Source organism: Cydia pomonella, chromosome 14, assembly GCF_033807575.1.
Source record: "Cydia pomonella isolate Wapato2018A chromosome 14, ilCydPomo1, whole genome shotgun sequence".
NCBI lineage: Eukaryota > Metazoa > Arthropoda > Insecta > Lepidoptera > Tortricidae > Cydia > Cydia pomonella.
This window is the reverse complement of record NC_084716.1, coordinates 6981978-7054066: the sequence shown is the minus strand read 5'-3', so window position 1 is coordinate 7054066 and position 72089 is coordinate 6981978. Positions and strand designations below refer to the sequence as shown.

The window sequence follows — 72089 nt, the reverse complement described above, 5'->3', positions numbered from 1 at the left end:
TCGGCGATATTAAAGGGATTTTTGCTCCGAGGAGCTGGAGCTGATGCCGTGGGCGTCATGGGCGATTTTTGGCTTAATTGACGATAAGACGCCACCAACTCAGCCAGAGCTGGATATCGTCTTCGGCCTCGACAGCCGCCGGTAATAGTTCTGATTCTGTGCCCTCGGTCTGTGGGCTTTTCGCCATGAATTTCTTTTTGAATGGTTTCAAGTTCATCTTTTGTACAAGTACCGTTGACGTCAACTTATTTTGGTCGACTTTGTTAAGGTCTTTTATGACCTTAACATAGTCGACCAGCTGCGGGTATATCCTTCCCAGGAAATACGCTGGGAATACGTCGACGGTACTCTCTACGTATTTTTTTATGTCCTCCTCTGTAACGTGGGGTACGCTCGCCACCGCGAATTGAACTATGAGCCGCTCTGGCCTTATTATAGCATCCACAACTTCGGACACTGCCACCTGTTTCTTTATGAATGCCGCTTTATGGGGGGTCATTTTGAACTCATGTTTAGGATCGCATGATGGGTACCCAATTATACGATCCTGAACTATCGTGTTACGGGCAGCACCTAGAATCCGGAACAGGATCTCTATATGTATAGGTCCCCCTGAATCTACTGTGGTGCTGCGTCTGCGCGTATACAAATCGTAAGCACTCGGCGTAATTTGGGGGTACACTGAGCTGCTGAAATTTTCTCTAAAGGGAGTTCAAAGTCAAGGGGCAGCTCCGTGACACGGATCAATTTTGTTGGTTCGTCCTCCACGGCCCCTGTCAAGAACGGCCGGATAAATTCGGCGTCGTATCTTTGGGGGTTGTCCTCAACCTAGCAGTATAACATTTGTTTCACTACGTAAACTCTGTTAATATCAGATCTGTGTAACAACCCCCTTGGACACAACGACACCGCCGCTTCCAGTCGATTCATAAAATCGACCCCCGTGCCTTGCACAAACTCTGCCCAGTTTCCTATTTCCACGAGGCAATGGTTTTGGACCATCATCCTAACCAGTGCCCCGATGGAGTTCTCCGCCTCAGAGTCAATTTCGAAAAACTGTGTGGCGGGGATGTGTTCGCCTTCAAATTCTGAGACAATCTCAATACGTAAATGCGCGGCACATTTTTGAGCATCTACGAATTGTCTGAGTTGGTTCATCGACGCTCGAGCACGGTGTCCCAGTTGAGAGTTACCTGGGTAACCCCGAGCCAGCACGTAACCAAAGAGGGACGCTTGGTCATCATGAGATGGGATTAAGTGGCTGCTGGTTGTCTCGTACGCTTGCACATACGAGACACCAGGGAATGCGGCCGACTTTTTTACACCGCTAAAGGTACCGTGCCACGCCATATGGTATTTTTTATATACCACAATACGTCCCTCATTTTTCCCCAGCATTTTTTTTACTTAATTAATGTCTAGTAGAACCGTGGAATTCAGCAAGGCTGGGTCTACTGTTGCACCAGTATGTAGCTGCACAAACTCAAGGCTCGTGCTTGAAAGGTTGCACGTTGTTGCCAACCTTTGTTGTTGTTGTCAAGCACTGCATGCGGTGGATCCTTAATCCCGTGCTCAAATACGTAATAATACGTTGCTTGAATATTCAAGCATGACCTCATATTTTCTACTGTTCTAAAGTAGGACAATAACATTCTAAAGGTTTAAATGAAAAAAAATGCGAATGTCCATTTTTTATTCATTTCGATCCACTGTGCGGTATAGGCTAGTTTGGATTAAAGCCACGTATTCATTGTAAACATTTGTTGAGCAACGGTTGATCAATTTTTTTGATGAAATGGCACAGTCATGGTGTGCGTTTGTGTGTGTATGGGTGTGTGCGTGTGTCTGTGTGTGTGTGTGTGTGTGTGTGTGTGGGCGCGTGACCGCGAGTGTAGTATGGAGCCTATTGTCATTCCTATTGACAACCTGGCAGCAGTCAATGTCACAACCGATATTGAATCTTATGTGGCCATTGGTCGGACCCTAGACCTGGTAAAACCCGGAGTTCGAACCCAAATTTTCGCAAATGACCGCTTCTTCTATGAATGTCGCGACATATTCCCAGCGTATTTCCTGGGAAGGATATACCCGCAGCCGGTCGACTATGTTAAGGTCATAAAAGACCTTAACAAAGTCGACCAAAATAAGTTGACGTCAACGGTACTTGTACAAAAGATGAACTTGAAACCATTCAAAAAGAAATTCATGGCGGAAAGCCCACAGACCGAGGGCACAGAATCAGAACTATTACCGGCGGCTGTCGAGGCCGAAGACGATCCAGCTCTGGCTGAGTTGGTGACGTCTTATCGTGCGTCATGGGCGATTTTTGGCTTAATTGACGATAAGACGCCACCAACTCAGCCAGAGCTGGATATCGTCTTCGGCCTCGACAGCCGCCGGTAATAGTTCTGATTCTGTGCCCTCGGTCTGTGGGCTTTCCGCCATGAATTTCTTTTTGAATGGTTTCAAGTTCATCTTTTGTACAAGTACCGTTGACGTCAACTTATTTTGGTCGACTTTGTTAAGGTCTTTTATGACCTTAACATAGTCGACCGGCTGCGGGTATATCCTTCCCAGGAAATACGCTGGGAATATGTCGCGACATTCATAGAAGAAGCGGTCATTTGCGAAAATTTGGGTTCGAACTCCGGGTTTTACCAGGTCTAGGGTCCGACCAATGGCCACATAAGATTCAATATCGGTTGTGACATTGACTGCTGCCAGGTTGTCAATAGGAATGACAATAGGCTCCATACTACACTCGCGGTCACGCGCCCACACACACACACACACACACACACACAGACACACGCACACACCCATACACACACAAACGCACACCATGACTGTGCCATTTCATCAAAAAAATTGATCAACAGTAGGGAGGATATGCCGATTCCAGCTCACTTTAGGTATTTATCTCCCCCTCCCCCCCTCACCCCCCTCACCCCCCCTCACCCCCCCCTCACCCCCCCCCCCTTCCTCCCTCACCCCCCCCCCAACCCCCCTCTCCCCCTCCCCCCTCCCCCCCCCCTCCCCCCCTCTCTCACTCCCCCCTCACCCCTCACTCCCCCTCCCCCCTCACCCCCCCCTCTCCCCCTCCCCCCTCTCCCCCCTCCCCCGCACCCCTCACCCCCTCCCCCCTCACCCCCCTCCCCCCCCTCCCCCACCTTCCCCGCCGCCGCCTCCCCGCCCTCCCCCCCCGCCCCCCTCCCCGCCGCTGCCCCTGGCCTGCGCCACTTGGTAGTTCGGCAAAGATCCGTTAGATGGCGCCACTAGCCCTACATACTACATATACATATATTTATATTTTAATTATTACAAAATAATGTAGTTTCGTTTCCTGTACGATAACTCAACAAACATATCTTTTCCTCTTTTCATAGAGTTCATGAGAACCGTTTCACACGTTTCTTTACCACATGCGCCCCGCCCGTCTACACCCCACCCCTCCACTGAATTTTTATGCTATAAAAGAGCATGTTGAACCATATTCCCACTACAGTGTCACAACGAATATTGCGTTGAAATCATGGATCCGCAAGCTTCATCACATACCAAATGTAAGTATAGTTGTATTATACTCACATTAACATTTGAGTATTTCACCTCTGTTCTGTCTGTGTAGTTTAAATAATCTATCACTTTCGACCTATCCCTTATGTTCTCAATTAGGAACACTTGCTGACTTTTAATATAAATAATAACAATATTTTTATTATATTTTCCCCAGCCGACAACAATACCATCACCACTTGGTGCTGCCAGTGCTGGTTGTCCACCACCACAAGCGGCGGCGGCGGCGGCTGTGACGGTGGCTGTAGCAGCTCCACTTCGCAATCGTCACCCGGACCACAACCGATGGCAACAGCAAAGGCACTGTTAAAACAAGACGATGGGGACAAGGGAAAAACAAACTGCCTAGAGAGCGCTTCTGAGAGCGATACGAGCGATGAAATGAAATCTTTTTATCAAGGATGTAAAAGCAAGTGGATAAAAGCGTTCCAGAACAATACTCTGATTAATAGATGGCGCCTCCCCATGCCATTTCACACATTTAGAGCGGAAGTAGCGAGATTGTTAAAACGATTGTATATCGAAGGTCACCATGACGATTGTCATATTTACCAGTTAATTGTAATGTGGGACGATTTAAACGATGACGTAGAAGAGATAGTGGGAGATGCTCAAATCAACTATCAAGACTGGATTGCGTTATTAGGTGGCGTTACAGCGGAACTATTTTCACGCGTGGTGTTCAATACTAAATCTTTTAATTATTTAATCAATGTAATATTTTGTGTGCTAGGTCCAAACATAATAGCTTCCGGTGATTATGAATGTGAACCTAAATGTAAGAATGCTCGTACATATTAAGGTGATGATGCATTTATTCCTTGTCATTGTTTAATTTTAAATTGTTAGCTCGCTGCGAATGTAAATGTTTTAATGTACACGTATTAATAATAAATTCATATTACTGAATATAGGAATGTTTTATTGAGTGAAACCTCATTGATTTGGAGTAAATGAATATTTATTGAGTAAAATAGTTACACAATGTTATCTTTTTCTATCCAACTTTTTTCATTTAAGCCAAGCCATTTTACATACACTTTATTTCCACGACGCTTTAAAACTTTTTCCACTAGATAAATGTCATTGTGTTTAGTTTTCTGCAACTCTTGTTCATAAAAACATCCAGAGATGGGTTGGTGATTAGCGTCTTGAAGTAAATATGTCACTGGATTAGTAGTTTGCACTTTAGTTATTGTAAATATTTCCGTAGTCCAATTGCCGGTGTAGCCTTTGGCGAAAGTGGATTTATATTTACTAATTCTCACATGTTGACCGACCTTGAACTTGGCACGTGGTTTGACTTTAATGTGATTGTAGACTTTATGTAACAACTGTTTAGAGTTGTTTTTATTCACACTCGCCGGTGCCATACCGATAGTACGATGCAGTTTGTTATTGTAATATTGTTCCACTTCACTTGTCAGCTGTATCCATTTGTAGGAACCATTCATGCTAAATTGTTTCCAAATCCAATGTTTTAAGGTTCTAATTAGCCTTTCTACTATGGAAGCTTTCATGACACTATAGGTAGAGTAGTGATTGATATGATGATGTTTCATGAGCGATATAAATTTGACATTGAAAAACTCTTTTCCATCATCTGATTGAATATTCTTGGGCTTTCTCCCGTTTTCACTCAAAATTCTGCTCATTGCCTTTGTAACATCTTCAGCGCTCTTAGACTTTAGCGGTTGCATCCAAGCGTATTTGGAAAAGGTATCGATACACACTAGAATGTACTTGTAGTTGTTATTATCCTTGGAGTACTTTTGCATATCAATTAGATCAATCTGCCATGTGTCATCGAGCCCCCTCTGAATGAATCGACGACGTGGAAATGTTTTTCTCGCATACCTGTGTATCTCGTTGACCACTTGAGCTTTACTCATTTTTCTTCAATCGCTTTCCTGGAGCTATTGCCGTTGCTGATGGTGTTTGGGCTGGTTGTGGTGCGTGTGTTTGTGTAGTAATTCTAGCTGATAATTGTTCAACCTTTACCCGTAAATCTTTTATATCTTTAATATTTGCCTTTAGCTTTGTGTTTAAAAATACTACTTGTTCATCCAATTCAGCCCTACAAATAGCATCAGTTTTAAGAAAAGATTTATGAATTCCTGCCACCCGTCTATTTTCAAAATTTACTAAATCTCGTTCCACTTTCAAGTCGTCACGGATTGTAGACTCGCTACCCAAGTATTGTCCAAACTTGTTAAGAGGCATTGTGAAAGTGAACGATGGGGGAGGCCTCATCGGTATTTATAACAAGGTAGCAAGGGGGGAGAGGCTTAGTTACAAAACATGTCTGTTTTATTAGATAACAGCTCAGAACAGGTTTAAAAACAGCTAACAGAAGAGGGTCTGTTTTCTTACTTTAAAATTATACCGCTCTCAGTCAGTTCCTCAACGATTGCATTGATCTCGTTCAAATGAGAGGTGTTGCCAGCATTCTGTGATGCTATCAAAAGCTGTAAACGGCTCACCAGTTCGTTGGGATCATCCCAATAGATATAATCAGTTTTAGGATAAAAAGTTTTAGTTGTTAATACATCTCTTCTACCAGAGTTCAAACATCCACCTTCTTTATGTTTCTTTGATTCTTGTGGTTGTTTAATGTAACATTGATATTTTACACTTCTATCTCCACTCAATTGGCCGTTTGGCGAGAATCCTCTACGATGAGCGTTTGTAATGTCTAAAATATTATTGTAATCCTCTACATCTTTTCTCAAAACTATATTCTTGTTTGGTATTCTTTTAAAGATAAGTTCCAACAGTCCAGGAGTTAGGTTGAATCGTGAATCTTTAATATGTAACACGTCATCAATGATTTTAACCCGACTATTACCAATATGCATTTTATTATCCTTGAGATAAACACCAAATGGTATTTTTGATGTTTTTAAAAGATGTTTCATATATTTATTTTGTAGATCATCAATACTACTATTACCACTACCACCACCACCTTCATCAAATTCAAGAGCCGACTTCATATCTTCAGCATCGCTAAACTCTTCATCTCCCTCTGTTTTTCTTTCATCATCATCATCATCATTATCAGCATCATCATTAGAATCATCTTCATCATCATCATCATCAGCAGCATCATCAAACTGTTGTGTTTTTGTAAAAAGATTATTACTCCACTTAATCAGTTTACTATTAGGTTCTTCGGTTTTAATCAGATATTTCCTTTTACGTGAATGTTTTGACAATGGTGTGGAGGTCTTTATCAAAGGGAGCTGGGGGTTATTCATTACTGCTGGTTTAGCATTGTCATCATTATTATTATTACCTTTAGATTCTAAAGCTTTAGTCATTAAAACATTGAGCGGTTTTGTAATTGGTTCAAAGGTTTGAGCTAGCGAAGTGTCAAGCAAAGTTTTATCTGCTCGCAACGCTTTTACTTTTCTCTTTACACTCTCAATGGAATCTACGAGTTTCCGTTTCAACTTTTTATTACCAAACATATTTTATTTTATAGTGTATGTGCTGATGCTGCTTTTGCTGCTGCTGCTGCTTTTGGTACGGCCGATGCTAATATGTTGATAGGATATAAATTAAACGACGTTGTTCTTCAGTAGCTGACAACATAAAACTGATAATAAACCGGAGATGACACTAAATTTTATACAATAATGAAAACGTCAAATCCTTTACGATATCGACCCTTATTAATGTCTCTCTCCTTGTCGATTGTTAAAAAAGTGTACTTTTTCTGCCAACACTCGCGACAAATTTCCTTAAACTTTTCCCAACCCATATCGGTATTCACGTGATCGTCATAGGCATGTTTTAAATTCAACTCGTCCTGTTTGAATAGCAATATAAGATTGGCATTATCACGTACCAACTGTTTAGGTATCCTACTATATGTCTGGCATAAGTAGAAACAATCTAACCAACGATGACGTCCCATTGCAAAGTACTGACGAATGGCATCTTGATCTTCCAAAGCCACATCGTCAAATACAATGACGCTGTCCTCCGCAGCTTCCTCCGGTGGGACGACTTGACTCTTATCATTGTACGTGTGAAACGGTATGTCACCCGCTTGCTCTAAAACGTCACTCAGAAACTTGTATTTAGGTTGATTCAATGATTTCGAATAAAGATAAACATTATGAAACTTTACACCGTTCGGATGTAAGAGCAGAGACAACAGAACATTTGTCTTGCCACAGTTGGAAGGTCCACAGATGAGACATCTAATGTTATTCGCCAGCAACGAGCCATGTTTAAGGGAGCGATGAGTTATTGCTGGTTTCACATCATCATCTAGCACAACACTCCAATTTTTAATAGCGAGTGACGTGTTTTGTTTTTTAAGCTTCATTTCACTGTGATGTATCAAATCGTTAGGACATGTATTTTATACTCACACATACACACATACATGATCAAATTTCAAAGGTTTAAATATTATATAGATATAAAGGCATACTTTATACTCACGTACACAGTCAAGTATAGATACTTGAGATGATAACACATATTGGCGGGGTTAGTGTTAAGCATAATCCCAAACGACCTAGACGACTGCGATCTCATAGTAGCGGTGGGGGTATTATAAATAATTTAATTAATAATCTACCATTCGAAGCGCACATACCCGGTTACAATTATTGCGGTCCCGGTACTAGATTGAAGGAGAGATTGGCTCGCAACGATCCCGGTGTGAATCCGCTTGACGAAGCTTGTAAATTACACGATATTGCCTACTCACGTGATAAAACATTGGAGGGACGTCATCAAGCAGATTTGCGATTGGCCCAAGCTGCTGAAAATCGTTGGCGTGGTAACAATTCAATTGGTGAACGTATTGCCGCGTTAGCGGTAGATAAGATTATGAAATATAAAGTTAAACACGGTATGGGTATGATTCCCATATCAAAAGTCATTAAAGCAAGTCGTGATGCTGTAAAAAAACACATTGCGAAAAAGAAGGATACAACTACTAATACACTACTAAAAGTGGGTGTAAAAGCTGCTAAACATTTTGTTAAAGGGAAAATTGTTAAGGGACAACAGAAACAGCGAGTCATTCCAATACCTAAGAGAGGCGGTTTCCTACCAGCTTTGATACCGCTACTGGGTGCTTTAGCAGCCACGGGAACTTTGGCCGGCGGTGTTACCACTGCTGCTAAAAATATTTATGAAATGGTCAGGAATAGAAATAATAATAATAATAATGAAAGCAAGATTGTCGGTAGAGGTTTATATTTAGCACCTTATAAACGTGGAATGGGACTCTACATTACACCGGCTAATGAAGCAGCAGCAGCAGCAGCAGCAGCAACAGTAACGGCAACTGCAAAAGTGGCGAAAAAAAAAAAAACAAGAAATTAGATTTACCTCCGATTGGTCAAGCTCTCACCGATGTGGACATTGTGAGATTTGCACGTAGAGAGAAAATCCCCTACTTTAGGGGTGTTTTCATGCGAGATAATCTCCCAAAGAAACCTCACTATTATGAAACTGGTATTATCAATTTAGACTCTCAGCAGGGTGAAGGTACACATTGGTGTGCCTATGCGAAAAAGGGTAATTATTGTCTATATATTTTGATAGCTTTGGTGATTTGAGACCACCTCGAGAGTTTATTGATTATATAAATGATTCCGCTAGTACCAAACAACAGCGCAACATGCGAGTAGAGTATAATTACAATCGATTACAGAAATTTAATACTGTAAATTGTGGACACTTATGTTTGGCCTTCCTGTGTACCAATGCTAAGCGTTTGTTTTAAATAAATATAATGAGCATTACATGCGTAGTTTCATTCTTACATTAATCGTCTACCCGTCAGTATCATGTCTATGACATCATTCACAATAAGTCTGAGCGGTAACGAGCCTGTGTTGAATGTAGACTTTCAACCGGCTCTAGAATTGGACAATGATGGTTTTTACGAGTGTGCTCTCGTGTACTTTAAGACTTTCAACACTATTCCTAATGTTGATAAGAGCAATAATATGTTTCACTATGGGGATGATGTAATCGCAATTCCTGAAGGTTCATACGAGCTCTCCAGTATAATACACCTCTTGAACGAGGAAATGACAAAGAGGGCTAAAGGTGATGGTGAAAAATTGGTGGATATCTTTGTAAATAACAATACCTCCAAGTGTATGATATTCTCGCCAAAGTATGATATTCGCTTTGACAAACCAAACAGCATAGGGTCATTGTTTGGTTATTCAGCGAAAAAGCTTAAAGCAAAAACATCACATTGGTCGGATAAAACAATTAATATAATCATTACAAACACTATAAGAATAGAGTGCAATATTGTGGAGGGCTCATTCGTAAACAACAAGCCGTCACATGTTTTACACGAGTTTTCACCTGACGTCCCGCCCGGCTACCAAATTATTGAACAACCTACCAATATTATATATCTACCCGTCAAGAAGAGTAACAATCGCATACAAAACATTGAATTGCGCATTGTAAACGAGCACGGTAATACGGTAAATTTCCGAGGTGAAAGCATTGCACTTCGTTTGCATATTCGTAAAAAGTAAAAAAAAAATGATTATACATAACAATAAAAGCCTTGGTAACAACACCTTCACAACTAGTCGAGATCTTGCTCTCGTCGAGAGAACTACTACAACTCGTCGTATTAACGAGAGACAGCGGCAGTCACTACAAAAACAACAACAACCAAGGAAATTGACTAGAGAAAACAGTACATTTTTACAGAGTATCGGTTTCAAAGTATGTCCTCGTCATCTATCTTAAACATTGGTGAGAAGGTGTTATTCGATGACAGTATAGAAAGTATAGAATTTCACCCATACACTCCGTATAATGACTCTTTCAAAAACAACGATAACATCCACATATGTATCAACCGTCAAGATCTAATTCTACTACCGAGTCAAAGTCAAATATTAGTGGAAGGCACTGTGGAGAAAGGCTGTCTACTGGTCAACAATGGTGCTGCTTTTTTATTTCAAGACATTCGTTATGAATTGAACGGTGTGGAGATTGATCGAGCGAGAAACTGCGGCATCACATCCACCATTAAGGGACTAATCTCATACACCAAGGAAATGGACCATAGTCTTCAGACAGCGGGGTGGGAAGTTGGTGCTAAAAAGATACATGACAAGTTTACATTAACCATACCACTATCTCATTTCTTGGGTTTCGCCGAGGATTACAAGAAGGTAATAATGAATGGGAAACACGAGTTGATATTAAATCGCGCCAGTATAGATGTAAACTGTTTAGATTTAGCACCCGTTGATCCGAATACGGTACCAAAACCGCCGACTCCAAATGGTGAGATTGAAATCACTCGTGTCACATGGAGGATGCCAGTCATAAAAGTATCTGATAAGGAGAAACTGCGCTTAATGTCGTATGTTGAGGGCAGCATACCAGTTCAGATAGCGTTCCGCACGTGGGAACTGTATGAATATCCCATACTACCTTCCTCAGAACGTCATATTTGGTGCATCAAGACTAGTACTCAGCTGGAGAAACCTCGCTATCTCATTGTTGGTTTCCAAACGGCACGCAGGAACGACAAGACCAAAGATATGAGTATATTCGACCATTGTAATCTTACCAATTGCAGGGTGTATTTGAATGCACAGTATTATCCATACGATCCTTTTTCGGCTGAATTTAAAACAAACAACTATGCGCTCTTATATGATGCATTTACCAATTTCCAACGATCGTACTACAGCCGTGATCATACCAGCCCTCAAGTAAATTATGCTCATTACAAGACACACTCTCCATTAATAGTCATTGACACGTCCAGACAGTGTGACAGCTTCAACTCGGGAGCTGGTGCTATTGATATTAAATTGGAAATGGAGTTTAAAGAGAATGTACCAGCCAACACCACGGCATACTGTCTCATTATCAATGATTCACTGTTTGAGTACAACGCTCTCACCAGTGCCACACGTAAAATCATTCAGTAGAGCATTGACCACCCTCAATTGTAAACGTGTCTTGGAACTTTGAAAATACGTTTAAAAAATGAATTATTCAAACATTTTTTTACCTTCTTACACACCGTCGATTGATTGTTCCGGTGCTGATGATGGTTGCTGTGAGCTGAGCAAGAGTGTCTACAATCTCAAACGCTGTCCTGCTGGTGCAAGTGCTCCGATTGCAAATATCCATGTATACTTGAAGTTGCAGTTTATTCAAGCTAAAATCAGATTACATACCTGTGTCAGTTTTAATGGCCATTATGAACTCACCTGTGAAGAATGGAATGCAATGTTTGCGGAAAAAGTTGACGTCATTGGAAACTTCTTTCATAGCCCAATGTGTGTTTCACCAGAGCTGATTCAGTGCGATCGTCTTCGGATGTGTATCTCTCCTGTACCGTTACTTTTACTCAGCTGTGACAATGAACCGGTGATGAACACACACCCCTTGGTGATAAACCACATGGAATGGAGTCATATCGAATGTGTTATGGAGTGTATTAACGCACGTATCGGATACTTGAACAAAATAAAGTCTACCTACGAAAACCGTCTCAACTTCTTCAAGAAACATTTCAAGATATATCACCCCGCTAATGTTCAACATGCACGCAATATTATAGGTAGTTTGTGCAATGTAAACGATATTGTCGACTCTGAAATCAAGTGTTATGCCACCGATATTTTGTGTAATACCTATATTTTCAATTGAAACGGTTAAAGTTTCATGAAAATAAAAATAAAAAACAATAACTAACCTATTTATTATTTATTTTAACATAGAACCCTTATCTTTCTTCCTCCCCTACACCAATGCAATTGTAAGCTGTACAGTAATAACGCGCAGTAATAATTGAATATTACGTCTTTTTTTTCTACTCACAAAGTGGGTTCACCAGAGTATACTTGAAGATATGTAATCATTCACTTGTGTTTGGTCGACGGGAAATCCCCGTTTTCTCTAACCATTCTCAGTCAAGCCCGATGATGCAATAATGAGTCACTCTGTGTCGACACGTGCAAATCATGTGTGGGCGTCGCATGGCGCGTCGCCGGCCAGGCTCCCCTTCCCCGCTTCGCCGCGCACCGCAGACGCCAGCGCATGGCATGATGCAACTCACTTAGTTGCCCGCAGCCCGCCTCACGGCACGACCGTACCGTTGTCTGAGCGAGTGAATTGAAGCATCACCATGGCGTTGTTACATCATTGCAACTTTTGTAACGAAGATGTATTATCAAACTGTTTGATATCTCATTCGGAAAGTGACCGCCACATCCTGCTTTGTGCACAAGAAAAGTCTGCCGACGGTGCTGTTTACATTGTTGACAGTGCCTTCAAGTGCAGAATAATTACATACCGGATTAATGGGAGTGCAGACATTTTGGATCCTAAAATGTATTTGTTGAATATTGGAGAAACGCTTGAAAAGCTGATTACCATTGAACTAAAAACACATAAACATGTAAAAATAAATGTTGAACTCTTTGGTACTTTTGTGAAAACCAATGCTGAAGGTGAAGTGATACGTGATCTAAAGTCATTCAACACAAAAAACGTGGCTCTGCATAAAGACTGTATGGATTTTCCATCGTATTTTGAACAAATATCCTTGTGTATTTCCAAAAAATGTGAAGATTTCGACGAAAGGGACAGCGGTTGGGGTCTCGAGAAGATTGAGTTTCTCAACGTCAACGTTAACAAATATCAACCACTCAAAGGATCTACATATATACCACTGCCACCCGAGGTGCAATCGAAGAATGCATGTGTTAACGTGAAAAATCGTGATAACAAGTGTTTTTATTGGGCCATCATTAGTGCTCTCTATCCAGTTGATAAAACAGTGATCGTCCCTCATCGTACCCACATTATACAGACATTTTTAACGTGACAGGTATAAAAGATCCGGTTTGTCTCTCGGACATTAAAAAGTTTGAAAAATTAAATAAAATCAGTGTTAATGTATATGGTATTGATACAGATAAGAAAAGGGATGACAGGGGTCTGACTATTGTACCTCTACGTATTTCGAAAATGTCTTGCGAAAATCATGTAAATTTGTTATATTTTGAGAGAGGTGATGTTTCACATTATTGTTGGATTAAAAATTTGTCTCGTTTAGTGAGTTCGCAAATTAGTAAGCATGGAAAAACAACATGGATATGTGATGGGTGTTTACACCCCTTTGCAAATAAAAATAAACTAGATCGACACCGAGCAATTGGTTGTGGGGAGACACTTGTAGAGCTACCTAAGCCTAATAATAAATACTTACGTTTCAAAAATTATAAAAATAAAATGAAAGTGCCATTTGTAATTTATGGTGACTTTGAATCGATTTTAGTTCCGTTAGATAATGAAAAGTCTACTACTACAAGTGCTACTTGTAACACCCATAAACATGTGCCATGTAGTTTTTCCTATTATATTCATTGTGAATATGACAATAATTTATCCAAATTTGTTATCTATCGCGGTGAAGATTGTGTGGAGAAATTTATACAGAGCATTCGTGAAGACGCTGATAGAATTATAAAAATCTTGCAAAAAGTCGTACCACCAAAAAAAAATTACAGCGACAGCAGCGGTGCTAACACATCCTCCAATATATGTCATATTTGCAAGAAAAAAATTGGAGATGATGAAGCTTATGTAATTGATCATTGTCATTTAACGGGTAATATTAGAGGCAAAACACACAATTCATGTAATTTGAATTACCAATTACCAAAGTTTATACCAGTCGTCTTTCACAATTTGAGCGGTTACGATTGTCATCTATTCATTAAGGAATTAGCCAAGATTAAGGGAAAGTTAACCTGCATTCCCATTAACAAGGAAAAATATATTTCATTCGATTTAAGGATTGACGAATACAGTCTAAGGTTTGTCGACTCGTATAAATTCATGTCAAGTAGCTTGGATAAACTAGTTTCAAACCTTTCACAGGACCAATTCAAAATACTACCAAATTTCTTACCACCATCCGATAATTGTTACGAACGTGAGAAATATATGAAGTTACATACGCGTAAGGGAGTTTTCCCTTACGAGTATGTAAGTGACTGGAGGCGGCTTGAGGAAACTGCGCTACCCCCCTCAGGCCGCCTTCTATAGCAGCCTCACGGACTTAAATATTTCCGATGAGGATTACCAACATGCAAAAGATGTTTGGGATGCGTTCAATATTACAACTCTGGGTGAATACTGTGACTTATATTTAAAGACAGATGTTCTATTATTGGCTGAAGTGTTTGAAAACTTTAGACAAGTGTGTATAGGTGCGTATGAATTAGATCCGTGTCAATATGTCACTGCACCCGGTTTGAGTTGGGACGCCATGTTGAAACATACCGAAGTATGCCTAGAATTGTTTACGGACTATGAAATGATTCAATTTATAAAGAAAGGTATAAGAGGTGGTGTCTGTCAAGCGTCAAACCGCTATGCTAAGGCCAATAATATATTCATGCATGATTATGACGTGAATCAGGACAGCAGTTTTATCATCTATTTGGATATAAATAATCTTTACGGTGATGCCATGCGACGCCCGCTTCCAATCGATAACTTTAGGTGGATGAGTGAAGACGAGGTTAAACTGTTTGATATATCAACACAACGGATAGACTCTGATGTTGGATATATATTGGAAGTAGATTTGGAGTATCCACATAGCTTACATGACTTGCATAATGATTACCCTTTCTGTGCTGAAACCAAACTACCAATTGAGGGTAAAATTAAAAAGTTATTGCTAACGTTCGATAACAAAACCAATTATGTTGTGCACTATGCTAACCTCAAACTATATATTAAAAAAGGGTTAATTTGTAAGAAAATTCATAGAATTCTCACTTTCAATCAATCATCTTGGCTAAAATCATATATTGACTTAAATTCGCAAATGAGAGTCCAAGCTAAAAACAGTTTTGAAAAAGATTTCTTTAAACTCATGAATAACTCCATATTCGGGAAAACTATTGAAAATGTCGAGAAAAGGGTTGATGTCAAGTTGTGTAAACAGTGGGATACTTTGCACAGCGAACATAAGCAACGAACAAAACCTACATATGGTCTCGATCGTTACATTTCCAGACCAAATTTCCACAGTGCCTCTATTTTCTCTGAAGAACTGGTAGCTGTGCAAATGAACAAAACCATAATTGTATACGACAAACCTATTTATGTAGGTTTTAGTGTATTAGATTTGAGTAAACAAATCATGTACAACTTCCACTATGATTACATGTTAAATAAATACGGTGATAATGTAAGCCTTTTATACACGGACACCGACTCTTTTGTTTATCATATCAAAACAGATAACTTTTACGAAGACATTAAACCTGACTTGCAAAGCAGATTTGACACTTCAGATTTGCCTCAAAACAACGTATATAATTTACCACAAGTCAATAAAAAGGTTGTGGGCATGATGAAGGACGAAAACAATGGAAGAATAATACGAGAATTTGTTGGGTTAAGGGCAAAAATGTATGCGTATATATTAGACTCGGATGACAATAACGAAATTAAATGTATAAAAAAAAACAAAGGTGTTAACGCCGCTGCTGTACGTAGGTTAAATTTTAATAAATACTATACCTGTTTAGACTTGAGTAAAACTCTCTATGATAACATGTATAATTTGATTAGTGATAAGCACAATATGTACACTCAAATTAGAAGAAAGAAAATTCTCTGTGGTAAAGATGAAAAGAGATTCATTTTGAACAATGGTAATAAAACCCTTGCATGGGGACATTGTAAAATAGCTAAATTATTGGTAAATAAATAATTACTCATTCACTTTTAAACTTTTTTTTTTATTTCAGTATACCTATCTATCTACACACCTGCGCATACATGATCATTTCTCCACATTATTGTTCAACGAGCTATAGGAAATTTCCCATTCCCAATTCAAAAAGCAGTGTATAGGTTTTTAAAGTGTTGGCAATGCGCGTGTAACAATTCTAAAGGTGCAGGCATCCATAGGCTACGGTGACAGTTTATCATCAGGCGGACAGTATTTGCCACCGACGTGGTATAAATAAGTTCACCAGTACCAGGAATCGGAATTAGGTCAGCTAAAAAATACCTATTACATAATATAGAGTGGTTACAACCGGATATAAAAATGTATTTTTCTTGAATACCTGGATATTCGATATTTATTTATTATTCACATACAGATATACTCGACTTTGCTAGTTAACGACATACTTAGGTTTAGAAACTCCCTTTTCTAAAAAGTGTGATGTAAATGTTACCAGATGTAACTAGAAATAGTTACAACTTTTAGATTAACATGAAACATCCCGTAATGTAAGTAAAAACATGTATGTTTAACATTACGACTAGTACCTGGATAAATATCGAATACCCAGGTATTCAAGAAAATATACATTTTTCTATCCGGTTTTAACCACTCTATATTATGTGCTCTTGCAAATATGCCCGTATGCATATTTTAAAACAAACTTATTGGGCAGTTGGAAAAGTACAAAGTCCATATATTTGTTGACCACAAGCTCCAAAACCAACCGCACCTGGAGCAAGCCGATGCCATCGACCTGGACCTTGACGCGTACACGTGCTCTGTGGCGTCAGATACATACAAAGTAGCGCCAATATATAAACATATAAATATATATATGCATATTTTAAATCTAACTTATTCTCTCTCTTATCTCGATCGACCTCGACGCCCACGTAGGAATTTGCAGGTGGCCGTCGGCGCCACGGTGGCGGCTGATGCAACACGTCGGGAGATAAATACCTAAATTGAGCCAGTAACGAGAAATTAGGACCAGTTTCACCGTGACGGGGTGGCCTAGGGGTTCATGACGTTAACTGGCTAAAGACGCCCCGGTCAGCTAAAGACGCTGGTTCGAATCCGACCTTCGCCACTGGAGGCCACCTCGTCACTTTTTGTTTGTCGTACACGTACAAAGTGGTGCCATCTATTTTAGCGAAGTTTTCCCTCGGGAGATAAATACCTTAAACATAGAAAGTAGCGCCAACTGGCGAGGATATATGCACAACTACCAAGGGGCGCAGGGCCAGGGGCAGCGGCGGGGAGGGGGCGGGGGAGGGCGGGGAGGCGGCGGGGAAGGGGGGGGGGGGGGGGGGGGCTAGTGGCGCCATCTAACGGATCTTTGCCGAACTACCAAGTGGCGCAGGCCAGGGGCAGCGGCGGGGAGGGGGGCGGGGGGGGGGAGGGCGGGGAGGCGGCGGCGGGGAAGGTGGGGGAGGGGGGGGGAGGGGGGGAGAGGGGGGAGGGGGTGAGGGGTGCGGGGGAGGGGGGAGAGGGGGGAGGGGGAGAGGGGGGGGTGAGGGGGGAGGGGGAGTGAGGGGTGAGAGGGGGGAGGGGGGGGGAGGGGGAGAGGGGGGGGGTGAGGGAGGAAGGGGGGGGTGAGGGGGGGGGTGAGGGGGGGGGTGAGGGGGGGGGTGAGGGGGGGTGAGGGGGTGAGGGGGGGGGGAGGGGGAGGTAAATACCTAAAGTGAGCTGGAATCGGCATATCCTCCCTACTGTTGATCAATTTTTTTGATGAAATGGCACAGTCATGGTGTGCGTTTGTGTGTGTATGGGTGTGTGCGTGTGTCTGTGTGTGTGTGTGTGTGTGTGTGTGTGGGCGCGTGACCGCGAGTGTAGTATGGAGCCTATTGTCATTCCTATTGACAACCTGGCAGCAGTCAATGTCACAACCGATATTGAATCTTATGTGGCCATTGGTCGGACCCTAGACCTGGTAAAACCCGGAGTTCGAACCCAAATTTTCGCAAATGACCGCTTCTTCTATGAATGTCGCGACATATTCCCAGCGTATTTCCTGGGAAGGATATACCCGCAGCCGGTCGACTATGTTAAGGTCATAAAAGACCTTAACAAAGTCGACCAAAATAAGTTGACGTCAACGGTACTTGTACAAAAGATGAACTTGAAACCATTCAAAAAGAAATTCATGGCGGAAAGCCCACAGACCGAGGGCACAGAATCAGAACTATTACCGGCGGCTGTCGAGGCCGAAGACGATCCAGCTCTGGCTGAGTTGGTGACGTCTTATCGTCAATTAAGCCTAAAATCGCCCATGACGCCCACGGCATCAGCTCCAGCTCCTCGGAGCAAAAATCCCTTTAATATCGCCGAGCTGCCGGTAAAACGCCCCAAACTGGTGGATTTAATGCCGTCGCCATCGCTGCCACCGACACCGCCGCCGCCACCCAGCACGCAAGCCACTTTGGCAAAATATTTTAAAATTCCTGGGCCCTCCGCCGCCCAGATGCCGGTGCTCGCCCCCGCACAGATGCCTGGGCCCTCCGCCATCTAGATGCCTGTGCCCTCCCCCGCACAGATGCTTGGGCCCTCCGCCGCCCAGATGCCTGTCCCCCCCCCCCCTGTAACTTTTAAAATAAGAGAATTATAAAACGCTTTTTTTTGTATTTACCGAACAAAAAAAAATATAATTCTATCTAATTTTTTTTTTATAACTGACGAAGTTTAACAGTTTCTGTCGTGTCAACAATTAATTTGTCTTAAATGTCAACGTGTCATTTGATTTATCAACGTGAAGTGGCCACTTAACTGTTAGGTAAAAGAGGTTCTAGAATATGAGGTCTCATTTAAGTATCTCATTAACACGCTGTTTTTACGTAGCAAATTTGTTTTCCAATTTTGTCCAATTAAAGATCATAAATCCTATAATGTTTCATACTTAAATATACTCCAAGAACCGAGTGCTATGAGATGTAAAAATATCGGTAGATAATTTGTTAGCACCTTATACATTACATGATTACATCATAATGTAATCATATTACTAATTTACATCATAATGTTTTGACGACCGGTTTGGCCTAGTGGGTAGTGACCCTGCCTACGAAGCTGATGGTCCCGGGTTCAAATCCTGGTAAGGGCATTTATTCATGTGATGAGCATGGATATTTGTTCCTGAGTCATGGGTGTTTTCTATGTATTTAAGTATTTATAAATATTTATATATTATATATATCTGTAGGAATGGAACGTAAGAGGATAGCGTGAAACGCAACGTAAGGGAGAGAGAAGGATGACAGGAGGTGCGAAAGGGACGGGGAGAACGATTCAAATGGTGAGCGAGCGAGCGTGCGTTAAAGGTGTTAATATTCATTAAAATTAGTTTTTGCTATTTAAATAAAACCATCAAGTGCTATTTTGGTTTTTTATTAAGAGGCCTATCAAAATCCCACATAATTTTGGGGGCTCGTCCGGGATTGCCTCTGAAAACCAAAAAAGTTGAAAGGTGGCACGTGGTCGCGCGCAACGTACCGGCGAAAGACGGCGGCGGTACAGAAGGCGGCAAAAAGAAGATTGTTCTCCATTCTAACAGACTAAAGAAGACGAAGAAAGAAGTTCATGTGCGACGATCACGAAGAAGAAAGCATTTTGAATATTCTCAAGACGGAATTTCAAGACGACAAAATGGCGGCTAAAGCAAATCTTTGGAATCTCACTGTCATGACGGACAGCATCACAAAGTTCAGCGGCGACGATAAGGCGCACACGGCGTCGAAATGCCATGATTATGGAGATATTCATGGTTAAAGTTTATAGGTTAGAACAGCGCTATTTCACAAAAAACATTACAATTTCAATAGGAGGGCAATGAGGAGGGGAGGGGGAGCGGTTGGGGGGGGGTCCCGGGCTGCGCGTCGGCCGAAGGCTTGCTTCGTCGGCCCGAGGTCGCTCGCTCGAGGCCATAGCTCGCTGGGGGACGTCAGCGGCAGCGGTGAAGCTGTTGGACTTCCGTCACTCCGGCGCTGCGGGAAGAGCAGCCCTTTCGCCCTTGCGTGCCGAGGCGGGCGAGGGCTGCTCTCCCTCCGCGCCTCCGCTTCTTTTATATACACTCTAGGGGTAGGACAGACAAGACCACGTGGGAGTGGGGTGCTCTGATTCGGATTTGGGTTATTTTCTACTTTTGAGTATGTTTTAACCTAACCTATCCGAGTCGGTGCTGCCCAGAGGTCTTACTCGCTCACTGGTACTGACTTTCAATATATTGAGTCCGTGGTAGGTAGTGAAAAAGAAACAAAAATTATGTGAAAATAATCCGATTTATTGCACAATTAATTATACTAATTAAAACTAAACTAATGCTAAAACTAAAATAAAACTACAATTTGTCTTTAAAAACATACTTTATTGCCTTAATTAATTCCTCATATGGGTCTAAATGATTAACATATATCCTACGCCTCCATACTGACTCTATCATCCAGTCCTCAAAATCATTTTTATTTTGCTTACATCTAAATCGCTTCTTTAAATTTCGCCATTGGCTTTCAATTCTTTGTGTATGTGTCCCGTCTGGTGCCACAAATTTATTCGTAGGGTCACTATGGTTTACCTTCTTGTGGACATAGCCATATTCTGGCAAACAGTCATACGCCCTCCAAAAGTCTGTGTGTATGACTGACCCTACCTCAACGTGCTTTTGGATTAGTGGCACCAGTGCCTCCGCAGTTCTTGAGTTTTCGGGACACACCTCCAGCCTTAAGTCGTCGCTGCCATCTTCGATTATTCCAATGACCCAATGTCCTATCTGGCGACCCCTATTATATTTGCGTTTTCCAAATTTTGATTCATCGATCTGCACAACTTTGTCAAGGCCGCCAATCTTTCCTGCTGCATTTTGGTAGTGGTCAATTTCATACTGTGTTACCACCTCGCGACAGTAATTAAACCAGTCATTGATTGTACTGTCCGAAAGGACTGTGTCATGGTCCCTCGAAGACACCTCATTTTTAGTAGAGTTGTAACTCATGTCCTGCGAGAACGCGTACATCACCTGGAAAATGAAGAACCAAGTCCCCTTGGCTCGAGAGACTGGTTTGGTGCGGCACCCTGCCTTTCTGCACCGAAATCTGCCCAGTTGCCCATTCTCTTTTGTCACCTTCATTGGGACTTTGTGCTGGGTGTACATCTTCAGAGTAGGCACCAAGCCTCGGTCCTCCGCAAACTGGACACACTGCTCGTGTGTCCTTAAGTCTTCAAAGACACGTCTCCAATTCCACATGTCCCTAAAACAATAAAAATTGTGCTTAATAAACAGAATAGCTAATTTACAGAGGTTATATTACTTTATACCGGACACAATGCAAGGAGCCAAAAACACCACAAAAAAAATTACTCTATAAAAAATGGTATTTTTACAATATCTAGACCAAATTTTATGGATAATTTTGATTTTAAATACCACTACTACACAAAATGTAACAATTATTATCAGAATAAAATACTAACCTGATCTCCTGCGCATAGTAGCCGACTCTTCGGCCCGATGATCCAGAAGGCCTGGATGCGGGCACCGCAGGCACAACATCATCTTCGTCAGAACTACTACTGCTCGCTGGTACCATAATAGAGCGAGTTGACCCGCGAGGGAAAACCACCCCACTAGGACCAGCAGTAGGTTCGTTCACTGCCGATGCCGGCACGAGCGGCTCTATTGAGTCCAACACTCGCGCACTAACGACCGGCGACACTGGAGCTGCCTGCACGAGCGGCTCTATTGAGTCCAACACTCGCGCACTAACAACAGTAACAACCGGCGACACTTCACCAGAAGAGGAGCCCGTAACGAGCAGGGACTCATCAGAGTCCGACACTCGCACTTCGCTCGACTCTTCGGTAGACACGGAAGCATAGGGCTTCGGGGACGCCATGGTAGTCACTGAATGCGCAAATTACAGGAGTACGTAAAACGATCTCGACTGCAAGAGCAACAAACGATGACTGAATACGCGACAATAACAATACAAACAAAATGGCGTCACTTTGCGTTTCGTTATACCAACATACTATTAAATGTCATTAAATTTTTGTACTTTAATATTTGAGTTTTTATCATTATCATCAAAAATTTTTGTTCAAATAATTTACTTTTGCATAATAAATAAAACAACAATTCTGAAATGAGAAATAATAAAATAAAACACATTTTTTACCAATTAGCAAAACAAACATCACAGTAGACACTAAACGCAATGTAAAATGACAACTTAGACATTCGAAATATCAAGTGATCGTGGTTAAATTACATGATGCAATTCCATTATGTATAAAAACTTTGTAAATGTATATCTCGAAAACTATAAGTTTTCTGCACGTGAAAATTGGTGAAAAGCTCTCTTGTTATCTAAACTATCTAACAAAAAAATATGAGCTTTATAATCGACGGCCTTTAATCTAAAGTTTATCCAATTTCTTTTGACTATTTTGATATTTTTTATAATTGTATTATGTTAAATCGATTTAAGCCAGTGATAGAATTAATCTTCATTAAATTATCTATCAAATAGGGCATAAGTTAATAAAATTACGTGGATTACTAACCGTGGAATTAATCGAAATAGTTACGAAATCGCGGAAAAAAATTATTCGATCGTAGTGCACTACCTAATGCTTCGCAGTATGATGAGTCGTGCAATACATTCAATACAATAAAAGTAAAATTAGAATAGGTACTCACATGCTGATCCATTTTTGCTTGTAATAAAAGACACTGCAACAGACAAGTCGATTCGATATCAATCAACATCCAAATGCAACAGGTTCAGCCGAAGCACTTCATACAGGGTGTTTGGCAGAGGGTTGGACAAAAAAAAACAGCGAGGAGGTGGGGCCATATGCTACTTACATAGCCCGATAAATTGGCCCTAGGCCCCAAGGTTAAGGGAAAATTTTTTTTTTTTGTTAATTTTCATAAAAATTCCGAAATGCATCACTTAAAGTCAAATAACTTATGAATATGAAGATGTAAGTATCATTTATTGGTATTATTATTATCTTGAGTGTCGTTATGTTGTAACTAAAATGGATATTTGGTGAAAATTATTGTGAAAAAATAACTACAGCCCTTTAAAGATTCTGAAAGATACAAAAAGTACCTAATGTGTATCTTTAAATTGCATTAAAAAAAAAAACTAAAAAACATACAGCAGTTTTAATTCCAGGAAAACATCCCCAGCTTGTGCCCTTTCCAACGATATGCTACATGCATACATTTTTATTCAAGAACGAGATTTTGCTAATTTTGTTTAGCCGGAGACTGGTCAAAAATTTTTTGATAAAAGGAAAAGTAAATAAAAACCATTTTATTAATTTTATCATTTATTTAAAAGGTGTTCAAACTGATGCCCCTCAGCCCGTATGCATGCCCGGCATCGTTTCCGTATTTCCACGGTCGTAGTTTTCAGCAGCATCTCCTGTCTCATCGTGGCGAACGCCATGTTGATGCGCTCCACTAAAACTTCCCTATTTGTAATTTCCTCGGCGTATACTAATTCCTTTGCCCGTCCCCACACGTAAAAGTCAAGTGGTGTTAGGTCGGGCGATCGTGGGGGCCAGGGAATGGGGCCACCCCGACCAATCCATGAGTTTGGGAAGACATCATTTAAATGGTCCCTGACAGTTAATCGCCAATGTGCAGGGCAACCGTCTTGCTGAAAAACAATCGGTCTGTCTTCGTCAAACACCTCAGCTAACAATTCCGGCAAATCATTTTGGAGGAATGCCAAGTAATTGTCACCGTTGAGGTTATCGGGTAAGAAGTGCAGCCCGACTAACTTATTTCCTATCACTCCTGCCCAAACGTTCGCACTAAATCGTTGCTGAAACGCGCGTGGTCTTTTTTTGTGCGGATTTTGCCCTTTCGGCGCCCAGTGGTGTGCATTATGGTAGTTCACGATCCCTTCTCTGTCGAATTTGGACTCGTCCGTCCACAGAATACTCCGTAAAAAATTGCCATCTTCTACATCGGTGTGTAGAAGTAAGCGGCAAAATTGGATACGGTTCCCATAATCAGTTTCCTCTAAGCCTGGAACAAACAAAATTAGGCTTAAGTACATAACCATAATTTTTAAAATGTGGGACCTGTAAATCTGTAGCGAAATGCGACTGACAAATGCACTGCAATCGAATTTGATCTCATATCATTAATTCTTAGTGACATTTAAAATGGCATACATAATTGGAATCATAAGTTGATAAGTCTGTTTTAATAAGAAAAGAAGGAATAAAAGATGATAAAACAAATGATACAAAAAAATTACCTTGAACTGGGGTGTAGTGAAAAGCATGCCTTCCATCTGCCCGGAGAACGGACCACACTTTCCAGATGCTTAATCCGAGTATCGCAGCCACTTCTCTAATGCTTTTGTTCGGATCCTCATCAAACACTCGAAGAATTTCTTCTTCATTACCAACATTGGGTCGTATGGCATTCACACGAGGCTCGTGAAAATTTAAATTACCGGTCTCTCGTAAACGCCGGTAAGTATTCCCAAACGTTTGGTGGGTAGGTAAACGTCTATTTGGATACAGCTTTCGATAGATCCTTTGCGCCTCACGCCCGTTGGAGTTAGCGCGTCCATAGGCCAACAGCATATCTGCGTATTCTTCGTTGGTAAATGCAGCCATAACAACGATCACCACTTAACCAGATTTAACAAACTTAATAAAAAAACAATAAACAGAACGAAAGGAAGCGTAACGGACACGTAAGATTGCAGAGGCAGTTAAGTCTCGACTAACAAAGGGATCACAGGAGATAACACGCCTGTCGACACGACTGAAAAGAAAGATAGACGCTTCAAGAATGTTAGAGTGAGACAAAAAAATTACCTGCTTTGGGTGTACGGAAGATAAACCGTGTTACTTTAAGTGGTGCGTATGTAGATTTTTTGCGATAGCAAATAAATAAATTTCTTGAATAAAAATGTATGCATGTAGCATATCGTTGGAAAGGGCACAAGCTGGGGATGTTTTCCTGGAATTAGAACTGCTGTATGTTTTTTAGTTTTTTTTTTAATGCAATTTAAAGATACACATTAGGTACTTTTTGTATCTTTCAGAATCTTTAAAGGGCTGTAGTTATTTTTTCACAATAATTTTCACCAAATATCCATTTTAATTACAACATAACGACGCTCAAGATAATAATAATACTTACATCTTCATATTCATAAGTTATTTGACTTTAAGTGATGCATTTCGAAATTTTTATGAAAATTAACAAAAAAAATTTTTTTCCCCTAACCTTGGGGCCTAGGGCCAATTTATTGGGCTATGTAAGTAGCATATGGCCCCACCTCCTCGCTGTTTTTTTTTGTCCGACCCTCTGCCAAACACTCTGTATAATGGACATTTATCCTTGAACTTGTCATTGCATGTCTTTTTATCAGAACTCTAGACTCGTTATGATCGTCGTGCGAAAAAAGCCTTATTTTTCAAGAGCATACGGTGTATGGTTATAAAGCAAATTTACGATCACACATACATGTTAATGTTATTGTCTCCATGCAAAAAAGAGCGTTATTTACTAGAAGTTTATAGTGTATTATTCGAGCCAGTCCAAATCCGACCACGCTCAATATGTTAATAATGTTGTCGTTATGCGCATGTAAATATTTAACACATCTAAATCTATTGAATCAGAAAAGTTAAACAAGGAAGATTTTCATCTTTTGTTCGTTTATAAAAAATACTCAAAAACGTAGCAAGTAAAGAAATTCCAATGGGTACAGACCTGAATAATAAAAACTCTTAATAACATATCGCACTGTTTAATAATGACCACTACAAATATAATTAATACTAGCTATTTCACTTTCATATCTTGCTATCTGACATTTGATGGCATCGATTTTAGCCTGAGTGTTTGGAGAATCTGGCAGTTGTTCTAATTTTAATTGTTCAGCTTTCAATGCAATCACTTTTTTTTCGGTACTCTTGACGTTCCCGTTGGATAATTGCAAGAGACAATTTGAATTTTGGCTGTAAACAAAACAATCACTGTAGTCACAAGTAAATCTCTTAAACCACATTCGGGGCAAATTTCATAGTATAAAAAGTACTCACACGTTGACTCATTTTTAATTTAGGATTCAGAGATTGCCGATTTAAGCAAAACTTTTCCTTCCCTAATCTTTTTTAGAATGAAGATGATATTGGAACCACGATTTATATATAGTATGAGCTTAACCTTGAATTTTAATCTATATATTTATTGTTGTTATGATATCATTCGAGTCTTTGATCTATTTTTTATTTTTTTATTTAAAATTTGATTCAGGCAACAAGGCCCATATTACAAATACCTTACAGACTAACATACATATACATATATTTGCATACACTAGTATTTATTGGAAAATGCATCTTATTACTTGACTCTACATACCATAAGATGTTTTGAGTTTATCAAATTTTATCACTTTTTCACAACAAAGTAAACCAAAGTACTCACAGCTTTTTTCATTTTATTTTCAATATCAAAAACGAATTGTTTTTGGAAAAGATCTCTCGACAGTGCGTTCTGAAGTATACTGAATTATTTTTACCGTCAATGAGAAATAAATGTCATTCATCGATTGACGTATTAAACAGTACTTGCAAAGAGGATCTTTACTTGGATACATTTTTGTATTGTTCTTTGTTTTTAGCATGTCTTCCGTCATATTTTTTTATTTCATCATATGGATAGACATGTATACTTCGACCAAGAATTTGTTGTAGGTATAAATTTGATTTGTATTTCTTCTATTTTGTTGGTTAGGCTGCATTGTCAAAATTGTATACTGACTTACACTTTAAACAAAATATTTTTTAAAGATAGTTTAAGCAAAGAGTCCGGTTCAAATGTGTTGCTTTTGGGTGAGTTTTCTTCAAAGACTGGGTCAGCTTGCGTGGATGTGCCAGTGCGAGGTTCTTGCGACTTCGTGGTTGCTGAAATTTGGTTGACATACAAGGGCACATCAACGGGTGGTTGCTTTGTCGGAATTTCAACAAGGTTTGTGGCATTAGAAGATGATTTTTGTTTCCATTCTCGTAAAAGATCTTTGTTAAACTGGTTTTCTGGAACTGCAAGTTTGTTTAAAGGATAAATTCCTCCTTTTCTGAAACCAGCTGCACATACAGCCGGATCCAACGTTTTCCAAATTTGCCCAATCATTTTGGAGAATTCTTGTTTTGGTAATGTTTTACCTATGTTCATTCTCTGCCATTTTAATATCGCAGCATCCCATCGGTCCTTGAAAGATTTATTTACAGCCAAATCTAGAGGCTGTAAGAGATGGCTGGTGTGAGGAGGTATTTTTAAAATGGTTATGTTTGCTTCTCTGGCCTTTTTAATCAGATTAATACCCACATGGGTTGCATGTCCATCATACAGCAAAAGGATCGGGCGCTTTTCTCCGACAGTTTTTAAAAAAAACCTTTTCGAAATAGGCTTCAAAGACGGGTGTCTCCATCCACCCGTTACTTGTCGCAGCATATGCTGTTCCAGGATAATCTTCGGTAGTGGTTCATTGATCCCATACATTTTTCCCCTTGAAAACTATCATGGGTGGTGTTTTCTCTCCTAGTGCGTTACACCCTAATAAGATAGTTGTATTGTCTTTTCCTGGGGAAGCAATAGTTCGTGTGGAGGTAAATCCTTTATGTCCAACTACCTTAGATTTGGAGGGGTCTTTTGAGAAACTGGTTTCATCCACGTTCCATATATGTGACGGTTTGTCTGTTAATCCCAACTCATTTACGGTTTCTTCTAATAAATCAAAATAAGGGTGTATAATGAATGGACTGCATGCTAGTTTTCGTGCATACTCTACCGGCTGTGGTTTTTTGATCGATAAGTTGTGCCTCTTTTTGAATGACAAAAACCAATCTTCGCCGGGTACTCCGTTTTTAAATGGACTTTTTACAAGATTTACCAACACGTACTGTCCTACTGTTTCTAATAACTCTTGTCTTGTTAGACCAAAACCGTGTTTCTCCATTACCCGCAAATTTTTTACCAAATCTTCCTCTACCTCTCGGGATAAGGCGGTGGCTCTTCCCAAAGTACTTGATTTTAGCCCTTTACGATCATAAACCTGAAAACAAAAAAGCAGCTATAGAAACAAAACATCAAAAATCTAATCTAAGCCAGTCAAAACAATCACACTTAGCTAAATAAACCTGAATCAGTTGAATAAACTGTAAATACATATAACTACTTACTCGATTTATGATGGTTGATCTGGGTATCCCATAATGTTTGGAGGCCTCGTATCCAGACAAGCTGCCATTTTTAACAGCTCTGACAGCCTCTAATAATTTTTCCAAGGGGTATGATGCATGTTCTGTTTTTTTTTACATAATTTCTCGGCATTTTAACTTTCTGTAACAATGAATTTAATCTTTATTAAGGTATTTTTTATTAACAGCTTAACAATAAAAAAGATAAAAAAGGGGGGTTTTTTGAATATATTTTTCCGTGGACCCCTGATAAATGGTACAGTGCTCCTCGGGTTAAAATGTTGATGACTCCTGACATCGGGAAAGAGAAACATATGTTCCACTTGGCCCGGCTATGATAGTTCCCGTTACCCCTGTAATGAATTTGTAGGTTATGTTTTGAATCACATTGAATTTGCTTATTTATAGCGTAGTTTACTCAAATTCAAATACATGACATGAAAATAATACGTATAAAGGAATACTTACTGATATTGGAAGTCTTCAGACATAACGTTTCGTTACACAAAATATCACACAAATAATACGCGTCCAACTCGTGGTTTTGTAGCACGCCAACTGACTTTTTGCTTTTGTCAAAGTCGCGCACTGATTAGACCTAGCGCCATCTTTGTTTTTGTTTTGAAACTAAATCATAATGACTGCTTTATCGACCGACAAATCACAGAGCTACAGTCTATTGTTCTAGATTTACAAACCAGTGTTTCCCTTTCCCCGTAGTCCCCCTTACCCCACCTGACCTTATCAAAATTTAAGAGCTAAATAAGTAAGACCACTGTTATAACACAAGACCATTTATTGAGTTTCATAGCATAAATGATCTATTTGTAAAAGTTTTCTCTGACATTCTGCATTTTTGTAATCAATTTTCTTGATTCTTTCTTGAATTACCGATGAGTCTGGTTGCCATAGCTGCTGATTTTAAGACCATTTCAACAATTGAATCTGACTATGGTATCACTTTATAACTATGTGTATCTGCTCAACTGCATGCTGTTCGCTGGGCTGCAAAAACCAATAATGTTAACATCTCAGCAAGAAGAGAAAATATAGTCTTAAATATGTGACAAATTTATCGTAACATTTGATAGAAAATAAAAACGCAGTTGCTTCAGGCTAATTGTGTTAAAGGTGTACTTGGCGTGGAGCTCTACCGAGTATCTAGATATTATTTAACTTTTGATGCGTAAAAACTTGATTCTTTTGGTCACTGCTTTTCTTTAACTAATAAGGTGCGTTCGGGTAAGTTTCGGACAATTTTAGGTGTTTTTTGTTGATGCTGATAGAATTTTATTTTCTCAGCTTGTGTATACGCTACGAGCCTGATTCATATATCAAAATAAAGAGAAAGAACTAATCTACTGCGTGTAATTTTATTAAATCCCTACACGTGCAGGTAAATGTGTAATGAGTGTTTAAAAATGAAAATAAATTTTTTTCGGCCTCTGTGAATTTTTACGTGGTGGTGTAAGAACGGACGGGTCTGTAAAATCGATTCTATTACTGCTAGTAGAGAGTTCATTATAGAGAATAATCCGACTTTATCTGCTGACAAACATATATAGTAGATTTGTACAAAAGTATAGGAAACAAAAGTTTCCGGAGCTATTATATTTTTTTCGACTTTTTCCGTCCGATCTTACCCGAACCACCCAAAAACACAGAAATTGTGGATCTCAAACTTTTTATCGTGGGGTCAACGACCTACAAGTGTTGGGTCAATAGCCGTATCTACAAGCGCTAAGAAAATCAGGAAAGTGTTTTTTACTAAAACTAAAATAAATACAACCATTGTAAATCAGTCTCGAGTTTTACTCAACATTCATTATATACTTTTAATACAAATGTCAGAAAACTCAAAATGTGTGTACCTAAGTAATTAGAATTAGATATACCTAATATCTTACTTAGAGATCAATCTTATTTGGTACACGCAGTTTTTTTGGCTTCTTTAAGTTTACTAGTTTAATTTCAGTCGAAATAATTGAACACGATTGGAGTTTTACTTATTTATAATAATAAACATTCTAAATCGAAATAATTAGGTAAAATATACCATTTTGTCAACAATAAACCAAGCGTAACCGAACCATAATTTATACCTTGAGTGCAGGATAAGCTTGGATTGACAAATAGAAACAACTTGAAATTGCACTAAGTATGTACCTACACGTATTAATAAATCTTCTCTCTTATTAACATCAATCATCAAAATAACTAGCTGTAAAGATCAAGCTAGGAGAATGACATAATAAATATAATGACAGCGCCATCTATTCTTATAATTTGGAACTAAATCTTTTCTTTATATAAAAATATACATTTTTAAGCTTAAGAACAAAAAGCAATAAAATTCCAAGCCCACACTCAAAAGGTATACGAAAACCATTGAGAAGTTCCACTATCCTGATCCTGACTCCATGATTAGACTATAACACAATAATCAACATCATAATTGAGCTTCCTTATAATCCGTGTAGATTCAAAGTTTGGGAATACCTGACAGTTTCAGATCAAATAATTTTCATCCGATCTTTCACTACCTCGGGTAAGACCGGATCTCAGCCTACAGTAGCCGTAGCCCAATTTCAATTATACAGATATATCACAAATTTAATAAAACTAATATGTACTATGTAAAAGAAACAATAAACGCAACTACTTACCAAATAATGCCAAAACACTAGCGGAGTGTATTTTCGGACACACGATTTCTTCTAGCATTTTACTTCGCGGCACATAACACGCGACTCGTCGGTCGGAGCGACCAGTGCGGACTGAAGAGGGGAGCAGAATAAAATGGCGCATCACGTGGGGTTGCCAGCATTTAAAAAAGTCCACAAAATAAGGGTACAATCAAATAATACGATCATACCCGATGTCCGGGATTACCCGAACGCACCTTAATACTTTTCAAAAGAGAATTCAAAGAAATACCTTCATGTAAATGCTTAATGAGTCCTATTGCGAATGGAATCCAACTCTCGCAATTTCTTTTCAAATTCCTTGATATATTTATCGATTGCAATGATTTTATCTGGAATATGTGGCAAAATAGTGATTAGCTAAAGCTCTTGTTTCGTTTGCTTTAACGAATCAATTTGGCGTTGAATGTAATCTGTTCGAGACTTTATCTGTTGGAGTGATAGGTTTTTATCAGACTGCAACAAAAAAGAAATTAGTTTAGTTGTAGGTAGCAAAGATCTAAAGTTGTTGGTGACTTACTTTCAATTACAATATCATGTTATTAAAACAGGTAAAGACAAAACCTCTGGCACAAGTTGCTATCAAATAAACTTGGTAAGGAATTACATTCAGTATTTTACATAAGATTTGAAGATGTTTGTTTAGTAATCACTATGCGCATATAAATGGTTGATATGTCTTTACCTACCAAGCTATAAAAGTTTGAATTATTTGGTTATTACTCATCTGTAATAAGCAATACTTTTTTTTAAGAAATTAATAAAATACCAGCATTGCTGCAACACACAAATGTTTATTGGGTCTAATTACAAATTCAATTGATTTCTTGTAACTCCCTTTGAAGGTCTGCAATATGTCTATCGACCATTGTTATTTGTTGGGAAATAACCGGCACTTGTTGTACTTGTTGAAGGGAATGCTTGCATTGTTGCAGCAACGCGATCTGCCTGAGAACGAAAGCTCTTTGGATTTTCATTGCCTCAGACAGTTGACTCTTATTGGGCTGTATACAAACAAAAATTTGTTTAGCCATTTTGAAATAATCAACAAGATTTTCAACATGATCTCATATTATTTTGGTTTAAAATTATGTCAAGTAAATAAAAAAAGAAATTCAGTACTTACTTGATTCGTCATTTTCACTTGTTTAAGTAGAACACAATTCAAGACAAGATAGAAGCTTGATAAATATCAACTTACGTATAAACCACATTTAGTTGCTGCAGCTTTTATTGTATAACAAACGGATACCCTTGAATTTCACTTTTACTTGTTTTATTTTCGATAATCTTAGTTGACCCATTAAGTGAACACACGCTGAGCTAATAGTACATCTTTAATATGCTAAACAACCGGAATCATCACTTGCATATGTTGTCATACATTCAACATTCTTATTTTCTATTTGTCTACAAAAAAAAAATGTCTATTGTAATCCTGTTGGAATAATGAATATATTATGTCAAATACATTTTTACGGTTATTCATTAAAAGCTGGTAAGTTTGCTCAAGAATATTTCGAATGGATTTCATAATATAGTACATTTATTATGTTCCACTGCAGATTATTACTCATTGCATCAAATACCTGAAGTTGACTAAAAAGATATTATATAATTAGTTCAGTTCTTATCTTTCAGACATAAATACTGTTTAATTGGCTTGATTTCATGCCGCACGATAAATCTACTCAAAAGTCAGCGCGCTACTCGCAATGTCAGTGTAAGTCAGATAGGTGTAATTCTAGATAAATATGTATGAATTATTTACAAAACAACGGTATTGATAACGTTGTTCTTTATACAGGTACACTGTTGCATATTTGTTATTGGAATATTGTGTAGTTTTTTGTAAAAACTTTTTGAAGTAATTTGTCATAATTCTACTAGATGACATCCATGTAGTATCGGATTTTTCTAGGACAGGATACTAGTATTGTTAAGAAGTTATTATTAAGGTATCACAGGTTAATTAAATGTAAGTGAGTGTTTATTAGAAAATGAATTGCAGGCAATAAAAGGACAAAAGTCTGTCTTACGTCAAAATTAGTCAGGGACTGCCTCTTCAAGTCCATACAATTAGCTTCTTACTAGCTACCTGTGTTTCTCCCCCCCCCCCCCCCCCGCATCGGTTATACTATCTACCTATAGTATACGTACTTGAAAACATACTTTACCACAAAACAAACTTTACAGTTTTCACGCACACAAAATATTCTCTATGCATTTATAAATTATACCTAAACGTCTGCTCATTTGGAATATATCCTAACCTCTTTATTTACAACCTTTTTTTCCAAAATACTGCTAAGTATAAAAGTGTAAATAAAGGTTAAAAGTACCTACACTAAAATATCCATCTTACATCCATTATGTTTTCGTCACATGAATTCATTTTTAGCTGCTGAATGGAAAATATATTTTTCCATTTTTCAAAAGATGTATTTAGAATAACTCACATTATAACAAATGAATATCTAAAGGATGGAAATTCAAGCGATGGTATATTTGCAAAATCAGACGCTTTTGTTCCAAGATTTCCTGATTCATTCTATCAATTTCTTGTTGATTATAAAAAGAAAAGGGAAGCTTTATGGTCCGCTTCTTTATCCTTTTTAAGCCATTGATTTTTTGAAGCCATGAACGAGTTTTATTAGCAGCTATAATATGGGTATTATCCGTGGCAGAAACCAACTGAGCTCCCAATGACAAAAAGTCCTTATGCGAATTCGAACCTATAATACTGATCCCTGCCCCCGTATCCAGGAGGCCACGAAAAGAACGACCTAAAATTCCTACCGACATGTGCGGTCGCTCGTCTTTATTTATAATATACCGACTTCGAACCACCGAAACGGGAAGAGACATCAAAGTACTTATTATAAGTGGGTAATCAGGACAGTCTGGATTAACCCCAAGATTATCTTCACCAAAATCGACAAGATTACATGAGTTCCCACGCTCCAAATCGTAGGGACTCGATATTTGGCGGTCCGGAACAATTAGTTTTTTGAAACCCCAGGCATCGTGCCTGTATCTGGTGAGGTAGAAGTAGAAGCCCGAGGGAAACAATTGGGACAATTCGGGTAAGACACCCCCGTCCTACCACATTTGAAACAAACTACACGTTTAGACTTACACTCCTTAGACTGCGTATCTACACGATGTGGTATAGTATACAATTAGTACGTAAGCATTGCATATTTACTCAAGGAATATGATACGCTTCATATTCGTTATACGTATAATAGTTAATCTAAGGCATAAAATTAACTCTACTAACTTACATTTTAAACACTGAACTTCACTTCACTTTCTTTGCCCTCAGTATCCGCGTGGCACCTACGTCGTAGAGGGCACTGGGTCCATATTGAAGAAAAAAAAACGTTCCGTTACACTTCCTCCGTCGGTTCGGTCTTCCTTCCCCGTCCAAATGATCGCCTGAAGGCCACGTGACCGTTAATTTCCCTTCGGACTATCTTCTTATGGCATCTCAAGTATATTTTATACAGTCCGTATATAAAAATCCAGCCAATGATGATAAGTATGGTCAGCAGGATAATATTTGTATTGCTGATATGGAATGCCAAATCCTTCACTGTGGCATTTGCCTCGTTGCTGCCTCCCGACGCTGTCTGGGCGATAATTACCTCCTGTGGTTTAGATGTACCTGACCCCATCTTAACAACACTAGCGTGACGTCATTATTAACGAATTTACACCATCTACGCCTCAAAAACTGTATACGTGCTCCATTGTAATTGTTCGATTTATAACAAAACACTGTTTTTGATTTCAACTATAGTTCATATAGTATTAGTCTATTTAGTCCTCACATCTTAATTCAACCTTGCACTCGCGGAACGATATCGCTGCCTTAAAAGGCAGGGTCGCCATGTACGGACGGCGTTAATGAAACAACAGCTCCGATGAAGATTATGATTTATTCTGATCTAATTAGGCAGGTTACACGATTATATATGCAATGCTTACGTACTAATTGTATACTACACCACAACGACAACGAACACAGAACGGCTTCTCCAGAGGATTAGCTGCCTCAACTTTAGGACGCGAAGAGGTTTTACAACTCAAGTCTGCGGCCAAGGTAGACGACGAGGGTCTGGGAGGCTCCACAAAAGCATTGGCCCGCTGCCAGCTGTCCTCCAGCACGCGACACACCCTCTTCAAATCCTTTAAGGTAGTAACCGACTGGATGGCCAAAGGTACCGTATACTCCGGACGAACATTAATCGAAACTATGTCAAATTTCTCCTGATCCGACAATTCACGATTCAAACGGCTAAAATAGTTCTGCATAATGCTAATGTATGTAGAAATGTTCTCATTAGAACCCTGAGTACGATTCCTAATTTCTTTAAGTAAGCGCCTGTCATAATCGAATGGCAAAAATTCATCAATCAGGGCGGTCTTCAATTGCTCCCACGTAGACACCTCTGCGCGTATACCGCGGTACCACATTAGCGCGTCGCCATCAAATAATTCTACCGCTGAAGCTAAAAGCCTAACTTTCGTAATACGACGCGAAGCTGCTAACTCCTCAACCCGCTGTAAAAAAGCCTTCACACACGTCCGACCATTAAATTTAAGATTTAAAGAGCTAACGGTCTGATATTTATTAAAGCACGAAGTTGCAGAAGCCATCGATGAAGTCTCAGGTTGAACAGGGTTCACCGACCCCTCAACAGCATCATCAAAGCCAACATTGGAATGAGTCGACACAAATACTGATAACATATTATTTAATTTTGAAAGGATTGTCATAAGTCTCTCCATTAACCCTGAATGCAAGGTAACATCTGTGGACCCCTCCGGATGAATCCGAGTTAATCGTTGGTACAAATGATGCCCTAAAGCCTGTACCCGGTTAAGAGATTTCAAAGTTATGGGGGTCTTGGCGGCTGTGGTTGATTTCTCCAGTTCGCCCAATTTATCCTGGATAATGGTAAGTTCCTGTGCGATCTGCCCAACAAATTCCTCAATATCATCCGACGGTAACTCTTTTGCTAGTTTCCTAATTTGTTCCCTCAAACCCTTCACATCTTCAGCGGGAGTGACATCCCTTACTGACACTTCATTTTCCAACTCATCTTTGTGTAACAAATTATAATTAATAGGACGGTCTTCCATTATGAACAATGTTACAACCCAACTAGCACACTAGTGGATATAGCAGCCTATTTTGCAACTTTTAGCTGTACAGTAGCGCTTTAAGGGTTCAGAAAGTGATTTTAAGTTCTACTATTGCTTCTGTAATTGCTCATAGCTGTAAATATCACTAGAGGTAGCAGAAACCGAACCAAATGTCACTCTAGGCTTTATAAGAGTTCATTTTACAACCCATTTGCCGTCTATAGCTTTAAAAGAGAGTTAAAACATATATGTTAAAGCTTAAGGCTGCTAAAAAGCTTCTATTGCCGCTGCCGTACGCTTCAGAACTGCATAAAGACTTTAATTGCAGACTTTTAAACGGAACTGTATAAAAGATATATTTATCACTGTTCTGCCACTGAAAGTTTTATTGCAGAAGTGATTTGTACTTTTGCGTAGACTTAAGTAGCAATTTGAGCGACTGTTTTACTAATAGCGACATTAAGGCTTTACAATAGAAGCAAGAGCGTATTTGACACATTGCCTACTTTTTTGGATACATTCTGCCATTTTTATTGGAGAAGTCACATTTTATAAAATATTTGAGCCAGTTTAAAAGAAATATGGACCTGAAAGCATGGAAGTTCAAACAAAGAACTGGTGGATATCGCAAGAAAGTAAGAAGAGTTTATCAGAATATGCAGAAATTAAAAAAGACAACTGTGTGTGAGAATTCTGTAATTGAAATAATTAATAACACATAAATTAAAAACTCATTACGTGAGAGTGATTTAGCTTTCATTTACATATAAAAAAATAATGCGCCAAGTTCGAGTTCTACAAACACAAGCGAGGGTCCCGTAGATTTTGTTTTCCCAATTATTTTCCAGTTTGGCTGTGGAGTTGAATCTTCTATTTTACATAATTTTTTATTTTTTTTTCGGCCAGTGTAACACTCCATGATTTTCCCACTTAGATGGACAGATGCACAGTTCTTGTTTATCTTGTTGTTCATTATAAGTTCGAATTATTTTGAAAGGCATTCTGAAAACATGGTAAAACATAGTAAGTGTTAAACAATTGAAAGAGCGAAAGATATAGAAGCAGCTACAAACGATCATCGTATTTTAGGGTTTTCAACGAGTTCTACGAATCTCTAAACATATAACTATTAGTGTGGTTCGATACCTGCAGTAAGTACGAAATAAAAGTGATTGTAAAGACTTGAACAGCATTAGTGGTACAGGTATTACTTGGATCTTTAGAAGAGTGAAACTTAACGCTTTGACGCGCAGAGTGGAGGTATTACGGTTGAAGTTGCAAGTTAAAGCTGCTTCTCATAGACGCCATGTTTACAAGACAATTATTTATCATTACTTGAGAAATTTATAGGTTTTTATCACAAATATCACAATTTGTAGTAAAATATAACTAAATATAGTACCAGCAACTTACTAAATACAAATGTAGTCAAGTATTTAACTTCAATATCGTATAGGTATGTGATATAATATTATTTATATATTAATATTTTTACATATTTTACGATATTCTGAGGTAATTATTGAGGCGCGTTAAAAATACTCCAATAATATCAACTTTATGCACGATAAACTGATCTGCGTTTTTAGCCACTTGCATATAGTACAAAACGTAGCTCAAAAAACCTTACCTTCACTTCACTTCACTATTTGTTATTCACTGTCACAGGAACAACTCAGATGTATTTAATAAATGAGAGACAAGGTGAATTGAATGATCAGTTGATCGTCGATCCTTTTATAATTCGTTCAGTTAAACTGTCATTCATTCAATAAGCGCCACAAGAAATTTAGTGTGGTGTTAATTATTAGTTGCAGCTCCTGTAGTGCTGTTATGCCACTATTATGAAGTTCTAATTGAACGGTAGGTTGCAAAAACTTGTGCCCCTTTGGCTATAAAGCGCCTGCATAAGGTCTGCAGTGCACGCTCTGGCGCTTGAGCTTGGCACCTTTCGGAATAATCGGATTAGCTCCAAAGCCCTTAAGCAACTAGTTGTGCTAGTTGGGAATTGTTTACTTCTAAAAGGTACAGTAACCTCCCACAGAGGAAAGTAAAAATTAAATAAAAATTAAAAAAATCAAGTCTTAACACTTTGGTACACGACTGTCCCTTAACATTAAAATATCTTGGTTGGTGATACTCCGTAAGCATGCAATTTAATTTTTAAATTATAATGAAGTTACGTTGAAACTAGTTTCAACAGAACCTAACCAAGCTTTCGGAAACTACCTTAATATAACTGCATCTCATTCATTCTCGGAACATATGATCCTCTAATTTTTCCCCATCTTTTGCACCTATCCCGACTCTCGGGACCCTTCTGGTTCCCGAGATAATCCCATTTTCCCCTTTTTTGCGGTATCTACTAAAATCTTCAATTTTCAAAAATTCTTATCTCCCCACCTATCACTCCGATTTTCCTCATCTTTGTGTCTATCGTTTCTAAAAAAATTCCCTTTCATATTCTATTCAATTTTTGAAATTACACCTACCTTTTTCTTGAAAAATTTTCAAAATACACTTTTTGGCCCTTAAAATTTTTTACTTTAAATTTCATATTTTACCTTTGGTCCACAGTAATTTATATTAGTTTCCTGTCTCTTATAGACCTTAATCAGCGCCACCTTTTTCAGTAATCGGGCAATCTTGCCGACGTCTCGTTGCCGAATAAACCGCCGCATTATACTATAATCATAATCATACCACATGTGGTCAACAGTATAACCTAACACAGTTATGCACTAATATTTTAAATTTAAATTTATTAAACGTATGTAGTTAATTTATGAGGATACAAGCTGCAGATATAATATAATTTTTATGATATAATATGATATGATATGATAATTTTTTTTTTTTTTTCGGTAAATACAAAAAAAAGCGTTTTATCATTCTCTAATTTTAAAAGTGACAGGGCGGGACAGGCATCTGGGCGGCGGAGGGCCCAAGCATCTGTGCGGGGGAGGGCACAAGCATCTAGATGGCGGAGGGCCCAGGCATCTGTGCGGGGGCGGGCACCGGCATCTGGGCGGCGGAGGGCCCAGGAATTTTAAAATATTTTGCCAAAGTGGCTTGCGTGCTGGGTGGCGGCGGCGGTCGCGGCAGCGGTGTCGGTGGCAGCGATGGCGACGGCATTAAATCCACCAGTTTGGGGCGTTTTACCGGCAGCTCGGCGATATTAAAGGGATTTTTGCTCCGAGGAGCTGGAGCTGATGCCGTGGGCGTCATGGGCGATTTTTGGCTTAATTGACGATAAGACGCCACCAACTCAGCCAGAGCTGGATCGTCTTCGGCCTCGACAGCCGCCGGTAATAGTTCTGATTCTGTGCCCTCGGTCTGTGGGCTTTTCGCCATGAATTTCTTTTTGAATGGTTTCAAGTTCATCTTTTGTACAAGTACCGTTGACGTCAACTTATTTTGGTCGACTTTGTTAAGGTCTTTTATGACCTTAACATAGTCGACCGGCTGCGGGTATATCCTTCCCAGGAAATACGCTGGGAATACGTCGACGGTACTCTCTACGTATTTTTTTATGTCCTCCTCCGTAACGTGGGGTACGCTCGCCACCGCGAATTGAACTATGAGCCGCTCTGGCCTTATTATAGCATCCACAACTTCGGACACTGCCACCTGTTTCTTTATGAATGCCGCTTTATGGGGGGTCATCGTTTTATCATTCTCTAATTTTAAAAGTGACAGGGCGGGACAGGCATCTGGGCGGCGGAGGGCCCAAGCATCTGTGCGGGGGAGGGCACAGGCATCTAAATGGCGGAGGGCCCAGGCATCTGTGCGGGGGCGGGCACCGGCATCTGGGCGGCGGAGGGCCCAGGAATTTTAAAATATTTTGCCAAAGTGGCTTGCGTGCTGGGTGGCGGCGGCGGTCGCGGCGGCGGTGTCGGTGGCAGCGATGGCGACGGCATTAAATCCACCAGTTTGGGGCGTTTTACCGGCAGCTCGGCGATATTAAAGGGATTTTTGCTCCGAGGAGCTGGAGCTGATGCCGTGGGCGTCATGGGCGATTTTTGGCTTAATTGACGATAAGACGCCACCAACTCAGCCAGAGCTGGATCGTCTTCGGCCTCGACAGCCGCCGGTAATAGTTCTGATTCTGTGCCCTCGGTCTGTGGGCTTTTCGCCATGAATTTCTTTTTGAATGGTTTCAAGTTCATCTTTTGTACAAGTACCGTTGCCGTCAACTTATTTTGGTCGACTTTGTTAAGGTCTTTTATGACCTTAACATAGTCGACCGGCTGCGGGTATATCCTTCCCAGGAAATACGCTGGGAATACGTCGACGGTACTCTCTACGTATTTTTTTATGTCCTCCTCCGTAACGTGGGGTACGCTCGCCACCGCGAATTGAACTATGAGCCGCTCTGGCCTTATTATAGCATCCACAACTTCGGACACTGCCACCTGTTTCTTTATGAATGCCGCTTTATGGGGGGTCATTTTGAACTCATGTTTAGGATCGCATGATGGGTACCCAATTATACGATCCTGAACTATCGTGTTACGGGCAGCACCTAGAATCCGGAACAGGATCTCTATATAGGTCCCCCTGAATCTACTGTGGTGCTGCGTCTGCGCGTATACAAATCGTAAGCACTCGGCGTAATTTGGGGGTACACTGAGCTGCTGAAATTTTCTCTGAAGGGAGTTCAAAGTCAAGGGGCAGCTCCGTGACACGGATCAATTTTGTTGGTTCGTCCTCCACGGCCCCTGTCAAGAACGGCCGGATAAATTCGGCGTCGTATCTTTGGGGGTTGTCCTCAACCTAGCAGTATAACATTTGTTTCACTACGTAAACTCTGTTAATATCAGATCTGTGTAACAACCCCCTTGGACACAACGACACCGCCGCTTCCAGTCGATTCATAAAATCGACCCCCGTGCCTTGCACAAACTCTGCCCAGTTTCCTATTTCCACGAGGCAATGGTTTTGGACCATCATCCTAACCAGTGCCCCGATGGAGTTCTCCACCTCAGAGTCAATTTCGAAAAACTGTGTGGCGGGGATGTCTTCGCCTTCAAATTCTGAGACAATCTCAATACGTAAATGCCCGGCACATTTTTGAGCATCTACGAATTGTCTGAGTTGGTTCATCGACGCTCGAGCACGGTGTCCCAGTTGAGAGTTACCTGGGTAACCCCGAGCCAGCACGTAACCAAAGAGGGACGCTTGGTCATCATGAGATGGGATTAAGTGGCTGCTGGTTGTCTCGTACGCTTGCACATACGAGACACCAGGGAATGCGGCCGACTTTTTTACACCGCTAAAGGTACCGTGCCACGCCATATGGTATTTTTTATATACCACCATACGTCCCTCATTTTTCCCCAGCATTTTTTTTACTTAATTAATGTCTAGTAGAACCGTGGAATTCAGCAAGGCTGGGTCTACTGTTGCACCAGTATGTAGCTGCACAAACTCAAGGCTCGTGCTTGAAAGGTTGCACGTTGTTGCCAACCTTTGTTGTTGTTGTCAAGCACTGCATGCGGTGGATCCTTAATCCCGTGCTCAAATACGTAATAATACGTTGCTTGAATATTCAAGCATGACCTCATATTTTCTACTGTTCTAAAGTAGGACAATGACATTCTAAAGGTTTAAAAGCGGGATCGGTTACGGTTTTCTTACAATAAGATACCTATTTTTCAGTTTCATACAAAAAAAAACACATTTTATTTTTTTCTGCTTAGAATAAGCCTCATTTTGAAAAATTTTATATAACATTTTTTATTTCTCATATCATTTTCAACCGAAGAGCATTTTTTAAAATAGGATTTTTGGTAAAAAAATGCGAATGTCCATTTTTTATTCATTTAATTTTTATGATATATGATATGATATGATAGAATTATAATTTTTATTTTTTTCGGTAATTACAAAAAAAGCGTTTTATCATTCTCTAATTTTAAAAGTGACAGGGCGGGACAGGCATCTGGGCGGCGGAGGGCCCAAGCATCTGTGCGGGGGAGGGCACAGGCATCTAAATGGCGGAGGGCCCAGGCATCTGTGCGGGGGCGGGCACCGGCATCTGGGCGGCGGAGGGCCCAGGAATTTTAAAATATTTTGCCAAAGTGGCTTGCGTGCTAGGTGGCGGCGGCGGTCGCGGCGGCGGTGTCGGTGGCAGCGATGGCGACGGCATTAAATCCACCAGTTTGGGGCGTTTTACCGGCAGCTCGGCGATATTAAAGGGATTTTTGCTCCGAGGAGCTGGAGCTGATGCCGTGGGCGTCATGGGCGATTTTTGGCTTAATTGACGATAAGACGCCACCAACTCAGCCAGAGCTGGATCGTCTTCGGCCTCGACAGCCGCCGGTAATAGTTCTGATTCTGTGCCCTCGGTCTGTGGGCTTTTCGCCATGAATTTCTTTTTGAATGGTTTCAAGTTCATCTTTTGTACAAGTACCGTTGCCGTCAACTTATTTTGGTCGACTTTGTTAAGGTCTTTTATGACCTTAACATAGTCGACCGGCTGCGGGTATATCCTTCCCAGGAAATACGCTGGGAATACGTCGACGGTACTCTCTACGTATTTTTTTATGTCCTCCTCCGTAACGTGGGGTACGCTCGCCACCGCGAATTGAACTATGAGCCGCTCTGGCCTTATTATAGCATCCACAACTTCGGACACTGCCACCTGTTTCTTTATGAATGCCGCTTTATGGGGGGTCATTTTGAACTCATGTTTAGGATCGCATGATGGGTACCCAATTATACGATCCTGAACTATCGTGTTACGGGCAGCACCTAGAATCCGGAACAGGATCTCTACACCGTGTCCAATAAGTTCGAATACAGTTATGATCCTTAATGAAATAAATGTACGCGTAGTTTATGTTATGAAAATTATATTAAATGAAAGCCACATTTATATACAATATTTACAACAAATGTTTTGGAATTACTCCACCTTTAACTTTTTTTACAAGTTTCAAACGTTTCTCAAAAGAGTCACAAGCGGCACGCACCGCATCCATCGGCATATCGTCCCAAATTTGCACGACAACCTTTTTAAAATGGCTCAGGTTTGCGACTTTATAATTATTTAGCTTCGAGAGCATGTATGACCATACGAAATAATCTAGTACGTTTAAATCTGGAGAACTTGGTGGCCATTCATTTTTCGGCAAAAAATCGGTCAAATTAGCCTTGCACCAAGCTTGAACAGCGTTTGCCGTATGCGACGGAGCTCCGTCTTGTTGGAAAACATAATAATCGTCTCCAAACATATTTTTTAAATTTGGGGCAACATTTTTCTCCAAAACCTCCGATTTATAGTATGCCGCATTGATTTTAACGCCTTTATCAATAAAAACTAGAGGCAGTTTGCCCCTCTTACAAAGAGCACCCCAAACCATCACTGATGGTGAGCTCTGGAACCTAGGCACATTCTTTTCATACTCTGGAATGTCTTCTATCCGTGCTGCCCACAACCGGTCGTTCTGGGCGTTATGAGGCTGCTCTAACACAAAGAGTTTCTCGTCCGAGAAAACAAATTCGTCACCTGCGTGCCAAGAAAGTATGGTGCTACATCTTTCTACTCTCTTTTTCTTGGTTGCATCTGAAATGCCATGTACTTTTCGTTTTTTATAAGCATGACATCCAAGATCTTTTTTCAATATATTATGTACAGATCCCCTGGAAATTTTCAGATCAGCAGCTAATTTTCTAATAGAACGGTGTTTTTTTCCGCCGAATTCGCTCTCTTATAGCCTTTACCACTTTTTCAGTTCTAGCTGAGCGGGGCCGACCGGATCTTTTCCTGTCCTCTGTAGAAGAGATCTCTTTATACCTTTTTATAGTAGTATAAACCAGATTCCGTTTAATTCCATGGGGTTGTAACGCCTTGAATATAGCACATGGCCTGTCGCCTTTAAGGAATTTTCTAATAATTTCTTCACGAACGTACTTCATCGTGTATTGAAGCCAAACTAAAAATACGTGACTTATGAAATTATAGTACTATGTTTATGTCAATATACTTTTTAAATTAAAATAAGAATTTTATAGCCAGCGATCCGTATGTCTATAGTGCTAAAAGTTTGTATTCGAACTTATTGGACACGGTGTATATAGGTCCCCCTGAATCTACTGTGGTGCTGCGTCTGCGCGTATACAAATCGTAAGCACTCGGCGTAATTTGGGGGTACACCGAGCTGCTGAAATTTTCTCTAAAGGGAGTTCAAAGTCAAGGGGCAGCTCCGTGACACGGATCAATTTTGTTGGTTCGTCCTCCACGGCCCCTGTCAAGAACGGCCGGATAAATTCGGCGTCGTATCTTTGGGGGTTGTCCTCAACCTAGCAGTATAACATTTGTTTCACTACGTAAACTCTGTTAATATCAGATCTGTGTAACAACCCCCCTTGGACACAACGACACCGCCGCTTCCAGTCGATTCATAAAATCGACCCCCGTGCCTTGCACAAACTCTGCCCAGTTTCCTATTTCCACGAGGCAATGGTTTTGGACCATCATCCTAACCAGTGCCCCGATGGAGTTCTCCCCCTCAGAGTCAATTTCGAAAAACTGTGTGGCGGGGATGTCTTCGCCTTCAAATTCTGAGACAATCTCAATACGTAAATGCCCGGCACATTTTTGAGCATCTACGAATTGTCTGAGTTGGTTCATCGACGCTCGAGCACGGTGTCCCAGTTGAGAGTTACCTGGGTAACCCCGAGCCAGCACGTAACCAAAGAGGGACGCTTGGTCATCATGAGATGGGATTAAGTGGCTGCTGGTTGTCTCGTACGCTTGCACATACGAGACACCAGGGAATGCGGCCGACTTTTTTACACCGCTAAAGGTACCGTGCCACGCCATATGGTATTTTTTATATACCACCATACGTCCCTCATTTTTCCCCAGCATTTTTTTTACTTAATTAATGTCTAGTAGAACCGTGGAATTCAGCAAGGCTGGGTCTACTGTTGCACCAGTATGTAGCTGCACAAACTCAAGGCTCGTGCTTGAAAGGTTGCACGTTGTTGCCAACCTTTGTTGTTGTTGTCAAGCACTGCATGCGGTGGATCCTTAATCCCGTGTTCAAATACGTAATAATACGTTGCTTGAATATTCAAGCATGACCTCATATTTTCTACTGTTCTAAAGTAGGACAATGACATTCTAAAGCTAAGTTCACATTTGTCTGTCGTGTCGTGTTGTGATGCTCTCTGACGTGACGGCTACTGTTCACATTAATATGACGTGTTATGATGCATTCTGACGCAATTTTTTGTCAGTTCGTTCTCAGCACTCGGATAGCTCACACGTTCACAATGTTTTTTCAAGAATCATCCGATTCAGATTCCGATTTTGAAGATGAATTGCAATTGTTGGCGCTGGCTACGCTTCTTACAAAAGAAAAAAAGAGAAGGAGGTATTGGATTCATCCTGTAAATAGAAAAAGAGAGAGTAAAGGCGAGTTTCATACTCTCGTTAAAGAGCTTGAAAGTGATCCTGAAAGATTTCATCAGTATTTTAGAATGTCGAAGGCACAGTTTGAAAAAATTCATAGTTTGATTGCAGAAGACATCAAAAAAATACAGACGAAATTTCGCAAGCCTATTGGTACAAAAGAAAGACTTGGAGTATGTTTAAGGTAAGGATTTATTTTTAATAATATGAATTATTTTCCTCAGAAAATTGTGCATTAGCATAATACGCCGAGAGACGAGAATTTTGCTGTTCTGATTCCAATGTTTGTGTTTCCATTGGTGCTGCGACTGCTGTGGATGTACGTGTATAGGAGAAGGCTGAGGTGCTTGGAAGTGACGGCGTGGATGTGGATGTGTGTTCTGGTGACTGATGTCCTTGTTGTTGCGGTTGAGAAATAATCTGGCTAGTTATATGGATGGGTGTTCTGCGAATTTGGTCTTGTGCTTGAAGAAAGTGAATTTCGGCTTTTGAAATCGCAGTGTGCAAATCCAATTTTATTTTAGACTGTTCGAGTTTAGGCAGTTTCTTTACGGCTTTGCTCATACTTAGGAAAAACAAGTCAGTCTCATCCATTTCTTTGTCTAGCTGCTTATTTTGTTGTTTTTGCAGTCGTAAATCGTGCGAAGTTTTCATTAAATCGTATAATTCATGTAAATTAGTTTTATTACGTATAGGTCGTTTGCCTGATTGAGAAGAAATCGATCGAATCGATTGTGGTGTTGGAGAGCGGCTATCAAATTGAGATCGAATGGCATCTTCATTGAATCCTTCCGATTGAGTATCTGGTAGGGACTCTGTTGAATTTGGTGGTGACACTGGTGACTCTGGCGATTTAAGATTTGTTACCGTAGGCCGAGATTCCATATACGGCTTCAAAAAACTCATCTGCTCTTCATACTTCCACGGTGTAATAGTTTTAGCAGCCTGACCACTTTTAGTTTTACGCCGTTTGATTGCGTTCACATAGGCATTTCGCAATTTAGTCCATTCATCTTTACATTTGTCCGCTGAAACAAAATAAAACATATGCTTATTTTTTATTTTACAGATTTTTGGCAACCGGAAACTCATTCCGGTCAATGGCGTTCAGCTTTCGCATGGGTGTTTCTACATTAAAAATCATAGTCGAAGAAGTATGTACTGCAATATGGAAGAATTTGTCACCTATTGTTATGCCCAAACCTACAGAACAAATATGGAAAGAGATTGCAACTGGATTTGAAAAAATATGGCAGTTCCCGAATTGTCTTGGAGCACTGGACGGAAAGCACGTTACTATAATATGCCCAATAAATGCCGGCTCAACTTATTTTAACTATAAAAATGAGCATTCTATTGTGTTGCTAGCACTTGTCGACGCCCATTACAGATTTATTATGGTGGACGTAGGGGCGTATGGGAGAAATAGTGATGGTGGTATATACCAGGAGTCATTAATGGGGACAATGTTTAAAAATAATGAGTTGAATGTACCACCGAATCGACCGTTAAGACAAAATACTGAACCTTTGCCATACACTATTGTGGCAGATGCGGCATTTCCATTGAAGCCTTATTTGTTAAATCCGTACAGTAAAGTGAAATTAGTAAACAATGATCCAAACAAAATTTTTAATTACCGTTTATCGCGTGCTCGCCGCACAGTCGAAAATGCATTCGGAATATTACGAGCGAGATTTAGAGTGTTTCAAGGACCTTTACAGGTACAACCGTATATGGCGGACAAGATTGTACTTGCAGCTTGCTGCCTTCATAATGTATTAACTCGTGACACGCAAGAAAATGAAGAAATATTAACGGACGAAATCGATTGCAACAGTACATGCTTCGGGAATATCCGCCCTACCTATAGGAATCCGTCCCAAGAAGCTGTCCAAGTTCGCGAAGCATATAAAAACTATTTCATGAGTGCAGAGGGACAAGTTCCATGGCAAATCCAAGCTATTAGACAAGGTAGAACTCGGTATAATTAAATAAAAACACGTTACTTACGAGGTTGTTTCATTTTTTCTCCTATTTCCTCCCAGATAGCTGTTCTAATAGCTTGATCCTTATATTCTTTACGTTTTGAATCATAAATGGTTTCGTATTGCCGTACGTATTCAATGAGCAGTTCGCCATCCATACTTGCTGCTCTGACGCGTACACAAGACTGGCGCTGGCGCGTTCACACTAGCCAAACAAGCTGTGACGTGTCGCTGCCCCGCCCCCCGTACCTCACCCGCTCTGACGCGGACCGGGATCGCTTGTGTCGCGACACAACACAAGCCGTCACAACACAGTGCATCAGATAAATCTGAATGCAACGATATTAAATGGTTGAACCGATACCGTTCTGATGCGTCACAACACAACACAACAGACAAATATAAACGCGGCTTAAAGGTTTAAAAGCGGGATCGGTTACGGTTTTCTTACAATAAGATACCTATTTTTCAGTTTCATACAAAAAAAACACATTTATTTTTTTCTGCTTAAAATAAGCCTCATTTTGAAAAAAATTATATAACATTTGTTATTTCTCATATCATTTTCAACCGAAGAGCATTTTTTAAAATAGGATTTTTGGTAAAAAAATGCGAATGTCCATTTTTTATTCATTTAATTTTTATGATATAATATGATATGATATGATAGAATTATAATTTTTTTTTTCGGTAAATACAAAAAAAAGCGTTTTATCATTCTCTAATTTTAAAAGTGACAGGGGGGGACAGGCATCTGGGCGGCGGAGGGCCCAAGCATCTGTGCGGGGGAGGGCACAGGCATCTAGATGGCGGAGGGCCCAGGCATCTGGGCGGCGGAGGGCACAGGCATCTAGATGGCGGAGGGCCCAGGCATCTGGGCGGCGGAGGGCCCAGGAATTTTAAAATATTTTGCTAAAGTGGCTTGCGTGCTGGGTGGCGGCGGCGGTGTCGGTGGCAGCGATGGCGACGGCATTAAATCCACCAGTTTGGGGCGTTTTACCGGCAGCTCGGCGATATTAAATGGATTGTTGCTCCGAGGAGCTGGAGCTGATGCCGTGGGCGTCATGGGCGATTTTAGGCTTAATTGACGATAAGACGTCACCAACTCAGCCAGAGCTGGATCGTCTTCGGCCTCGACAGCCGCCGGTAATAGTTCTGATTCTGTGCCCTCGGTCTGTGGGCTTTTCGCCATGAATTTCTTTTTGAATGGTTTCAAGTTCATCTTTTGTACAAGTACCGTTGACGTCAACTTATTTTGGTCGACTTTGTTAAGGTCTTTTATGACCTTAACATAGTCGACCGGCTGCGGGTATATCCTTCCCAGGAAATACGCTGGGAATATGTCGCGACATTCATAGAAGAAGCGGTCATTTGCGAAAATTTGGGTTCGAACTCCGGGTTTTACCAGGTCCAGGGTCCGACCAATGGCCACATAAGATTCAATATCGGTTGTGACATTGACTGCTGCCAGGTTGTCAATAGGAATGACAATAGGCTCCATACTACACTCGCGCTCACGCGCCCACACACACACACACACACCCAGACACACGCACACACCCATACACACACAAACACACACCATGACTGTTAATAATTTTAATAATGTCTAATAATTTTAATTAAAGTAATCAACTAATAACAAATACATAGCAGTTTTTACATACTACTGATCGTTTAAATAGTTAAGTAAACTGTGTAAAGCTGACTCTGTTTCTTCTTGTCTATCGGCTTCTTGTCCATCAGTTTCCTGTCTAGAAGTAGTCTGATCATCACTTGGTGTTGGAGGTTGATACGAGGCAGTTTGATAACCATATGGACCATATCGCCCCATTTTCAATTCGTACAATATATTATTGATGTGATACTTAGCTTGTGTCACAGCTCGGTCATCTTTTAAGGCCGATTTACATTAAAAGAACATAGAGCTAGAGCTAGAAAAAGATCATTCTTTCGTAATCTTTTAGTGTAAACGAAAGCTAGAAGGTATCGATTTACATCAAACGAACATAGAGCTAGAGCTAGAACAAGAGCATTCTTTCGTAATCTTTTAGTGTAAACAAAAGCTAGATCGAATGTTCTTTGCTCATTCGTGTCAATTCTGTGGTTAGTATTGGTAGTGCTTCGTTATGTCTGACTCTGACAGCGATATCATTATTGCAAGTGCTGCATTTATTATTTTGTCGCGAAAACTCAAAAATAAAAGAAGGACGTTGGTGTGTTACAAATTTAATGCATCGAAGGACACTGGATAATGTTGGTGAAACAATGACGGATATGCGAAAACAAGAAGAAAGTGGACAATTCCAAAACTTTTGTAGAATGGCGCCATAGGATTTTGATCATTTACTATCTCTGACCAGCGAAAAAATTCGAAAATCAAGTACGAATTTTAGAGACTCGATTCCTGCATATGACAGACTAGCAGTGACTTTGCGATTTTTGGCAACTGGAGATTCCTATGGAAGCCTGATGTATTTTACTAAAATGTCTAAATCGACAATATGTAATGCTATATCTGAAGTATGTGCTGCAATAAATGAAGCATTGCAAAACTATGCTAAGGTAAGTAAAGTTATTACTTTTATACATACCGACACACCTATTATCACGACCGTAATTATTAGTGAAAGTAAGTAAATAAACTAAGACAATTTATTTTTAAGATATTTATTTAAAAAAAAACAATCAGAGAACTTAAATAAACAAAAAGTAACTAGAAAAGATAATTATACATGTTACTTAAAATTTCTAATAAAATGCAGCAAAGGCTCCCTGGTTTCTTCAGTTGCGGTATCATCCGGAATGTGTAATTGTTGGCCTAAATTCACATTACTTTCTGAACTAGCTTCCATTTGGTTGGGTGGAGGGGATTGATCTGAGGCTACAGAATACAACAATGCAAGTATTTTGTGAACTGTCTGAATATGAAGACATCGGAGTTGATGCTAAATTTGACTCATAATCAAATTTCCCCAAATCAGCGTCGAACAGTATATTATTTATGTAATGTTCAACATACGCTTTCGTCCTTTTTGAGTATTCGCGATGTTTTGAAGCAACATGATTTCCAAAAGCTTGACTCTTGTCCCTTATCTTTGAATCATGTGTATCTTTTAAAATACGGTAGGCTTCGGCTACTCGAGGGTCTTCATGTTTTGATTTTTTTGGTGGTATTTTGTGGCCAGATTGCAGTGATGTTGATTGTTGCCATTGTGGTGTGGTGTTTCTTGACCCTACTGAAGTTGCAGGTTGTGAATGTGTTGTTGAATCTGACTGTGTATCTGCATTAGGGTCCACTACCGCAGTTTCTTGTTCAATTCGGTCATTCTCCTGCTCATCAGCCTATAAAAAAAAACAGTTTAATTAATATACACCCTAAAATATTTTTTTATTCATTTCAGACACCGTCAACAGAAGAAGAATGGCTATCAATCGCTCAGGAATTCAATGAGAAGTGGAATTTTCCAAACTGTATTGGCGCTTTAGACGGAAAACACTGCGTCATACAGTCGCCATCAGATATATGGTAGCGGCCAAGGTACTCAAATATTTCGGAGCAGCATTAAATTTCAATATATTAGTTACGATAGATAAGGTCTATAATATCGGACCATATAATTCGCCGTAAATTTGGGAGCAGCGACTTTTCAATTAATTCGTGACATACAATGAGACAAAGATATCGTAACAAACAGATCGTCAATGGTATCTAAGCAGTCAAGGTGATCATAAATATCGGAACATTTATGAAAAAATATACTGTAAATCCGTATGACATAGTACAGTCGCCATCAGATATATCGGAGCGGCCAAGGTGGTCACAAATATCTGAACAAAACCTCTATTGTCAAGGCGATAAAGTACATGTTCAGATATTTGTCCGCTCCGATATATTTGATGGCGACTACCTACACATTTGAATTCGTTACTACCTATATTGACTAAGTTGTCAATGTCAAGGATGATTTTGACGACTATTATGGATGAGCAAGTAAGTTTCTTAGACACATGAGATAATTTCAAGCAGCATTCTCGAAAACTGTATATTGATAGGTAAGCTAACGACACCAGTGCTCGATATTCACGCAATGATCGACACTTTCAACCTTATTTCATAAGTAATAGACGTGAACTACTGGTGTCGTTTATTGGGTATTAAGTTGTCGATCATTGGTATCACTACCTTATTCATATGAATATAAAAACTTAATATAAATAAAAAAACTGATTTAGTAGAAAATATTTGTATTTTAAGAATCAAACACGAACAATATTTACTTATACCATTAAAATAACCTTTTAATACGTGCTTCGCTAGCCGTAAACAAAATAAAACTCTGCTTTTCTTCAGCCTGTGAAAACGTTAGTACTTCGTGTAACTTCCCGGTGGCTCGGCGTTTAATATAGCTTGCAATCGTCTTCGCATTGAGCCGACCAGATTTTCACACACGTTTCGCCCTCTAAAAGACTCCCAAACGTTAAGAGCGTGGCGTCTTAAAGCATCTTTGGTGCGACACTGGTTTCCGTCCCACTCTTGCACCATTTTACCCCATAGATTTTCTATGGGGTTGAGATCGGGGCTCTTTGCAGGCATTTTTATGCGAGTCAGCACATCTCTGTGGTCATGAATCCATCCCTGAACCAAGCGAGCATTATGCACCGAGCTGTTGTCTTGCATGAATGTTATATGCTCATTGGGGTAAAATATTTGGGCAGTAGGCAAAAACGACTCCTCAAGTATTTCTTTGTAATCCACCGCATTCATACGACCTGTAATTTCTACCAGCTCCCCTGGGCCATCTTTACACATCCAGCCCCAAAATCCAATTGTAATACGCCCACTCTGGCGGTTAGGCACTACATTTTGCTCCAGATAACGCGTATTGTCTGGTCTCCATAAACTCATTCTGCCATTATCTGCTGAACAGAACACCTTTTCGTCCATAAAAATGACTTTATTAAAATTATGATTCAAATACCTAGCTGCAAATTGCAACCTGTCCTCTTTGTGTCTATCAGTTAGTGCCGGTTTCCTTGCTGGCACTCTATTTTGTAAACCACCCTCTTTTAGACGCCGTCGTATGGTACTGCTCGATACTTGGTATTGGTTTGCAAACTGGGTGGTATTTATGAATCTTTCTTCACGAGCTTGATTTATAATATCCATGTCTAGACGCCGTGTCGTAGAACGTGGACGTCCAAAAGATACATGATTCGACAAAGCTCCTTCTTGCTGCCATCTCTCCAGCCATCGATACACGGTGTTTCTCTGAAATAAAATTTTAATTTATTAAATCATTATCGTAATAACCTTTGCATTTAAATTCTGTAAGTATGTATAGTAAACAATACTTACTGCAACTCCAACTTCATTAGCTACGTCTGTTATAGGCAGACCATCATTCCGCAATTGTATAATTTTCTTTTTTATTTCAATATCTACGCGATAGGGTATCATGGTCGTGGGCAAAATTGTTAAAGATTAAAATAACAATTTTCGCAGTCTACTTTCGATAAAATATTACGAGGATAACAATTGCAGGAAGTTGTCAACGTCAAGAATATAGAAAACCAAGAAAACATGAAGAAATCAAATATCGAACGCAGTTTGAAGTAGGACTACGCGAGTTAAAAGAGTTCGCACGTGAAAGATAATTACCAAGTAGGTTCTAGTACTTGATCAACAATTCAAACGTGATAGATATTAGATACCTATACTAATCATTTTAAGTGCAGTCGCCATCAGATATATCGGAGCGGCCAAGGTGGTCACAAATATCTGAACAACGCTATTCTCAAGGCGATAAAGTGCATGTTCAGATATTTTGAGTGCCTTCGCCGCTCCGATATATTTGATGGCGACTGTACAGTCGCCATCAGATACATCGGAGCGGCCAGGGTACTCAAAAATATGCGAACAAGCACTTTATCGCCTTGACAATAGAGGCGTAGGGATGTGACGACCCCATCGCCCACTGGTTTTCACCAGCGCAATCAGTCAACGCAGGGCAGCTTGTGGCGAGCTGTTGGAGAGTAGCGACTCCACGTACCTGAGTGCCCCTGGGGTGCCCTGTCGGATGGTGGGACAGGTCCCCTGCCTCTGGCTTGCCTTAGCCGGCTGTCCAGAGTGGGGTCGTTAGAGCTTTGTTCTCGAGGGTAGATGTGGAAACCTACGTGGCGAGTTGGCTATATGTTTAAAGTCCAGTGACACCTCTCTACCCCCAGCTCCCGCACCGGTGTTGCCCTTGAGCCATCTTTGATGTCGCTTTTTATGGGGGCCCATCTTGCGGAGGGCGAGTCACCGTCTGCCGGAAATAAAATTGGATACCGTTTTATTAGGCAGGCGTCCGGTTCTTCATCCAATAGCCCAGTAATCAGTCCATACTATTCACCCAATAGCCTAGTACATTTTAGACTCCATTAACTCTCAATAGTCCTTACACCATGGCGGGTGCTGTCGCTTAGTGTACCCCTCTCTTTTCATTAAATTGTCAAAAGGGCCTCTGCGCGTTGGCTTCGGCTCCGCATACGCCTCCCAAAGGTCCGGAACACCATTGTTCCGTGGTCGGGAAAGACATACACGATAATAATAATGTAAAACGTAGCCTAAGAACGAAAATGAATAAAGGAAATAATAATGTTATTTTTATCCAAAAAAAAGCAAAACTACTTATAAGGTAGAATTCATAAATCCGCGGACTGATTTGACAGCTCTTTTCATACATTTGACAATCGCTTTGTATGCCAGGAGCTGTCAAATCAGTCCGTGGAATTATGGATTTTAACTTAGACGGGGAGCTGGCCACGTCAGATATGACACAATAATGAGAGCAACGAAACCCCTCTAGTTAGTTTGCAATACTATGCTTATTTCTAGATCCGGACATCTGGCAGCTGTAAAGTGGTGGAGGTAAAAGAAAGCAAATAACTTGAAGAAAATAAATTCTAGAGTTCTGGTTTTGATCCAATATTATGAAAAATTATGTAATTAATTAGATTATACATATAATATCTAAAGGTTTCGATTGGCGGAAGTAGTGCCAAATGATGTATAATGTAATTTTTGGTTACTCGCCTACTGTTCTTGTTTGCGCAATAATACACAATGTTTTTTGTTCTAATGTTAAAATATAGGCCCTGTTCTCTATAAATGACACAACTTTAGCAGTTTTTTACCTATTGCGTCATTACTTTTTTTCAACTTAAAAACTTTGTTGGTCTGTCACTCTGATCTCCACCCATTAAAAGCTGCCAGATGCCCGGATCTAGCAATAAGGATGGTTATGCAATCTAACTGGACTGATTACAAACCTCTCATTATTGTGTCACATCTGACGTGGCCAGCTCTTAGACCATTACTTACATCAGATCTGAACCCATGACTTTGTGCTTTAACTTTTTCGACGCCATGTCAAACGCAAAACCTACCACTCAGATGCCACGACATCTAAATGTCAAAAATGAAGTTAAACTTTATGCGTGTGCATGTAGGACTATTTTGCTCTGTGGTGGGTGACCGATATATCGGTCTTTGGCGTTGGACCTGTGGTGCCGATATATACGTCTTTGGCGTGGAAAAGGTCAAGGGACTATCAATTACGCCATTAAGCATCTGACATAATTTGACGAAATTAAGCTACTCATTCTACGCCCGCCAATTTTGACATTGCGTCGAAACAACGATTTTGTAGGCATTTAGTTTTGTAAAAAAAATTGTCTAATTCGAAAAAGACGGAAACATAGGTATTTTGTCACGATGACAAGTCCACACTCTTTTCGGTGAATGTCACAACAAACAATTTCGTTCTAAATTTAAAGTATTGATAACATAGTATTAATGCCTGTCTGAAACCTTATTTTCATGGGTCCAATCTTAACTACTTTAAGTTGTATTACACAAACTTAAGGTACATTTTCTATAAATGTTCCGATCTTTATGATCACCTTGACTGCTTAGATACCATTGACGATCTGTTTGTTACGATATCTTTATCTTATTGTATGTCACGAATTAATTGAAAAGTCGCTGCTCCCAAATTTATGGCGAATTATATGGTCCGATATTATAGACCTTATCTATCGTAACTAATATATTGAAATTTAATGCTGCTCCGAAATATTTGAGTACCTTGGCCGCTACCATATATCTGATGGCGACTGTACAAGCACCTGTTAACAGCGGAAGCGACTTTTTTAATTATAAATCCACATTCAGTGTGGTGTTAATGGCCATAGTAGACGCTAACTACAATTTTATATTCGCCGATATTGGTTGTCAGGGCAGAATATCAGATGGCTGAGTTTTCAGAAACACTTCTTTCTATCAGAAACTACAAAATAATGAATTAAATTTGCCCAATGACCAAAGCCTTCCAGGAAGACAACAGAATATGCCATTCGTAGTTGTAGCAGATGATGCATTCCCATTACAAAGACACATCATGAAGCCGTATTCTGGTACTCATGTCAGGAGATCCGAAAAACGAATTTACAACTACCGTTTGTCTAGAGCAAGACGAATATAGTCTAGTCAGTAGGTATTTATGCTCTACAAAAGGTGGCGTAGAAAATGTTTTGAAACAATATTGTTTAGGTATGACAGGTTAATAAAAATCCAAGTTCTCGACCTTGAAGGACCCAGGCGTTAGCCGCCATCTTGAATTAAAGGTGCCAAAATTAGGTATATTTTAAATAACTTCTCAATTGTTTACTAAATCACAAAAGTGTCTATGAGAGGTATAAAGAAGACAAAATTGTTTACATTTTTTGCATACATGTTTATTCTGTAAGTCTAAAAGTAAGAAGTTACAAGCGAAGGAAATAATAATATTTACAAAAATCATTAATATAATTTTAATTTTGTTCAAAAATTGTATAGCTATCATTTTTTAATTCTTTTTGATGGCCCGGGCTGGTTAATGGTGCCTTCTTCATTATCGTCGCTGAAATTTTCTGTTTCATTGTCTGTATTTTTAGTTTCCAACCATGAAATTTCGTCGTCATCACAGTCTTCCTTATCTATCTGAATCTCTACTGCATTTTCACACAGCTGACCACTACAGAAGCCACAAACAATAGAGCATTTTAATCCAGCTTTTCTGCAACTACATGTTTTGCTGCATCCTTTTTTACAGTGGCAAAAAATTACACTTAAAAGTGTCTGGGGTGCTGCTTTCTCTGTCGTTGTTATTGGAGTGAGCCTATTGGTGTCATATCTCCAGCCCCAGTCTTCTGGTTTTTTTTTATTCCGTACCATTTTTGGACTTGGTGGTATGTCCTAAACGCATGATACCGTGCAGCGTCCTTTGTCGGCGGCAAAGAAGCAAGATTAAATTTACATTTTATTGATGACTTTACGAATAGTTTATATCGGATATCTTCTAAGGATTCCTTATCCATGTCCCCTCCGTACAAAGTTACTAGAAAGCGTGCTCCAGCGTCTTCGATTTCTTCTGGTCTTGCTTCTTTATCTTTGTAGACGCCAATGATGGCATCCAGTTGCGCGTTTTTTTTCAACAACAAAGTGAAACAAAGTTTCATTTTCCCTTGATTGAAGAGAGACGATGTGGTATCGCAGCCACTAAACGCATGGAGAAAAAGAATGTTGTTACTAGCTTTCTTGTATTTAAAACTATTAGTGGAGGATTGTCTTTCAGCAGTTTTGCCTCTACCGGGTTTTAGCAGGTATATGTTGCTTTGGGGTGGAGACAGTGCTGTCAGCAAAACCAGAAGATCTATGTCTTCACCAACGACAAAAACATTTTTAAATGTTGCAGCCAAAGAAATTGCTGCATTGACGATTAACACATCCGCATCTTCTTCTGCTTGTTTTACTTCAATAGCAGCTTGTTCCATTTTTTGTTTCAGCATTGATATAAGACGGTTTTTGTTATTATTATTAGCCAAAAAAAATTCTTGTGAAACTTGAGCTACCATTGTTTCATCAAAATGTACATCCGCTGACATCTGTTTATTTGCTCGGCGAAGTCGTTCTGCAGACTTTGTATTTTCCTTTCCGCCATCAGATGGATATCCATCAAAAACAACGACTGCATTTGAACCATAATGATTTCGTACATACTGAACATATCTTTCGCAAATTGCCTGAAACTGTTCATTAACATGCCACACTACTTTATGCAAAAGATATCCTCCATCTACTACGGTTTTTGTGTCTTCACCAAGTTCAATTTTTTCTGGGAGTGGTGTGAACGCTGCATACAAACCGACCGACGACCGATTGACGACCGGTTTGGCCTAGTGGGTAGTGACCCTGCCTACGAAGCTGATGGTCCCGGGTTCAAATCCTGGTAAGGGCATTTATTCGTGTGATGAGCATGGATATTTGTTCCTGAGTCATGGGTGTTTTCTATGTATTTAAGTATTTATAAATATTTATATATTATATATATCGTTGTCTAAGTACCCTCAACACAAGCCTTATTGAGCTTACTGTGAGACTTAGTCAATTTGTGTAATAATGTCCTGTAATATTTATTTATTTATTTTATACAAAGATGATTTAGTGCCTTTGCGCATTCCTTCTTCTGAGAATAAAGACAAAGGAAATGGCGCAAGCTCGAATTTCAGGTAATCTTTCACTTCATCGTCGGATTTCTTTGCTATACACATTCTGTGAAACAAAGTTAATGGCTCGACAGTAACTGTGTCTTCGCCGACCTTTATACTTTGGTTAACTGCTGCCAATGGGAGGACCTTGTCTTTGCGTTTGAGTTTAATGGCCTCAAAATTGTCATATCCATGTACCATGGTCGACATCCCGTCAATACCTTTTTCTCTGGACAAATGACAGTTTATTTTTTCATTTCCAACAACTCCGGTACTAATAGAAATGAGGGAATCGATTTCGGGAAAAGGAGGATGTTGTGCTAACCAATCTAACAGTTTCTTTAAATCTTGATTGTCACGAGAGATGCGTGAAGTCCTTGTATCGACATGTTGTTCTGATGACTCTAAATGAACATTACAATACTCTTCAATAGAATCGCAAACGTTGTGTAGTGATATCATTCCTAAAGTTCACAGTGCCAGTACGCTGTTACTGATACCACGGCCACGAGTCAGGCCCCCACAGCTGTGCATCATCCGCATTAAGGTTTGCTCAATGGTCATATCACTCCAGATCCCTGACCAAAATTTATCTGAACGCCTGATTGTAAAATAGCCCAGTGACGTAAATTTATGGTATTCAACCGGATCCATTTCTTTTTCCAAGTTTAACATGCTTTGCAAATAGAGATGAGCAGATTTTGCGTAAAAAAAATGACCGCTTGCATGAAAATAGGGAAGCATTCTTTGAATAGTGTCAAGATGCAGTTGCCAGTTTCCTGATCGTTCCGCTTCAATGAAATGCTTAACTAAAGTAATCATTTGGAAGTACTGTATCCATAGTTTGGCTGTACGACCATTGCTTTCCAATTTTGTAACAGCTTCTTTGAATTTGGTCGTCACAACTCTGAATGCTTCGATTTCATCTGCTCTCAGAATTATCGATTTATCTACATGATCAAGTAATTTTTTCATCACTTCGCGATCATTGTCTGTGAATTCAATGGATTCCAGAATTACATGTGCCAAAGCAAGATGACACAAAACATGTGCACGAATCGCACGAGCGTAAGCATGACCAGCTAGCATTTTTTCCACACTATTTTCAGCGTAAATAGTATTGAACAAATCTTTCAGTCCACTGCCACCCATTATGTAGCCAATGGCACCCAAGAAAAACATGAGTAGGTGGAATCCTCCAAGTCTTACGACAACATTGCTAAATTCTGAATTATTTGCTACAATTTCTTGAGCTTTTGCATAGAGTGGCTGGTCGAAGGTGACGAATATAGTTTTTTGGTTGGTATTCTTACATTTTTCGACAGCTAAGCGAAGAGATGTGTAAATTGTGTCATATTGGCTAGGTGGAAAGTTTATGAATGGAAGACATATTATCTTTGATTTCATGAAATTTTCTTCAGCCGTAGCCGTTTCCATGAAGCCGTTCCACCCTGGTAGTTCAAATTTCGACCATTTGCCATACAGCCACAGAAAATCAGAAGCAGAAGGCAAGATGTCTTTCGAAAGTGGATTTATTTCCTCGACATCTGCAATTTTCACCATTTTCAACCCCGTATTCTGGTATTTATTATAAGTTGAGAGTTCAACGCATCCAAATTCTCCTACTTCCTGCGCCGATGGTATTTTAGACAATCGGGGGATGTTTTGATCAGGTGTTACAGCATCATAAGGGGTTACACACTGAATAGCTCCCATAATGTGAACAGTATGTAAACCATCTATTGTATTGACATTGTGGTCTGCATTATCACAAATAACTTGACAGAATGAATTTGGGTCAACCGACGTACCAGCCGCATCAGGACGCATAACGGCAGATTTTTCGAAGAGTGTAGTTTTAAAGTACGACGCCGCGAAGCCCAACGACGACAATAAGTCAATAAGTTTCCTTGACCCAAACTTCTTGTACAAGTATGTACTGACTCCGATCAAAAGTGGCGACAAAAAAGACCTAGGTCTTACTGCAGAAATTACAGCATGCGATAGCGCTTCGCATACTTTTTGCCATTTGTGAAAAGATCCACGTTTTTTTTTTCACAATTAACTCTTGATAAAATACTTGTAGAGATTGCGGAATGACAGTATTAACCTCATTCAAAAAACGGTCAGTTGGTGGATATTTTGACATATCGTAGTCCTGTGACCGGATATCCGCTAAAATAATAGCAGCAGCTTCTTTGACAACTCTGAGCCGCTCTTCTTCTGGATCAGATTTTTTATCATTGTACCAGTGGTCCGAGAGAAGTTTATATCCCGTGTCCCGGAAGCATACGACAGGCGACTGATTGTTTTTCTCAATGATAAGAATATCATCACCATACTTCTTCATAAGTCGAGATTTTACGGTTCTTGGATCTGGATGGTACTCACCCTCTATTTGGTTTATGAGGTCGGCGAGAGTGAATTGGCATTCTTCGGAATTTAGGGCAAGGTACGAAAAAATATGCTCCATTGCTTCGTCGACATTATTCGCGGGCCTATACCCTCTTTTCTGCCCCGATAATACTCGAGTATAGAGTCGTTTTAAACATGACTGATGGTACCTTCCATCCACGGCAACCAAGTCTATCCCATGTTGAATGCGGTCTATTATCTGCCGTCCCCATTCATCTCCTCGCTCTGCAGCTTTTTTTAAGATTGTGTCTTTGACTCCTAATTGCTCCACCAGGTGAATTTTATCTCGATCCAATAATTATTTTTTTGTCTGTATTTTCAAAAAGTCTTCCGGTATTTCTTCAGTACACAAAAAGCATTGTGTTTTAAAATTGAAACTTGGAATAACAGATCGACGTGACGTCGACGTCTCCGCTGGGGGCGGGTTTTTTTTCCTATTAAGGTACGCGGCGATCAGTTTTTCGTTATTATAATGCTTTTGACATGCGCTGTGCACAGTCACTGACGACAATGTTTTCAAAAAGCGCACATGTTCGTGTTGTCCACGTTTTTCACTTGATTTAATAAGAGTCTGCACACCTCTCTCTTTTACAATAACTGAGTCACTTTAATGTAGAATTTTATCACAAATAAAACATAAATTCACTTCGGTATCCGCCATACTCCGTCATAACACAGCGCAGCGTGGCGTAATTTGCGTGCGGCCGGCCGATAGCAAGTTATGCGTACACACTGAAGCTTGTCCTTCACTTTCTAGGTTAAAAAAGGACCGCGAGTTCGCGTCATAATGTCGTCCCGCTCTCACGCGCCATAATGTCGTCCCGCTCTCACGCGCAGTCAGAGAAAACGGAACGGCAACGTCTCATGCGTTTTTATCATTGGCCGACATGTCCTTGAGATGGCGGTTTGACCGTAGAATTTAACGCGCCGTACAATTGATACAAAAACATTAGTGTAATTAAATTACTTTTTGTAAATATTATTGTATCTGTCGCTTGTAACTTTTTACCTATAAGACTTACAGAATAATCATGTATGCAAAAAATGTAGGCAATTTTGTCTTCTTTGAACCCTTCTTAGACACTTTTGTGATTTAGTAAACAATTGAGAAGTTAATTAAAATATACCTAATTTTGGCACCTTTAATTCAAGATGGCGGCTAACGCCTGGGTCCTTCAAGGTCGAGAACTTGGATTTTTATTAACCTGCCATACCTAAACAATATTGTGTCAAAACATTTTCTACGCCACCTTTTGTAGAGCAAAGGCTTTTACAGTTCCCCACAGACTGACCTAATAGTAGAAAATGCATTTGGCATTCTTTCAGCAGTTTTTCGTGTATTGCGAAAACCTATGTTGCTACAACCTGATAAAGCATCTCTCATCGTAATGACCTGCGTGTACCTACATAATTATTTGATGAAAAGGAAAGCTTCTAGGAAGCTGTATAATTCACCAGGCATGATGGACAGAATTGAAGATGACGTCGTCATTCCAGGCCAGTGGAGAACTATGGACCGTTTATCATCATTTCTCCCGTTACCCAACACTGGACGAAGACACACTTTGCAATGTGAAAATATCCGGAAAGAATTTTCAGACTATTTTAATTTGACTAATATTTTGCCATGGCAAAATAATATTGCATTATGAAAGCGATATGTTACTTTATAAAAAGCGTAAATAACCCAACCTAAAATTATCGTAGAATACCCAATAAATAAATATACACTGAAAAAAAAAATTGTCTGAATCAACTAAGATTGTGACTATTTTGAACAAGCATCATGAACGCATATGAGCCAGCAAACAGGATGATTACAACAAACAAGCTGATCTTGTTGGTCTAGCGCACTAAGTGTATTGTATAATGCTACTATTATTTTATGTTTAATTCAACCAAGATTTTGTGTAGCTCTACTATGACACTTGTTACACGCCACTAACATCTTGTTCCATTTAACTAAGATACTTGTTTCGCTTGACGCAGAAACTTGTTTCACTCTGTTATAATTATTATTTAACTCTACTAAGACACTTGTTTCACGCCACTAAGATCTTGCTCCACTCTACTAAGATACTTGTTTCGCTTGACGCAGAAACTTGTTTCACTCCATTATAATTCTAATTTACTCTACTAAGACACTTGTTTAACGCCACTAAGATCTTGTTTAATTCAACTAAGATACTCGTTTCGCTTGACACAGAAACTTGTTTCACTCCACTATATGCTTATTTAACTCTACTGAGACACTTGTTTAATGCCACTAAGATCTTGTTTAATTCAACTAAGATACTTGTTTCACTCCACTATGTGCTTATTTAACTCTACTAAGATACTTGTTTCACGCCACTAAGATCTTGTTTAATTCAACTAAGATACTTGTTTCGCTTGACACAGAAACTTGTTTCACTCCACTATATGCTTATTTAACTCCACTATGATACTTGTCTTGCTCTACTAAGATACTTACTTTACTCTACTAAGACACTTTTTTCTCCCTAAGAAGATACTTGTTCCACTCAACTATGATACATGCTTCGCTGGACATAGAATCTTGTTTCACACTACTATAATACTTGTTTCACTTCACTAAGATACTTGTTACACTCGACTAAGACACTTATTTCACTCATAAAATATTGTTTGGCTCTACTTTTATTTATTGCTTGATTCAACTCTGTCTTGTTTGAAAGTACTAAGAATAATATTTATGTTAACTAAGAATAATTCTTCTATTAAGAGTCATTATGGCGTAAGTCGACTTAGGTAATTAAATTGGTTATTTTCCTTTTTCTTATCTTCCTTTGTATCTAACCCGGCAATGGTGCCATTGCTGAGTGCCATTGCTGGGTGGCATTGCCGGGTTAGATACAATGGAAGATAAGAAAAAGGAAAATAACCAATTTAATTACCTAAGTCGACTTACGCCATAATGACTCTTATCAGAAGAATTACTCTTAGTTAACATAAATATTATTCACACACGACATATACGCCATAATGACATTGAATATAAGCAATAAAAATATAATAAAATAGATAAAAAACGAATAAAAATAGGCAAAAAACCTCACTCGACATACGCTGTAATGGTTCTAAACTTAAGATTTTTTTCTTAGATTACTTAAATATGATTCTCTAGTATAAACACAAACGCCCACCCAAAAAATTTGTACGAGTCAACATTTTGCCAGAGACATTAATAAGTTTATTTTATTTTGTTTTCTTTGGGGAAAAAGAAAGATTTTATAAAAGAAATCGTACAGAATTTTAAGAAAATATTTTGATGGGCATGTGTCCTTACCACGTCTTTGTTTTTTAAAAACCATTTATCATTTAAATTTATTTAAAAACTATTTAGTGAGTATAATTCGTAATTTTGGAGTATCCATGTTAAATTTTTAGTGTTTTTAAAGCAGTATTATAAAGAGATGAAATGAAACGTATAAAATATAAGGAACCTTACATTTTTTATTCAATTTTATAACAATCTTAGTACTCGTAGTAAACACTATTGAAACAATCAATTAATTAAAATAAAATTAAAGATTCATTAGTCTCCATTCCAATACAGGTGACTGTAAATTCGATCTATTCCTTTAAAGGGGTTATAACTAGACGTCATTTGTAACAAAAAAAGTCCTATAAACTAGAGGTCGAAAATTAATGGTTTTTGAGTTACGGCCAATTTCCCTTCGGCCGTGTTTGTAACCGAGTTTTGTAACCAGCTACAATTTATAGTTTTGTATGAAAAACGCATTTGCTTGAATACATCATGATTTAGTAAAAAAATATTATACTGCGGTAAGCGTACAAAACACGGCAAAAACTTTGTCATTTTATCAGCTTTCCAACAAGGTGCAAAAGTTAAAAAAATACAAATTAGTTACGACAAAAAATAATAACTTATGCAAAAATGTGCATCAAAGCTCCATAGAGATTTTCAAAAATAACGGCTTTCATAAGATTTTAATTTTCAAAATTTTTTATGGTTTCCACATAACCAAAGTCGGTGAACCTCCAGTATTACTCAAAATAAGTTTATTTGTAGGTTAATTGTTGGTTAATACAAAATTGTTGGTCACTGTATGGAGCTTTGATGCACCATTATATATTGTCGTAACTAATTTATATTTTTTTAACTTTTGAAACTTGTTGGAAAGCAGATAATATAATGTTTTTTTCCGTATTTTGTACGCTTACCGCAGTATAATTATTTTTTGCAAATCATGATGAATTAAAGCAAATGTGTTTTTCATACAAAACTTTAAAAATAAATTGGCCGTAACTCAAAAACCATTGTTTTTCGACCTCTAGTTTATAGGACTATTTTTTATTGCAAATTACCTCTAGTATAACCCCTTTCAAGGAATAGGTTGAATTTCCAGTCACCCTGTATATTTTAAGCACTATATTCACGAAATAAAAACTTTGAACTTAATAAATGTTGAAACAGTCAAATTATACATCAAATATTACAAATGAACTGAGAACCTCCTCCGGTTTATTAAAATAATAATAATATACAAATGAACTGAGAACCTCCTCCGATTTAAAAAATATTAATATATAAATGAACTGAGAACCTCCGCCGGTTTAAAAAAATACAATGAATGGTCTAGCATTAAATTAGTATACGGTTAATATAATATACAGCTGGCAATAAAGGATGTAAGGGACAGGTTTTCGAAAACTTAAGGGGCTAGCTCAGTAGACGAAACTAAACAACTTTTATCAAGAAACATAACCAGGAAAAGAAAAAAGAAAATAAGACAAGCTGTCGAATTAAAATGATGTTTGTATTGACATCGATTTTTTTTTCATTTCCTGGGTTACATTTCTTGGGGACAGTTGTTCAGTTTCTTCTACTGAGCAAGCCCTTTCAGTTTTTGGAAACCTGTTCCTTACACCCTGTATACAGTTGAATTGAGAACCGCCTCAAAAACTCTTTTTACTCTAACTCTAAAAACTACTATAACTCTATTAACACATATTATTTAAAACATAAGACTGAGCTTAGATTTACTTATTTCTAACACTGCTGACGAGGCAAAAATTTCGTATGAAATAATCTTTTACATAGTCCACTACGAGATATAATTTTATTTGACCTACCTATGTTCTCTATAAATAAATGTATCCTACTTATAAGATAATATTCTATACGGTACTCCGTAACGTAACATATTTTCTACCATTACTTAAGATGGTCATATTGCAGGGTATATGAGAAACTAATGAGTTGTGGGTTTTAGCTACACTTTGTATAGTTTGTGGTTCCTCAACTTCAAAAGAATAAAAATGATTGTCAAACTGGATTGTTTGCAATGTGACTCCCATAAAAATTAAACATTTGGAATCATGCAAATATATGTGTTCCACTTTGAAAAACACAGGTAAAGTATCAGAATTAGAATAAACTAGGACAGTACCATTTACATAGCGTGTTGAAGTAACAGTGGCCCAAGGAACTTTTATTAATGGCTTATTTGGAGATAAACGGACGTTGGAATACAGGAATTGCTTTTCTTCTAAAACATTGAAAGATTCACTTATAGTAGGACCAGTTCTAAGTAAATTTTCTAATTTACCTCTCAAAAAAATTTCGTTCATATGCAGTTGATGTTTTTTACTTACAGTTAACGTAATGTTTCTTTTGTTTAATGAAGCATTTGCAGCCATTTTACATGTTCTGTGTTTTGCTTCATATCGCATACTCCATAAAAAAACTATAGGACCATATTTTTCGAGTGCTGAGTGGTAATGAACCATGTTGTGGAATTTTGGCTTTAGCGATTCATTAGTAAGTGATATGTACATCGCGTTAAGCTCCGCTACGGTTATTTGTAGTATTTCCTCAGTTCCTTTTGCGAAAGCTGTAGATAAGATCATATCCAAAAGTTCTCTTAACTTCAAATACAATTCCCACGTTTCGTCACCCCTAGGTACAAATTCTCCGACTAATAATCCGAAATATCTTACAAATGAAAGCATTTCTGATGCTGACATACGTACATTTCCATGTATTAAATGTTCCATTGACATAGTACACGGTTGGTTTCTACAGTCCGGTCCGTAATTAAAAGAAGGAATCTTTTCATTTAATATACTCAAGGAAAACAATTTGAATCGCCTAAGATATTGAAGCAAAACAAATTGCATTACGTATTTTGCAACACCTTCCAAAATGTCATGCATGCAGTCAATGCCTACTTGATTGAACAAATCAAAATTTTTAACATCGAGCCAAACACACCTTTCCTTGATGCCAGTTTGAGAAGGATTATTTAGCAGTAAATCCGATTCATAATCTGATGAGGTACGTAATAACTCTTTGTTTTCATAACACTGAGTTTTCAGAACATCTTTTCTAACTTTACAAGTTCTGCAAGAGAAATTGGCGGAAAAACTTTCTAGGAAACCGGTTATAGTATGAAGTCCAAGATTATCACCCAAGATCAGGCCTAGTTCGAAATAAATAGTACCAGTAAAAGTGGGGATATTGAATTGTATACCATATTCACTAAGATAGTTTAATTCTTCAATGACACAGCGAAAAATTATTTTGTTTCTAAATTTAACTCTGTCAGCAGAGTGAAAAAGTAGAACAAGGAAAATGTTGCTAAGCGTCGATAGTCGGCAAGGTGGTAGACAAGGAATGGATGCATATACTGCTCCTAGCTTGTGAAGTCCTGAATGAGAACCTAATGCATTTCCTGTTTCATAATCATCAAAAAAAAGAAACAAAGGTATAACAGTTTTGCCTTGATGTCTATTCATTCTATTCTGCCAATACGACCCTTGTATAAAATTTTCTACTGCAACATTTAAATCGTTCCCGTCACGTTGAAGACAGTTCATGTAATTTAAAGTTTCAGAAAGGACATTATCCAGTGAAAAAAAGGATTTTAACACTTTACGCAGTGGAATAAAATGTTGTTCACACGTGATCGGCACTAAACGGATTACGCCCCTTCGCTTGACTTTTTCTAATCTTTCTCCGATTACTATTGTCTTTGGTTCTATGTAGGTTCCTTTTTTAAGAAAATAATTTATTCGCTTGTGTTCAGTGTCAAATAAACTCCATGGAGCTGTTAACAATGGTTCAATTGAATTTAAAATGATATTTAAATTACTAGGAGGTATTATACTTTCCGAAGATAAATTTTCAAGATGCTGCTTTATGACTGAGAGTAAATTGCCAGTTACAAAATTATGAAAACCATCAACTATAGTTTGAACAATATTTCTTGGCAATGACTGATTGGCGTACAAACTGGCTATAAATATGGAAAGTGATTTTTGTATAACTTCAACATCACTTGAAGACTCTTCTGGATTATGAACCGGTTGGCTAGTGGTATTTTGACATGTTACAGGACATAAAGGTGGCACCTGATTTAATTTTGTTACATTATCTCTGTCATCAGAAGGCTGCTGATTTAGAATATTATTTGATTCATTTGTGTTATCCGAAAAATGTTCCCGCAATAAATGCCTCCTAAATGAATTGAATAGCTGGAATCGACGATTACAATTATCTTGTGCACACACATATGTATTTAGCTCATTAGAGCTGTGTATTAACTGAAAATGTGATCTTAGAAGTTTTATGTTTAACACACGTACATTACATATAAAACAAGTTATCATCATGACGTTTGACAATAATATATTAACATGTAATCAATGCTTTTATACACTACAGTCGGTGAGCAGAGACTCTACGGCTGTCGATCCCTTATCATATTTAGAACACATTTTGTAAAGTCCTTTTTGTACAAAATACCACACTGGATATGTATCGATGCCGTATTCAAGATTCAGGGCCCAAACTATTTTGTAGCACGTGTCTACTGCCTGACTAATAGATGAACGTTCGTACATTACTGAATCGGAGGCAACAATCAAGAATGTTTTTATCTCAGCTAAAGTCTCACCAACGACTATAATGTACGGTTGGGATGGCGCTCCTTTTTGCTGAAGAGACTGTAAACGCTGCTGGACTGCTTGAGAAATTTCTCCATCAGACTTGACGTGTTTTATAAAGCCTTCCCTTGTTTCTGCTTTGCTTGGCTTCCAAGTTTCAGATCCGTCCGTTTTTTTCTTCTTTTTTTGGCGAATCGAGGAGCTGTTTAATAAATATGGTATGCTAAGGAATGCAGCCAGGCTTCTTGTTTCTTCGTTGGATGCTGAAAATATCAGAACTGAGTTAGGATTTTTATCACATGACACAAACAGACATGTATGTATACAGGGTGTAAGGGACAGGTTTCGGAAAACTTTAATGGCTTGCTCATTAGAGTGAATATCAAAAAAATTGTACATTTGCAAAAAGCTTAGTGTTCCCACTACTAATTCGGGTGTAAAAAATCCTGTAGTGAATAAATAAGCCAGAATTTTTTTTAGGTGCTACAATATTCATTCTTTGGTATAATAAATACCAGATCAACTGAATTAGACTAAAGAAATACGATAAAAAATATTTTTAATGATGTGTAGTTTTTTTTTGCCATACAAAAAAAGAGTGTCTCCACGTGCCAAGTCCAAAATAAAAAAATACTAACTTTTGATTAATCGAATTAACATAGATTTTTTTTATACAGTGTTCTTGGAAAACGATTACTGTACATGAAAAACCTTAAATTTATCTAAAAACGTTGTTATAAATATGAGAAAATTTAAGTAAAAATGATGTCTCCATATTTCGTTCCTTTGTGTGACGCAATTATGTGTCCTGTTTATAAGCTTTTTGAACGGATCCATATTTTTTTAAATCTGGCAACATTCGATTTACTACCAACCTTCCAAAACAAAACGTTAGCCATCTTACTTTTGATGTGATGGAGTCGAGACCTGTGACTGCCGTTTTGTCACTTTATAAAACATATACTTGTGTGACGCAAAATTTTAGATAATTTTAATGAATTTATTACAGACATATTATCTAATGATAGTATTTTTAATAAGTAAATCATGAAATAGACAAGAATTGTGAAAATCTTTTTAATTCGTTTCTTGCGCATGATTTCTTGTCAGGTTAGAAGCATTTTTTGCTTCCATTGTGTGACGTCACACAAAAGAACAGGGTGCATACACATTGACTATTTTTTGTTTTAAAATTTTTGTTATAAAATAATCCAAATTATGTTTGCTGGAAAAAAAATGAAAGTTCCCGAAAAATAATTTGTTTTGGGAAAAGGTAACGGCCATTTCTTATCTGTTTTTGAATGAATTTAAGACTGTTATTTTTATTCCTGATAACTTTTATGACCAAAAGCAAATTAAAAGAATTATGCACATGTATAGTTTGAATTATAAGTAATAACTAAAAATTCAAACTAAATAGTGTAATATTCTCTCAATATTGTTAAAATTGTTTTAGTCTGTTTGAATCGCTACCAATTTAGGTGATTTATGTGGCTAAATTAATTTCGTTTTTAAATAAAAAAAGCTATTTTTTATTTGCAAAATGTTGATTTAAAAAAAATATATTGACTGATAACATTTTTTTAAAACTATTTTACTATTGTTTATTTTATAAAATACATACCTACATGTTAAGTTAAACTTCATAGTTTTGCACCAAATGTTTTGTATAAATGCACCTTTATATTCTGTTGTGTGACACATATTCCTTTGTGTTACAGAAATTGTAATATTCCATTGTGTTTCTCTTGTGTGATGTACAATTTTTTTGATATTCACTCATTAGACAAAACTGAACAACTTTCCACAAAATTTTTTTTAGGAAACAAATAAAAAATATCAGCCTCTCCATACAAAATTATAAATTTGATTGGACAGTTTGTATGGAGAGGCCGATTTTTCGTTTGTTTCCTGAAAATAATTCTTGTGGAAAGTTGTTCAGTTTCGTCTACTGAGCAAGCCCTTAAAGTTTTCGGATACCTGTCCCTTACACCCTGTGTACGGGAATTCGGGTTCTGAACTGGCCTCTTTATATTACTGTATGAAGCCAGGGGTGTAAATTATAGAGTATTTAGCCAAAAGTTAGTAGAGTAGCATTTAGCCAAAACCGTTTAGAACAAGCACACACCATCACTTAACACAACCCAGAGTAATTTATCAACAAGAAATAAAGCCCAAAATAAACTCGCTAAAAAATTAATCACAATATTCACGATCATGATACTTGCCACGCATGCTACAATTCAATCACTTACATCATAAAATTAAACTGCATGATGATGTCTGCAGAGGTGCAGTTTAGTCAGGATTTTTGGATAGAACTCGAATGCTACGGGATACGCAATTTTATTTATTATCATAATAAAATTTATTATTACCTGTAATTAAAATATGGTTTTGTCCCATCGGACAGACATTCTAACAGACATACAGAAAACAGAAAAAACGGCCAAGTGGGAGTCGGACTCGCCCATGAAGGGTTCCGTAGCAGCAAGTAGGTAACAAATAAAATAACTTGGTTTTTCATAGCGTTTGTATGAACGACAAGGTTGTATTTGCGTTTTTGGAAAATGTATTATTTCTTAAAAACACAGAATACATCTACTTACCAAGATTCAACAGTATAGGTCTTATAGTTTCGGAAAAAAGTGGCTGTGACATACGGACACACAGACAGACATAACGAATCCATAAGGGTTCCGTTTTTTGCCATTTGGCTACGGAACCCTAAAAAGTGTGAAGCTTGAACTCTCCGTACTCGGCAATTTTATCTAAAATGGGGGTCTTCTAGATTTAAACTGAACAATAGAATCATTAAGGCATACTTCATACTTACATTTGTAATAGGTGTGGATGAGCTCTGGATATGGAGAAGATCTGATTCTATTATTGTTAAAGACCGTTTCCATAGAAGGAAACGTGTTTCTATGGAGTGATCCAGAACTCACCAAACTTCACTACTGAAAAGTTCACAAATACCTTCGGCTAACTACAATCATAGATAGGGTCGCGGTTCAGGCCACTATGGAGTGAGAATAGGTATCCAAAAATTTAAGGTAGGACGCCAGGATACTATCCTCATCAAGCGCATGACATATCCAAATGAAAATCCCAAATTTATTTAATACACAGTTTATTCCTTAAATATATATGACCCGCTACGGTCAACACGAGTTATTTATTAGTAAATAAGTAATACTAAATACTTCTTAGTGACACCACTATTTCTTGAAATTTACACTAAATACATCATAGACATCTCTGTGTCTACGGACAACAATATCAAA

General features: G+C 38.8%; 4 protein-coding genes across 4 annotated transcripts; all 4 read left to right on the top strand.

Annotated features, from left to right (window-relative positions):
• Positions 1 to 3480: 3480 nt before the first annotated feature.
• Positions 3481 to 4487, top strand: LOC133524827 (uncharacterized). Its single transcript, XM_061860979.1, has 2 exons — positions 3481 to 3563; positions 3734 to 4487. The coding sequence occupies exons 1-2, from the start codon at positions 3533 to 3535 to the stop codon at positions 4375 to 4377; spliced, it is 675 nt and encodes a 224-aa protein (XP_061716963.1). The 5' UTR covers positions 3481 to 3532; the 3' UTR covers positions 4378 to 4487.
• A 5820-nt stretch (positions 4488 to 10307) lies between these two features.
• On the top strand, positions 10308 to 11531 carry LOC133525356 (uncharacterized). Its single transcript, XM_061861640.1, has one exon. The coding sequence runs from the start codon at positions 10308 to 10310 to the stop codon at positions 11529 to 11531; it is 1224 nt and encodes a 407-aa protein (XP_061717624.1).
• A 29052-nt stretch (positions 11532 to 40583) lies between these two features.
• Positions 40584 to 47907, top strand: LOC133524824 (uncharacterized). Its single transcript, XM_061860975.1, has 2 exons — positions 40584 to 46079; positions 46965 to 47907. The coding sequence occupies exons 1-2, from the start codon at positions 45691 to 45693 to the stop codon at positions 47887 to 47889; spliced, it is 1314 nt and encodes a 437-aa protein (XP_061716959.1). The 5' UTR covers positions 40584 to 45690; the 3' UTR covers positions 47890 to 47907.
• A 2105-nt stretch (positions 47908 to 50012) lies between these two features.
• On the top strand, positions 50013 to 56298 carry LOC133525355 (uncharacterized). The gene is made up of 4 exons (XM_061861639.1): positions 50013 to 50099; positions 50218 to 50515; positions 51072 to 51163; positions 55965 to 56298. Exons 1-4 carry the CDS (start codon positions 50013 to 50015, stop codon positions 56184 to 56186), a joined length of 699 nt encoding a protein of 232 aa, XP_061717623.1. The 3' UTR covers positions 56187 to 56298.
• The last annotated feature ends 15791 nt before the right edge of the window (positions 56299 to 72089 follow it).

Coding starts and splice junctions, on each gene's coding strand:
- LOC133524827 (XM_061860979.1), top strand. CDS start 3,533: ATGGATCCGCAAGCTTCATCACATACCAAAT. Junction 3,564..3,733: donor AGCTTCATCACATACCAAAT/GTAAGTATAGTT, acceptor TATTTTCCCCAG/CCGACAACAATACCATCACC.
- LOC133525356 (XM_061861640.1), top strand. CDS start 10,308: ATGTCCTCGTCATCTATCTTAAACATTGGTGAGAAGGTGTTATTCGAT.
- LOC133524824 (XM_061860975.1), top strand. CDS start 45,691: ATGATGCATTCTGACGCAATTTTTTGTCAGTTCGTTCTCAGCACTCGG. Junction 46,080..46,964: donor AGACTTGGAGTATGTTTAAG/GTAAGGATTTAT, acceptor TTTATTTTACAG/ATTTTTGGCAACCGGAAACT.
- LOC133525355 (XM_061861639.1), top strand. CDS start 50,013: ATGTCTGACTCTGACAGCGATATCATTATTGCAAGTGCTGCATTTATT. Junction 50,516..51,071: donor GACCGTAATTATTAGTGAAA/GTAAGTAAATAA, acceptor TTTTGTGGCCAG/ATTGCAGTGATGTTGATTGT. Junction 51,164..55,964: donor GTGTTGTTGAATCTGACTGT/GTATCTGCATTA, acceptor TAGACCTTATCT/ATCGTAACTAATATATTGAA.